Raw genomic sequence first — 72089 nt, 5'->3', positions numbered from 1 at the left:
ATGTATATTAGGACCCTTATATATTAGTACTAATGTATATTAGGACCCTTATATTGGTACTAATATAAGTTATCTTAATATTAGAACTCTTTTTCCTTGGTACTAAACTACTATATTTTTATAATACGACCCTTTTTTGGATACTTACATAATTTATAATTATTTTAGGATGCTTTTATTAGTACTAATATAGTTTCTCATTATATTAGTACACTTTTTTGGGGTCCTAATATGATATAACATACAAATTTAGGCATCATAGGAACCTTTTGTGCGTCTCAAAGTATTATAAAGTGTCCTAATATGTTACCTGATAGGACCCTTTTGATTTTATTTATAGGACTTAAACAAAGGTCCTATAAGCGTTAGGACCCTTTTCGGTTAATAGGACGGCCGTAGATAGGTCGTGCGATTTGGGTGTCTTATCAGCCAATGGGTCATAAGAATGAGCCTTTTAGGACACTTATGGGTGTCCTATAAAGTCAATTTTCTTGTAGTGTATGAAAATTCTAATTCTGGTTATGATAGTCAAGATAACACATATGATGGGGGTGAATTAAGAAGGTATGTTAGATTTAAAACTCTTCCTTCTAAGTTCAAAGATTATTCTATGTACAATGTGAAATATCCTTTAAGTAATTATTGTAGCTATTCTCAGATTAGTAGTGAAATATCTTATTTTGTATCTAATCTGAATAAGTCCAAAGAGCCTACTAGTGTTAGTGAGGCTTGTCTTAACCCAAATATGAATGATGCTATGAATAATGAGAGGAATGCTTCAAATAAAAACAATACATGGGTTATCACTGATCTTCCTGATGGAAGAAAACCCATTGGTTATAAATGGATTTACAAGATTAAGTATAAATCTAATGAAGAAATGAAAAGATATAAAGCTAGACTTTTGGCTAAGGGTTTTAGTCAAACAGAAGGCATTGATTTTGATGAGACTATTAGTCCTGTAGTGAAAATGGTTACCATTAGATGTTTACTTGCTTTATCTGTTCATAATGGTTGGAGTTGTTTTCAACTTGACATTAATAATGCTATTTTGTATGGTGATTTAAATGAAGATGTGTATATGAGTATTCCACAAGGTTATAATAATGATAGTAATTGCAATAAGGTTTGTAAACTTACATGGTCTCTTTATGGGCTTAAGCAAGCTCTCAGAATGTGGAATGCTAAATTAACGTTTGATCTTGTTGAATTTGGTTTTAAACAAAGTTTAAATGACTATTCTCTTTACACCTACACTTCCAAACACGTTTTCATTGCCTTATTAGTGTATGTAGATGATATCATTGTTACTGGAAATTGTATTAATGAAATTGACAAGGTTAAAAAAATTAAGTTCTAAATTCATGATAAAAGATCTTGGAGAGTTGAAATATTTTTTGGGAAGTGAAGTGATTAAAACTGATAATGGTTTGTGCTTATCACAAAGAAAGTATAGTCTTGAATTACTTGCTGAGTTTGGTATGCTTGCTTCCAAACCTATGAATACTCCTCTGGAAGCCAACTCTGTTCTTGCTTGTGAAGCCTCTGATAATGATTGTTATCTTCCTAATATTACTGAATATTAGAAATTAATTAGTAAACTCATTTATCTTACTCACACTAGACCTGATATCTCTTATTCTGTTCAAAGTCTTAGTCAACATATGCATGCTCATTTACAATCTCATGTGAAGGCTGCTTTTAGGGTGTTAAGATATTTAAAAAATGATCCTAGAAAAGGTGTGCATATAACCAAGAACTCTAGTATGTTATCCTTAACTGCTTATTCTGATGCTGACTTGGGTAAAAAATTTGCTTAATAGAATATAGAGTTCTAGCATCAACAACTTGTGAATCTTATGGATTTTAAAACTTATGTCCGATCTTAATATTTCAAATCTTCTGCCCGTGAAACTTTTATGTGATAATAAGTCTGCTTTACTTCTTGCTTTGAATCATGTTTTCCATGAAAGGTCAAAATACTTTGAGATTGACCTTCACATTGTTAGAGAAAAATGTATATCTGGTCTTATTAAAACTGAATTTGTTGATTCAAAGTTTCAAGTTGCAGATATTTTTACAAAAGGATTACCAAAAGATCAACACAAGTTGTTGTGTGATAAGTTAAGACTGTTTAACTATTTTAAGGATATGATTGAAGGATGGTGTTGAAATATTCATTTATCATTCAATCTAATCCTTGTTATCTTGTTATGTTAAATCTAACTTGAAATATTTTTATTTTTAGTTTTGTGGCTGATATTGAATAAATGGAACTTAAAGCTAGTGATTAAGAATGCTGGCGTTCTAATGAAAAGAGCTGAAGAGTTCAAGGGTGCAGAGTGTAACTTCTTTTATTAACCTAAGTATATAAGGTGGCTTTATCAGTTCATTTACGGCTACCACATCTGATTCATCATCTTCATCTGCTCTATAATTTGTTCATTTGATTTCTGCTGTTCTATAGTATCATCTTGATACTTGTTCATTTGAGTGTTCTGTTCATTTGTTACATAATAAGGATTGTGTATTCTTTAAGTATTGAGAGATTTTTGTACTGTAATTGTGTTCTTGATCTATTAAAGAAGTAAACTCTTGTAATTGGAGTGTTTTTCTGTGTTGTTCATTATTTTCCACACCCCGTAAATTAATAATATTCATACATGATTTACAGAGAAATACTCGGTCATTTAAATCAAGTACCCTATTCATCACAAAGCGGCCATTAACCTAACAATATCGAGTGAACCACTCTAACTAAGAGGTTGTTAGTTCAAGTCCGGGAGTGGACATATTTGTTTATATTCATGTAAAAATCATGTTGGATGTGTGAGTCCACCTTTAAAAAACTACCATCTTCATCACAACCTCAATTTTTTAACATGTTACGTGTATTTTAGAATCTTTATCTACCATAAACTGTAGGATCTTGTAAACATGATTAAACGACCTAATCTACTATATCGAGTGCGGAATAACTCGATATATGGTTTCACTATCAAAAACACAATTTAACCTTTGATCTTAGTATGTAATACAACTTTAGGATGATTAAGATCAACCCAAATGAATGCTAGACGACCAGGGATTCGGTATTGACTCTTAGAAATGATTAGGATACGTACCCTAACAATGAACCCGAATTGGCTTCTATATACTTACAGCGTGTGCAACCGTGCGATTGCATCCTGCAACCATTCGTTTGCCCAGTGTACCCGTACAAATGCATAACTGCATCCGTGCGGTTGCATTCCAACAGTGAAAGTTAAACGTTAAAGCACATTAACTTGGTCGTAATGAACTTGGGAACTATAATGCACCAACAAACTCCCCCTAGGACCCAGTTCATTATAATAAACAATAAAATTGACTTTCACCTGCTTTAGACAAACAAACAATTCACATATCAAAACATTAATACATTCACATTACGTTATTACAACCAAATCGAAATCAAAAGAAAATAAACGTTCAAGTCTACAGTTCAAAAGTTTATGATCTCAAGATAGACTTTAAGCATGAATATCAAATGCATAACATGTACGAACAGCCCTGTTGAACTGAATGGCTTGTTTCATGTTTTGTAACTCATGGAAGATCGGATGTCTTCTCAACACTTTGATATCTTCCTTGCACAGATTCCTGATCCACCTAGGATCAATAATCCTAATATGGTCCAAAGTATCACTAGATTCCAGCAAAATAACGGCTTCCTCATTTCGCCCATCATAATACCACCATCTAAACCGCTTACCAAAGTTCTGTGGTATTTTGCGAACCGGTGCATACCTCATAGTCTTCGCACGTTTGTACTTAACAACTCTAACCCTATTTCCCGTTTCTTGATCAATACGATACGAAATTTTCGGAAACTGAGGCTCTAACACAGACCAACCATACTTGAACTCCTTCTTAATCTTAAACTGCATCCACTGGCCCCATCCATCAGTCTCATGATAGAGCAGCGGCAGTCGAGCTAGTTCTATCATCTCAATGTAAGGGAGCGATTTCATGTCAACAGCATGTTTGAAATAATTAACTCCGTTCTCCCTTGTAACAGCAAAACAATTCAGATCTTTCATGTAACTAAGAATCTTTCCACCCGTAACCTTGCCCGTTCTGTCATAAAATAACTTGTACTTTGATTCCAACAGTATCTTCTTAAACCACGACTTTGTACTGGATTTCTGATTCTCCCTCCATTCACGATTCTTCTCTTTATTTACCGTCTCAAGATTCTCACCGTCTTTATTCACACCGGATGTGACGACCCGGAAATTTTCGACTAAATTTAAACTTGATCTTTATATGTTTCCGACACGATAAGCAAAGTCTGTAATGTTGAGTCTCCAAATTTTTGAACTATTTTCTTGCATTCATTTAATCTCGACCAGTTTCGACGATTCACGAACTATTAATTGTAAATAAATGTGTATATATAAATATAAATATAAATATATGTATATATAATAACTATTGATATACATTTAATCGTTAGAACTAAGAATGTAAAATGAAATACAATATAATTAAATTGTTATGAAAATGAATCTATATGTATATTTAATGTATATTAAATATAAATATTAAATGATTTTAATACTAGTTTGATGTTCCGATTGATATTAAGCAAGATAAATGCGAACTTATGTGATTTTAAAATAAACGGTGATCCGAAAATAAGTTATATAACTTATAGACTTATTAAATATGTATTTAGGAGCTATTTGTTAAATTTTAATTTTTTTTTTATATTTTTACATGAGATCGAGCGCTGATAGTGATTTGATTTTTATTTAATTTATAATTGAATTTTATACCATAACGACTGAAATAAATAAATATAATTACCATAAAAATTTGGAATTTATCTGAGTACTTTTTATTCGCCCCTGATTTAACAACGGACTACGAAATAATATCATAATAAAACTGTCGGTAGATATTTACAGACTACTATTGATTAATCACGTTTTAAAATTTTATATAGATATATTATATTACTTGTCTATTTTGCTTTTATATTACAGAGACAAGTTGAACACTTATTGAATTGGGAATGTAAATTTTACTGTTTTAAGTTTGTCTTCCTCTCAAATAAGAATATTACGTTGTAATGTATATACTTATGTATATATGAAATGCAATCATGAACCAATAACCTTCTTCTTCCTCTCCTCTCTCTCACATCACTCTCTAAATTATATATACATACATAAATATGCATCGGATCACCAACATCGACCAAGAACACATAATAAACTGTTTGCTCATCTTTTGTTTCTGTCCGAACCAACTCAAATACCAGAACCGAACCTCTTAATTCTCTTGTTGATCGAAGACCACCAAGACAACCTTCACCCTAGCCACTTTGATCTCCGGCAATTAACCACCACCTCTGACAAACTATTACCGCCACCCCCTAACAAACCACCTTGAAACCTGACTTCACTCAATTAAACCATCACTTTATTAGATCACTCGGCTAAAATGTTTCTTACATTAATCAATTGGAATAACCCATGAAATGTCCCGTTCATATTGATTATAAACGTTCCATATTAATTGATTTCGTTGCGAGGTTTTGACCTCTATATGAGACGTTTTTCAAAGACTGCATTCATTTTTAAAACAACCATAACCTTTATTTTATCAATAAAGGTTTCAAAAGCATTACGTAGATTATCAAATAATGATAATCTAAAATATACTGTTTACACACGACCATTACATAATGGTTTACAATAGAAATATATTACATCGACATATGTTTCTTGAATGCAGTTTTTACATAATATCATACAAACATGGACTCCAAATCTTGTCCTTATTTTAGTATGCAACAGTGGAAGCTCTTAATATTCACATGAGAATAAACATGCTTTAAACGTCAACAAAAATGTTGGTGAGTTATAGTTTTAACCTATATATATCAAATCGTAACAATAGACCACAAGATTTCATATTTCAATATACATCCCATACATAGAGATAAAAATCATTCATATGGTGAACACCTGGTAACCGACATTAACAAGATGCATATATAAGAATATCCCCATCATTCCGGGACACCCTTCGGATATGATATAAATTTCGAAGTACTAAAGCATCCGGTACTTTGGATGGGGTTTGTTAGGCCCATAGATCTATCTTTAGGATTCGCGTTAATTAGGGTGTCTGTTCCCTAATTCTTAGATTACCAGACTTAATAAAAAGGGGCATATTCGATTTCGATAATTCAACCATAGAATGTAGTTTCACGTACTTGTGTCTATTTTGTAAATCATTTATAAAACCTTCATGTATTCTCATCCCAAAAATATTAGATTTTAAAAGTGGGACTATAACTCACTTTCACAGATTTTTACTTCGTCGGGAAGTAAGACTTGGCCACTGGTCGATTCACGAACCTATAACAAATATGTACATATATATCAAAGTATATTAAAAATATATTTACAACACTTTTAATACATTTTGATGTTTTAAGTTTATTAAGTCAGCTGTCCTCGTTAGTAACCTACAACTAGTTGTCCAACGTTAGATGTACAGAAAAAAATTGATATATATTATCTTGAATCAATCCACGACCTAGTGTATACACGTCTCAGGCTAGATCACAACTCAAAGTATATATATTTTTGGAATCAACCTCAACCCTATATAGCTAACTCCCACATTACTGCATATAGAGTGTCTATGGTTGTTCCAAATAATATATACACATGGGTCGATATGATATGTCAAAACATTTGCATACGTGTCTATGGTATCCCAAGATTACATAATATATTAGAATACATGTATAATACAATATAAGTTAGCTAGGATATGATTAATATAGATTTGTTACCAATTTTCACGTTGCTACAACAAGAAAAATTATCCAATCTTGTTTTACCCATAACTTCTTCATTTTAAATCCGTTTTGAGTGAATCAAATTGCTATGGTTTCATATTGAACTCTATTTTATGAATTTAAATAGAAAAAGTATAGGTTTATAGTCAGAAATATAAGTTACAAGTCATTTTTGTAAAGGTAGTCATTTCAGTCGAAAGAACGACGTCTAGATGACCATTTTAGAAAACATACTTCCACTTTGAGTTTAACCATGATTTTTGGATATAGTTTCATGTTCATAAGAAAAATCATTTTCCTAGAAGAACAACTTTTAAATCAAAGTTTATCATAGTTTTTAATTAACTAACCCAAAACAGCCCGCGGTGTTACTACGACGGCGTATGTCCGGTTTTATAGTGTTCTTCGTGTTTTCAGGTTTTAAATCATTAAGTTAGCATATAATATAAATATAGAACATGTTTTTAGTTGATTTTAAAAGTCAATTTAGAAGGATTAACTTTTGTTTGCGAACAAGTTTAGAATTAACTAAACTATGTTCTAGTGATTACAAGTTTAAACCTTCGAATAAGATAGCTTTATATGTATGAATCGAATGATGTTATGAACATCATTACTACCTCAAGTTTTCTGGATAAAGCTACTGGAAATGAGAAAAATGGATCTAGCTTCAAAGGATCCTTGGATGGCTTGAAAGTTCTTGAAGCAGAATCATGACACGAAAACAAGTTCAATTAAGATTTCCACTCGAAATAAGATTGTTATAGTTATAGAAATTGAATCAAAGTTTGTATATGAGTATTACCTTGTATTAAAAAGATATCTTACTGTAAATAATAAATATTTCTTGAGGTTGGATGATCACTCTACAAGATTGGAAGTAAGCTAGCAAACTTGGAAGTATTCTTGATTTTATGAAACTAGAACTTATAGAATTTATGAAGAACACTTAGAACTTGAAGATAGAACTTGAGAGAGATTAATTAGATAAATAAAATTGAAGAATGAAAGTGTTTGTAGGTGTTTTTGGTCGTTGGTATATGGATTAGATATAAAGGATGTGTAATTTTGTTTACATGTAAATAAGTCATGAATGATTACTCATATTTTTGTAATTTTATGAGATATTTCATGCTAGTTGCCAAATGATGGTTCCCACATGTGTTAGGTGACTCACATAGGCTGCTAAGTGCTGATCATTGGAGTGTATATATCAATAGTACATACATCTAAAAGCTGTGTATTGTACGAGTACGAATACGGGTGCATACGAGTAGAATTGTTGATGAAACTGAACGAGGATGTAATTGTAAGCATTTTTGTTAAGTAGAAGTATTTTGATAAGTGTCTTGAAGTCTTTCAAAAGTGCATGAATACATATTAAAACACTACATGTATATACATTTTAACTGAGTCGTTAAGTCATCGTTAGTCGTTACATGTAAGTGTTGTTTTGAAACCTTTAGGTTAACGATCTTGTTAAATATTGTTAACCCATTGTTTATTAAATCAAATGAGATGTTAAATTATTACATTATCATGATATCATGATGTATTAATATATCTTAATATGATATATATACATTAAATGTCGTTACAACGATAATCGTTACATATATGTCTCGTTTCAAAATCATTAAGTTAGTAGTCTTGTTTTTACACATGTAGTTCATTGTTAATATACTTAATGATATGTTTACTTATCATAATATCATGTTAACTATATATATATATCCATATATATGTCATCATATAGTTTTTACAAGTTTTAACGTTCGTGAATCGCCGGTCAACTTGGGTGGTCAATTGTCTATATGAAACATATTTCAATTAATCAAGTCTTATCAAATTTGATTGCATAACATGTTGGAAACATTTAATCATGTAAATATCAATTTCATTTAATATATAAAAACATGGAAAAGTTCGGGTCACTACAGTACCTACCCGTTAAATAAATTTCGTCCCGAAAATTTTAAGCTGTTGAAAGTGTTGACGAATCTTCTAGAAATAGATGCGGGTATTTCTTCTTCATCTGATCTTCACGCTCCCAGGTGAACTCGGGTCCTCTACGAGCATTCCATCGAACCTTAACAATCAGTATCTTGTTTTGTTTAAGTCTCTTAACCTCACGATCCATTATTTCGACGGGTTCTTCAATGAATTGAAATTTTTCATTGATTTGGATTTCGTCCAACAGAATAGTGAGATCTTCTTTAGCAAAACATTTCTTCAAATTCGAGACGTGTAAAGTGTTATGTACATTCGCAAGTTGTTGAGGTAACTCAAGTCGGTAAGCTACTGGTCCGACACGATCAATAATCTTGAATGGTCCAATATACCTTGGATTTAATTTCCCTCGTTTACCAAATCGAACAACACCTTTCCAAGGTGCAACCTTAAGCATGACCATTTCTCCAATTTCAAATTCTATGTCTTTTCTTTTAATGTCGGCGTAGCTCTTTTGTCGACTTTGGGCGGTTTTCAACCGTTGTTGAATTTGGATAATCTTTTCGGTAGTTTTTTGTATTATCTCCGGACCCGTAATCTGTCTATCCCCCACTTCACTCCAACAAATCGGAGACCTGCACTTTCTACCATAAAGTACTTCAAACGGCGCCATCTCAATGCTTGAATGATAGCTGTTGTTGTAGAAAAATTCTGCTAACGGTAGATGTCGATCCCAACTATTTCCGAAATCAATAACACATGCTCGTAGTATGTCTTCAAGCGTTTGTATCGTCCTTTCGCTCTGCCCATCAATTTGTGGATGATAGGCAGTACTCATGTCTAGAGGAGTTCCTAATGCTTGCTGTAATGTCTGCCAGAATCTTGAAATAAATCTGCCATCCCTATCAGAGATAATAGAGATTGGTATTCCATGTCTGGAGACGACTTCTTTCTAATACAGTCATGCTAACTTCTCCATCTTGTCATCTTCTCTTATTGGCAGAAAGTGTGCTGACTTGGTGAGACGATCAACTATTACCCAAATAGTATCATAACTACTTGCAGTCCTTGGCAATTTAGTAATGAAATCCATGGTAATGTTTTCCCATTTCCATTCCGGGATTTCAGGTTGTTGTAGTAGACCTGATGGTTTCTGATGTTCAGCTTTGACCTTAGAACACGTCAAACATTCTCCTACATATTTAGCAATATCGGCTTTCATACCTGGCCACCAAAAATGTTTCTTAAGATCCTTGTACATTTTTCCCGTTCCAGGATGTATTGAGTATCTGGTTTTATGAGCTTCTCTAAGTACCATTTCTCTCATATCTCCAAATTTTGGTACCCAAATTCTTTCAGCCCTATACCGGGTTCCGTCTTCTCGAATATTAAGATGCTTCTCCGATCCTTTGGGTATTTCATCCTTTAAATTTCCCTCTTTTAAAACTCCTTGTTGCACCTCCTTTATTTGAGTAGTAAGGTTAGTGTGAATCATTATATTCATAGATTTTACTCGAATGGGTTCTCTGTCCTTTCTACTCAAGGCGTCGGCTACCACATTTGCCTTCCCCGGGTGGTAACGAATCTCAAAGTCGTAATCATTTAACAATTCAATCCACTTACGCTGCCTCATATTCAGTTGATTCTCATTAAATATGTGTTGAAGACTTTTGTGGTCGGTATATATAATACTTTTGACCCCATATAAGTAGTGCCTTCAAGTCTTTAATGCAAAAACAACCGCGCCTAATTCCAAATCATGCGTCGTATAATTTTGCTCGCGAATCTTCAATTGTCTAGACGCATAAGCAATCACCTTCGTCCGTTGCATTAATACACAACCGAGACCTTGCTTTAATGCGTCACAATAAATCACAAAATCATCATTCCCTTCAGGCAATGACAATATAGGTGCCGTAGTTAGCTTTTTCTTCAATAATTGAAACGCCTTCTCTTGTTCATTCTTTCTTTCAAATTTCTTCCCTTTATGCGTTAATGCAGTCAAGGGTTTTGCTATTTTGGAGAAATCTTGGATGAATCTTCTGTAGTAACCAGCCAATACTAAAAATTGACGTATATGCTTCGGAGTTTTTGGGGTTTCCCACTTTTCAACGGTTTCGATCTTTGCCGGGTCCACCTGGATACCTTCTTTGTTCACTATGTGACCGAGGAATTGAACTTCTTCCAACCAAAATGCATACTTTGAAAACTTAGCGTACAGTTTTTCTTTCCTCAATACTTCTAGCACTTTTCTCTAATGTTCTTCATGCTCTTGATCATTCATTGAGTAAATAAGTATGTCATCGATGAAAACAATGACAAACTTGTCAAGATATGGCCCACACACTCGGTTCATAAGGTCCATGAACACAGCTGGTGTGTTAGTCAATCCAAACGGCATAACCATAAGCTCGTAATGACCATAACGCGTCCTAAAAGCAGTTTTTGGAATATCATCATCCTTTACTCGCATTTGATGATATCCAGAACGTAAATCGATCTTCGAATAAACCGACGAGCCTTGTAGTTGATCAAATAAGTCGTCAATTCTCGGCAGTGGATAACGGTTTTTGATGGTAAATTTGTTCAACTCTCTGTAGTCAATACACAACCTAAATGTACCATCCTTCTTCTTGACAAACAAAACAGGAGCTCCCCATGGTGATGTGCTTGGTCGAATGAAACCACGTTCTAATAGTTATTGCAGTTGGCTTTGCAGTTCTTTCATCTCGCTGGGTGCGAGTCTATAAGGAGCACGAGCTATTGGTGCAGCTCCTGGTACAAGATCTATTTGAAATTCAACAGATCGATGTGGAGGTAGTCCTAGTAATTCTTTCGGAAATACATCGGGAAATTCTTTTGCGACAGGAACATCATTGATGCTCTTTTCTTCAGTTTGTACTTTCTCGACGTGTGCTAGAACAGCATAGCAACTTTTTCTTATTAGTTTTTGTGCCTTCAAATTACTAATAAGATGTAGCTTCGTGTTGCCCTTTTCTCCGTACACCATTAAGGGCTCTCCTTCTTCTCGTACAATGCGAATTGCATTTTTATAACATACGATCTCTGCTTTCACCTTCTTCAGCCAGTCCATGCCAACTATTACATCAAAACTCCCTAACTCTACGGGTATCAAATTAATCTTAAATATTTCGCTACCCAGTTTAATTTCTCGATTCCGGCATATATAATCTGCAGAAATTAATTTACCGTTTGCTAATTCGAGTAAAAATTTACTATCCAACAATGTCAATGGATAACTTAATTTAGCACAAAAATCTCTACTCATATAGCTTCTATCCGCACCCGAATCAAATAAAATGTAAGCAGATTTATTGTCAATAAGAAACGTACCCGTAACAAGCTCCGGGTCTTCCTGTGCCTCTGCCGCATTAATATTGAAAACTCTTCCACGGCCTTGTCCATTCGTGTTCTCCTGGTTCGGGCAATTTCTAATAATGTGGGCTGGTTTTCCACATATATAACAAACTACATTGGCATAACTTGCTCCGACACTACTTGCTCCGCCATTACTCATTCTGACACCATTTGTTCCTTTCGTTCTGTTAACCCCTGGTCCGTAGACCTCACACTTTGCCGCGCTATGACCATTTATTTTACACTTGTTGCAAAATTTGGTGCAGAACCTCGAGTGATAATTTTCACACCTTTGGCATAGCTGCTTCTGATTGTTGTTGTTGTTGTTGTTGCGGTTGTTATTGTTGTTGGGATGATTGTTGTAGTTACTGTTGTTGTTGCTGTTGTTGTTGTTATTGTTGTTGGGTCGTTTGTTATAGTTGTGATTGATGTTGCGATTATTGTTGTAATTGCTTTTGTTGTTGTATTGGTGATTCTTATCACCGTTTTCCTCCCACTTTCTTTTGACTTGCTTCACATTGGCCTCTTCAGCCGCCTGTTCTTTAATTCTTTTCTCAATCTAGTTCACTAGTTTGTCAGCCATTCTACATGCCTGTTGTATGGAGGCGGGCTCGTGTGAACTTATATCTTCTTGGATTCTTTCCGGTAATCCTTTCACAAACGCGTCGATCTTCTCTTCCTCATCTTCGAATGCTCTCGGACATAATAGGCATAATTCTGTGAATAGTCTTTCGTACGTGGTAATATCAAATCCTTGGGTTCGTAACCCTCTAAGTTCTGTCTTGAGCTTATTGACCTCGGTTCTGGGACGGTACTTCTCGTTCATCAAGTGCTTGAATGCTGACCACGGTAGTGCGTAAGCATCATCTTATCCCACTTGCTCTAGATAGGTATTCCACCATGTTAACGAAGTACCTGTGAAGGTATGCGTAGCGTACTTCACTTTGTCCTCTTCAGTACACTTACTTATGGCAAACATCGATTCGACCTTCTCGGTCCACCGTTTCAATCCGATCGGTCCTTCAGTTCCATCAAATTCCAAAGGTTTGCAGGCAGTGAATTCTTTGTAGGTGCATCCTACACGATTTCTTGCGCCGTTAGCTGCATTGCTAGATTTGGAGTTATTGTTGGTATGTAGTGCAGCCTGTACTGCGGCTATGTTTGAAGCAAGAAAGGCACGAAATTCATCTTTGCTCATATTCAAGGTGTGTCGAGTAGTCGGTGCCATTTCCTTCAAAATAGTCAAATGAAACGATTTAATCATATAGAATATCAAGAGTAGTCAATAGTATTTCGTAGCGTAATATGAACTTATTTATAAAAGCTCTTTCTTCATATTAGCATTTTATACTCTTTAATTCGGGTAGTACCTACCCGTTAAGTTCATACTTAGTAGCTAACATACCATTTCAACTACTACAATTCTATATGAAAAACTAATCAAAAAAAAAAAAAAATATCATATTCAAACCTTTATACAATAACTTGCAAACTTACAATACCGCTTTTTTTTATATATAGCATGAAATATAGCACATAAAACTTTGATACAAAGTAGTTGCGAAGATAATTCTAGTTAATAAATAAGGCGTTCAGCAAAGGCAATAAAGACACGTAATTCATACGTCCAGAAACAAGTCATGCATTCTGGTTTTACTAATACCACTTCCCATCCTTGGTTTTGTGGAACATAACCATTGTGACCGATAGTAAGACAATGTGTTGTAACGTCGTCAAAAGGATGAAGGTTACGTAATGACCAACAGTCTCGTAATAACCTAAAAACCTCATTTCTTACCCCAATTATTGACTCCGTCACTTGTGGGAACGTTTTGTTTAATAGTTGTAGCCCGATGTTCTTGTTCTCACTTTGGTGAGAAGCGAACATTACTAACCCGTAAGCATAACATGCTTCTTTATGTTGCATGTTAGCCGCTTTTTCTAAATCACGAAGTCCTATATTCGGATATATTGAGTCAAAATAATTTCTTAACCCGTTGCGTAAAATAGCATTTGGGTTCCCCGCAATATATGCGTCAAAGTAAACACATCGTAACTTATGGATTTCTCAATGTGATATCCCCCATCTTTTGAATGAAAGCCTTTTATAAATCAAGGTATTCTTGGAACGTTCTTCGAATGTCTTACAAACTGATCTCGCCTTAAATAGTTGTGCCGAGGAATTCTGTCTGACTCTAGACAAGATTTCATCAATCATGTCTCCGGGTGGGTCTCTTAAAATATTGGGTTGTCTATCCATTTTGGGTTTTTATACTGTAAAATAGACAATAGTTAGATTCATAAAAAAATACTTATTAATACAAGCAATTTTTACATATATCATAAAGCATAAGCACACTATATTACATATATTACACCACACGAATACAACTATCTTATTCCGACTCGCTCGTTTCTTCTTCTTCGATTTTGGTTCGTTTTGCCAAGTTTCTAGGGATATATGATGTTCCCCTAATACGAGCCGTCGTTTTCCACATTGGTTTAGAAAAACCTGGTGGTTTAGAGGTTCCCGGGTTATTGTCACAACTTAAGAAATACGGGTGTTGACGATACATATAAAGTTCATCGTGTTTGGAATCAAATTTCCCTATTTTTATGCCCTTTCCTTTATTATTCTCTTTTGCCTTATTAAATTGTGTTGGGGTAATTTCTATAACATCATCGGAATCCTTGTCAGGATCCGATTCATCGGAGAATTGGTAATCCTCCCAATACTTTGCTTCCTTGGCGGAAACACCATTGACCATAATTAACTTTGGTCGGTTGGTTGAGGATTTTCTTCTACTTAACTGTTTTATTATTTTCCCCACTGATTCTATTTCTTCTTCCGGTTCCGATTCTTCTTCCGGTTTCGATTCTTCTTCCGGTTCCGACTCTTCTTCCGGTTCCTCTTCAGGAACTTGTGAATCAGTCCACGAATCATTCCAATTTACATTTGACTCTTCATTATTATTAGGTGAGTCAATGGGACTTGTTCTAGAGGTAGACATCTATCACATAATATCAAACACGTTAAGAGATTAATATATCACATAATATTCACATGTTAAAAATATATAGTTTCTAACAAAAATGTTAAGCAATCATTTTTAAAGAAAACACGGTCGAAGTCCAGACTCACTAATGCATCCTAACAAACTCGATAAGACACACTAATGCAAATTTTCTGATTCTCTAAGACCAATGCTCGGATACCAACTGAAATGTCCCGTTCATATTGATTATAAACGTTCCATATTAATTGATTTCGTTGCGAGATTTTGACCTCTATATGAGACGTTTTTCAAAGACTGCATTCATTTTTAAAACAAGCATAACCTTTATTTTATCAATAAAGGTTTCAAAAGCGTTGCGTAGATTATCAAATAATGATAATCTAAAATATACTGTTTACACACGACCATTACATAATGGTTTACAATAGAAATATATTACATCGACATATATTTCTTGAATGCAGTTTTTACATAATATCATACAAACATGGACTCCAAATCTTGTCCTTATTTTAGTATGCCACAGCGGAAGCTCTTAATATTCACCTGAGAATTAACATGCTTTAAACGTCAATAAAAATGTTGGTGAGTTATAGGTTTAACCTATATATATTAAATCGTAACAATAGACCACAAGATTTCATATTTCAATATACATCCCATACATAGAGATAAAAATCATTCATATGGTGAACACCTGGTAACCGACATTAACAAGATGCATATATAAGAATATCCCCATCATTCCGGGACACCCTTAGGATATGATATAAATTTCGAAGTACTAAAGCATCCGGTACTTTGGATGGGGTTTGTTAGGCCAAATAGATCTATCTTTAGGATTCGCGTCAATTAGGGTGTCTGTTCCCTAATTCTTAGATTACCAGACTTAATAGAAAGGGGCATATTCGATTTCGATAATTCAACCATAGAATGTAGTTTCACGTACTTGTGTCTATTTTGTAAATTATTTATAAAACCTGCATGTATTCTCATCCCAAAAATATTAGATTTTAAAAGTGGGACTATAACTCACTTTCACAGATTTTTACTTCGTCGGGAAGTAAGACTTGGCCACTGGTCGATTCACGAACCTATAACAAATATGTACATATATATCAAAGTATATTCAAAATATATTTACAACACTATTAATACATTTTGATGTTTTCAGTTTATTAAGTCAGCTGTCCTCGTTAGTAACCTACAACTAGTTGTCCAACGTTAGATGTACAAAAAAAAAATTGATATATATTATCTTGAATCAATCCACGACCTAGTGTATACACGTCTCAGGCTAGATCACAACTCAAATTATATATATTTTTGGAATCAACCTCAACCCTGTATAGCTAACTCCCACATTACTGCATATAGAGTGTCTATGGTTGTTCCAAATAATATATACACATGGGTCGATATGATATGTCAAAACATTTGCATACGTGTCTATGGTATCCCAAGATTACATAATATATTAGAATACATGTATAATACAATATAAGTTAGCTAGGATATGATTAATATAGATTTGTTACCAATTTTCACGTTGCTACAACAAGAAAAATTATCCAATCTTGTTTTACCCATAACTTCTTCATTTTAAATCCGTTTTGAGTGAATCAAATTGCTATGGTTTCATATTGAACTCTATTTTATGAATTTAAATAGAAAAAGTATAGGTTTATAGTCAAAAATATAAGTTACAAGTCGTTTTTGTAAAGGTAGTCATTTCAGTCGAAAGAACGACGTCTAGATGACCATTTCAGAAAACATACTTTCACTTTGAATTTAACCATGATTTTTGGATATAGTTTCATGTTCATAAGAAAAATCATTTTCCCAGAAGAACAACTTTTAAATCAAAGTTTATCATAGTTTTTAATTAACTAACCCAAAACAGCCCGCTGTGTTACTACGACGGCGTATGTCCGGTTTTACAGTGTTCTTCGTGTTTTCAGGTTTTAAATCATTAAGTTAGCATATCATATAAATATAGAACATGTGTTTGGTTGATTTTAAAATTCAAGTTAGAAGGATTAACTTTTGTTTGCGAACAAGTTTAGAATTAACTAAACTATGTTCTAGTGATTACAAGTTTAAACCTTCGAATAAGATAGCTTTATATGTATGAATCGAATTATGTTATGAACATCATTACTACCTCAAGTTTTCTGGATAAAGCTACTGGAAATGAGAAAAATGGATCTAGCTTCAAAGGATCCTTGGATGGCTTGAAAGTTCTTGAAGCAGAATCATGACACGAAAACAAGTTCAAGTAAGATTTCCACTCGAAAGAAGATTGTTATAGTTATAGAAATTGAATCAAAGTTTGAATATGAGTATTACCTTGTATTAGAAAGATATCTTACTGTAAATAATAAAGACTTCTTGAGGTTGGATGATCACTCTACAAGATTGGAAGTAAGCTAGCAAACTTGGAAGTATTCTTGATTTTATGAAACTAGAACTTGTAGAATTTATGAAGAACACTTAGAACTTGAAGATAGAACTTGAGAGAGATTAATTAGATGAAGAAAATTGAAGAATGAAAGTGTTTTTAGGTGTTTTTGGTCGTTGGTATATGGATTAGATATAAAGGATGTGTAATTTTGTTTACATGTAAATAAGTCATGAATGATTACTCAAATTTTTGTAATTTTATTAGATATTTCATGCTAGTTGCCAAATGATGGTTCCCACATGTGTTAGGTGACTCACATGTTCTACTAAGAGCTGATCATTGGAGTGTATATACCAATAGTACATACATCTAAAAGCTGTGTATTGTACGAGTACGAATACGGGTGCATACGAGTAGAATTGTTGATGAAACTGAACGAGGATGTAATTGTAAGCATTTTTGTTAAGTAGAAGTATTTTAATAAGTGTCTTGAAGTCTTTAAAAAGTGTATGAATACATATTAAAACACCACATGTATATACATTTTTACTGAGTCGTTAAGTCATCGTTAGTCGTTACATGTAAGTGTTGTTTTGAAACCTTTAGGTTAACGATCTTGTTAAATGTTGTTAACCCATTGTTTATTAAATCAAATGAGATGTTAAATTATTACATTATCATGAAATCATGATGTATTAATATATCTTAATATGATATATATACAATAAATGTCGTTACAACGATAATCGTTACATATATGTCTCGTTTCAAAATCATTAAGTTAGTAGTCTTGTTTTTACATATGTAGTTCATTGTTAATATACTTAATGATATGTTTACTTATCATAATATCATGTTAACTATATATATATATCCATATATATGTCATCATATAATTTTTACAAGTTTTAACGTTCGTGAATCGCCGGTCAACTTGGGTGGTCAATTGTCTATATGAAACCTATTTCAATTAATCAAGTCTTAATAAGTTTGATTGCTTAACATGTTGGAAACATTTAATCATGTAAATATCAATTTCATTTAATTTATAAAAACATGGAAAAGTTCGGGTCACTACAACCCAAAACCATTACTACCGTCCCACTACAAACCATCACCTTATGCTAGCTGATCCTGTTTCCTTTTGTTTTGGTCCGAGTAGCAACAACAACCGAAACCTATGGTTCGTGGATACTCTTTATTACCTCTTGTTCCATCATCAATCAAAATCACCTTAACCGGATCACCACCACAACTAAGACCATCAATACCATCATCCAGCTTCTCTAAACCTTCGATCACCTTCAACAAATCATGACTACCACACCTCTTCACCATCTTCGTTTAACACCATCGATCACAAACCCAAACACTACCATTAAAATACTATCCTATCCTATTCAACTGTTACTGCTGCTGTAATACTCCTGTTTCTACCTCAAACATTCGCGTTTTATTTTCTTTCTTCCTTCTTTCGACAACCCTTAGATTATTCACTGTTTTTTTTCGTTTGTGCTCAGCTCCAACAAACACCACCATTTCTTTATTATGTTTCACTGTCCAATGAACCTTATATTTTTCTTTTTCCTCATGTTGTCGGCCAATATACATTAAAATATATCTGTACCAAAGCTTTATTTGATTGATGAAACTTGTGCAGGACGTTTAATACTTGGGCTGATATTTGTTTCTGATTTTAAATCCCAATCTATCATGGTTTATTAAAGGGGTTATATATTTGGGCTACCATCTTCCTTTGCCTCATTGGGCCATAAATTTTTCTTAGTTGGGCCGTGTATTGATTGGGCCTTATGCTTTCTTTGTGTCATTAAACCGAGATTCAACCACATATTGTTTCGGTGGGGCTGCTGCCATATATACGTTTTCCTATTTAATTCAAACTGAACTGATGACGTTTGAAGGACAAAGATTGATACTCAATATAATAGAATGAAAGGTGGTAATAGAAGTAGTAATGATAAAGAATAGGTGACGATAGGAAGATGATATACATGATTGTATTACACGATCATGAAACTAGATGATAAGCATGGTAATGATATAGTGATTGTGATGATTTTGTTGATGTTAATTGAGAGTAAGAATAGATTAATAAAGATGATGATGGTAGTAATAGATTAAGGATGATAACGATCGGGATGAAATGAATCAAAAAATGATTATGGTATTATGATGGTTAATGACAAGATGAGATGTTAGACGGGTTAAATATATTAAGGGTAATAAAAACATTAGACAGATCGATGGTTGGGCATGTGGTCATTGAACGAGAGGTCGCGGGTTCGAGCCCGGGCATGGACATTTATTTTTTAGGCTTGATACATTGAGGTAGCCTTTTTTATCACTTTTATTATTATTATTATTATTATTATTATTATTATTATTATTATTATTATTATTATTATTATTATTATTATTATTATTATTATTATTATTATTATTATTATCATAAGTATTAAAATTATTATTAGTAGTATTATTATCATTATAACCAAAAATAACTTTTATTACTATTATTGATATTAGGTTATCAAATAAATTTTTTTTTATATAAAAATATACTTTTAGTAATATTACATATAAGTATATATTAATCATATAAACATTTTTTTTATATATATAACAAATTAAGTATTTTTAATATAATACTAACCAAATATATAATAATATAACTATATAAATATTAGTCATTATAAATGTATATACACAAATTAAATATATATAATAGATAAAATAAGTTATAATATGTGAAATTGTCCAATTACGATTATGTGTGTTAATATATATATATATATATATATATATATATATATATATATATATATATATATATATATATATATATATAACTGATATAGGTTCGTGAATCTGAGGCCAACCCTGCATTGTTCAGTTTCGTCGTTTGCAAATTTTTACTACAAAATATCGTATCGTGAGTTTCATTACTCCCTTTTTATATATATTTTTGGGACTGAGAATACATGCGCTGATTTTACTAATGTTTTATAAAATAGACACAAGTGATCAAAAACTACATTCTATGGCAGGATTATGAATATTGAATATCACCCCTTTTTAGCTTGGTAACCTAATAATAAGGAAACGGGTATGGCCCCTAATTGACGCGAATCCTAAAGATAGATCTATGGACCTCGACAGGTCCTATCCGGTGTACGGATGCTTTAGTATTTCGAGATTATTAATATTATACAGACGAGAGGTTCTGTTTGGGGATATTCTATGCATTAAAGTTAAGTCGGTTATCAAGCGTTCACCATATGAATGATTTTTAATTCGCGGGTTACGCGTATTATTTTGTACTCGGTTTACGTGTACAATTAAATATATAAAATCTTGTGGTCTATTAAAATGATGGAAATGAATGTTTATGATAAACTAATGAACTCACCAACCTTTTGGTTGACACTTTAAAGCATGTTTATTCTCAGGTATGAAAGAAATCTTCCACTGTGCATTTGCTCATTTTAGAGATATTACTTGGAGTCATTCATGACATATTTCAAAAGACGTTGCATTCGAGTCATTGAGTTCATCAAGATTATTATTAAGTCAATTATAGTTGGATGTATTATGAAATGGTATGCATATCGTCAACTTTCGATGTAAGGAAAGTTTGTCTTTTCAAAACGAATGCAATGTTTGTAAAATGTATCATATAGAGGTCAAGTACCTCGCGATGTAACCAAATGTAATGTATTCGTCTAGATGGATTAGGACGGGTCATTAAAGTTGGAATCAGAGCGGTGGTCTTAGCAAACCAGGTCTTGCATTAGTGTGTCTAACTATTAGTTTTTTAGATGCATTAGTGAGTCTGGACTTCGAACGTGTCTGCATGTCAAAAGTTTTTCTTATCATTTCGTGTCAAAAATTACCTGCTTATCATCCTTAAAGTCTAGATATATCTTACTGCATTGATTGCATGAATAGTGAATAGACGAAATTCATATCTTATCGTATTTGCTAATTTATATCTTAGCGTATATGTTACTGTAAAATTTTCCTGATATATTCCGTAACTTCCTCCACAATCTACGAAATCTTTTGTTCTATATATATAGATATTCTATGTAATTAGAATACCATTCGATAGCCGGAAATCATCTTACATCGAAAAATCCTTTATTCAATCGTACGAAATGGAACAAGCTACTAGTTCAAGTTCTTCGGAACCCGACAGCTAATCCGACATGGATATTCACCTAAGCTCCGGAAGCAGCGTCACCAGAATGAATTAACCAATCAGCCATCCCCAATTTATCTGATGGGTTGGTATTCAACTTAACCAATGGAGACAAGAAGAAGGTGATCCCTTCCATCAACCGAATTCACCTCTTGGTGAAGAACCTGAAGCACTTATCAGCGAACCTGACCGTAATACCATTTTCTCTCTCATTTCCAGAGTATCTCGTCATGCTTATATATTATCTCAAATTCTAGATCTTATTCATCCACTCGTCAGAACCGACAATCATCCTGGTGTAATAGAAGAAGTCAACGAGCTTCGCGCTCGAGTATTGGCTTTGGAGAATATGGTGCAAAGTTTACAAGCACCAGCAGCATCACCGACACCAACATTACCACCAACAACATAGGCCTCAACACCACACGTCTCAACATCACAACCCGTATCTCGAGCATGATCTTCGTTCTACCCATCTTTCTATATCAAATATCTTCGTTCTACATGGCGATTATGTAATCTCTAATGTTTTAGAGATTATATATTCTTGTTCTAACGGTAAATCAAATGAGTTTAATATCATATTGACTCATTAAATCCATGATTACATCTAAAGAAAATATATGTGTATATATGTTTTCATAAAGATTGTAATTAAAATTTCTTTTGTACAAACTATTAATGGTGAAAATATTTTTAATGGGTAGGTAATACCTGATGAATATTTAGATTTCACGTTAATAAGTTACACTGTACATTCTTCGAATCTGATTCAACAGTCATTTACTATCCTACTTACATCCACAGATATATGAATCCGTTCACCATAGAATACCCAATTTCATACAATTTCATATTTGGATTTTGACCTATCAGAATCCAACAAGTGGCATACTGAAGAAAACATTGGACAAAATAAAATTTATTAGAAACAAGCAAATTAACTATGAGAAATTTTGTTAAGAATCCACGCTAACAAAATCCTAGCTAATTGTTCCTAGCTAACTGTTAATTCCTTATTACATTTATTTATCGCAATTTAATTATCGCAATTTTAATTCTCGCAATTTTATTTATCATCATTTAATTTCTGTTATTTATTTTATGCACTTTAAATATCGGGACACGTATACAAGGTTTTGACATATCATATTGACGCATCTATATATATTATTTGGAATAACCATAGACACTCTATATGCAATAATGCTTGAGTTAGCTATACATGGTTGAGGTTGATTCTACAATAATATATATACTTTGAGTTGTGATCGAGTCTGAGACATGTATACAATGAGTCACGATACGTATTAATTAATTCGAATATTATATATTAAACTGTATATGAATTATTGAATTACAAACTGTGGACTGCCAACACTGGACAATTAAAAGGAATTAAAATATTGATTATAACATATGAAACTAAACAATTCTTCAAGTTTGCCACTTGATTTCATCTTAAACCTTATTTGTATCTTGATGATTACAATCTGCGTTCAAACCTCTCATGATTCTTGAAAACACCTTAATCGAGAGGATGAATCAACCGCACTTCATCCACAAAAGAAAAGATTGATGCATATAGTTAGGCACCTGAAAACACTCGGAACCTGAGTAAACATTTAACACGTATCTGTACTAGCTCCTTTGGCGTTGTTATTACCGAAAATAACTTTACAATCTCTCTCCAAATTAGCCAATTTTTTCACAACTCCAGCAAGTCAACTTCGACTTTTTATTCAGATTAGCCTTATTATAACCTTGATATATAAGTTTGCCTTTCATCATCGTTACTGGAGAACCGTTTATATTCCACCACATTAGCAGTAAACTTATCAGCAACTTCATTGATCTTTGACTTTTCGAAGAATCATTATATTCATTGAAACCTTATCATATAGTCATCCACGTCTTGTAACGAGAATGACCATACCAATTACCGGGAATAGCAAATCAGTATTTTGAATCTCTCAATGTTTCTACATCAACAGTTATATGAATACATATAACATTTATCTCTTAGAATTATGATCTTCCATCCTGAAATTCTGAAAAGCACCAGTCTGCAAATCAATACTCAGAATGTTGAAAAAGCTGAATTAAGCAGCAAAAATTGTAAATGACCTTAACCGTCGGAAGTTGATGATAAAGAATAGTATGTTGGCAAAGCTCAGAAAAAGAGAAGGTTTGAAACTGGAAAACGAATTGAGCAAACCATGAAGGAGGCTGTGGACAAATCACAAAGACTAAATCTACCTTCAAAGAATCTAAATGATTCAGTATATACTGAAGTCATTAACGAATACCTTGCTCCTGACTCTACACTTTTACGTACAAATCTTCTTCATCATCCTTCGATATTAGAAATTCTAAGATATTATCGTATCTTTCATTATGAATATCCTCAATATTTCTGAAGATATCTTCATAAATATCTCGTCCGATATTAATTATCTCTCCGCGCTATCTGTGATATATCATAAAAGGAAACTATTTTAGTTTCTAAATTCTAAAAAAAAATTCGAATTTAAATTATGAATGATTTTGAAGTAGTGTTGGAAATTGATGCATGAGTTAATATAGTATAATGACACTTGATCAACGTGATTATATTACAGTAAGTCATGCTGAGTTTCTAAATGGAACGTGATGATTCACAAACCATACCGTCATCATGTGCCATGTTACACGACTCATACATTTTACCTAATCTCTAAACATATCAAGAACTTAATTTCTTGATAATTCTATCTTTTCTCTTGAATTCTGGTAATTTAACCAATCAAGATCGTGCTATTACAATCTCTCTCTTAGAACATTAGTTATGTTCATTCAAAACTTCATACCTACGAATTCTGGACCATTATTCGCTTGACTTAAAGTTGGGAAGAGAAAACAAAAGGATGGAACTCCAAAGTATAAAGGAAACGAAGGGAGTAGATATATACTGAAATATCAGACAAAGCAATCGAGACAGATCATTGTATTTAACCAAAGAGGATCTTAATTTCCTTAACTACCAAAGAACCAAATCTTATTACGAAGATTTCCTTTAAATCCCTTGAATTTCAGAAATCAACTGTGACTACGTCAAAAGTTAAGAAGAACCTTATTTCTTCATTTCACTCTTTTGTGATATCTTCACTCGTACGCTTCGAGTAATCGAATTACCTTATCAATATTACTCTATGGTAATAAAAATCTATTTATCAACTCATATTCCGTCATGAAAACATTTTTATTGTTAGCCATGACGATCTCAATCAAATATCGGGACGAAATTTCTTTAACGGGAAGGTACTGTGACGACCCGGAAATTTTTGACTAAATTTAAACTTGATCTTTATATGTTTCCGACACGATAAGCAAAGTCTGTAATGTTGAGTCTCCAAATTTTTGAACTATTTTCTTGCATTCATTTAACCTCGACCAGTTTCGACGATTCACGAACTATTAATTGTAAATAAATGTGTATATATAAATATAAGTATAAATATATGTATATATAATAACTATTTATATACATTTAACCGTTAGAACTAAGAATGTAAAATGAAATACAATATAATTAAATTGTTATGAAAATGAATCTATATGTATATTTAATGTATATTAAATATAAATATTAAATGATTTTAATACTAGTTTGATGTTCCGATTGATATTAAGCAAGATAAATGCGAACTTATGTGATTTTAAAATAAACGGTGATCCGAAAATAAGTTATATAACTTATAGACTTATTAAATATGTATTTAGGAGCTATTTGTTAAATTTTAATTTTTTTTTTATATTTTTACCTGAGATCGAGCGCTGATAGTGATTTAATTTTTATTTAATTTATAGTTGATTTTTATACCATAACGACTGAAATAAATAAATATAATTACCATAAAAATTTGGAATTTATCTGAGTACTTTTTATTCGCCCCTGATTTAACAACGGACTATGAAATAATATCCTAATAAAACTGTCGGTAGATATTTACAGACTACTATTGATTAATCACGTTTTAAAATTTTATATAGATATATTATATTACTTGTCTATTTTGCTTTTAGATTACAGAGACAAGTTGAGCACTTATTGAATTGGGAATGTAAATTTTACTGTTTTAAGTTTGTCTTCCTCTCAAATAAGAATATTACGTTGCAATGTATATACTTATGTATATATGAAATGCAATCATGAACCAATAACCTTCTTCTTCCTCTCCACTCTCTCACATCACTCTCTAAATTATATATACATACATAAATATGCATCGGATCACCAACATCGACCAAGAACACATAATAAACTGTTTGCTCATCTTTTGTTTCTGTCCGAACCAACTCAAATACCAGAACCGAACCTCTTAATTCTCTTATTGATCGAAGACCACCAAGACAACCTTCACCCTAGCCACTTTGATCTCCGACAATTAACCACCACCTCTGACAAACTATTACCGCCACCCCCTAACAAACCACCTTGAAACCCGACTTCACTCAATTAAACCATCACTTTATTAGATCACTCGGCTAAACTGTTTCTTGCATTAATCAATTGGAACAACCCAAAACATTACTACCGTCCCACTACAAACCATCACCATATGTTAGCTGATCCTGTTTGCTTTTGTTTTGGTTCGAGTAGCAACAACAACCGAAACCCATGGTTCGTGGATACTCTTTATTACCTCTTGTTCCATCATCAATCACAATCACCTTAACCGGATCACCACCACAACCAAGACCATCAATACCATCATCCAGCTTCTCTAAACCTTCTGTCACCTTCAACAAACCATGACTACCACACCTCTTTACCATCTCCGTTTAACACCATCGATCACAAACCCAAACACTACCATTAAAATACTATCATATTCAACTGTCACTGCTACTGTAATACTCCTGTTTCTACCTCAAACATTCGCGTTTTATTTTCTTTCTTCCTTCTTTCGACAACCCTTAGATTATTCACCGTTTTTTTTCGTGTGTGCTCAGCTCCAACAAACATCACCATTTCTTTATTATGTTTCACTGTTCAACGAACCTTATATTTTTCTTTTTCATCATGTTGTCGGCCACTATACATTAAAATATATCTGTACCGAAGCTTTATTTGATTGATGGAACTTGGGCCGGACGTTTAATACTTGGACTGATATTCGTTTCTGATTTTAAATCCCAATCTATCATGGTTTATTAAAGGGGTTATATATTTAGGCTACCATCTTCCTTTGCCTCATTGGGCCGTAAATTTTTCTTAGTTGGGCCGTGTATTGATTGGGCCTTATGCTTTCCTTGTGTCATTAAACCGAGATTCAACCACATATTATTTCGGTGGGGCTGCTGCCATATATACGTTTTCCTATTTAATTCAAACCGAACTGATGACGTTTGAAGGACGAAAAGATTGATACTCAATATAATAAAATGATAGGTGGTAATAGAAGTAGTAATGGTAAAGAATAGGTGACGATAGGAAGATGATATACATGATGGTATTACACGATCATGAAACTAGATGATAAGCATGGTAATGATATAGTGATCGTGATGATTTTGGTGATGTTAATTGAGAGTAAGAATAGATTAATAAAGATGATGATGGTAGTAATAGATTAAGGACGATAACGATCGGGATGAAATGAATCGAAAAATGATTATGGTATTATGATGGTTAATGACAAGATGAGATGTTAGACGGGTTAAATATATTAAGGGTAATAAAAACATTAGACAGATCGATGGTTGGGCATGTGGTCATTGAACGAGAGGTCGCGGGTTCGAGCCCGGGCATGGACATTTATTTTTTAGGCTTGATACATTGAGGTAGCCTTTTTATCACTTTTATTATTATTATTATTATTATTATTATTATTATTATTATTATTATTATTATTATTATTATTATTATTATTATTATTATTATTATTATTATTATTATTATTATTATTATTATTATCATAAGTATTAGTATTATTATTAGTAGTATTATTATCATTATAACCAAAAATAACTTTTATTACTATTATTGATATTAGGTTATCAAATAAATTTTTTTTATATAAAAATATGCTTTTATTAATATTACATATAAGTATGTATTAATCATATTAGCATATTTTTTTATATATAACAAATTAAGTATTTTTAATATAATACTAACCAAATATATAATAATATAACTATATAAATATTAGTCATTATAAATGTATATACACAAATTAAATATATATAATAGATAAAATAAGTTATAATATGTGAAATTGTTCAATTACGATTATGTGTGTTAATATATATATATATATATAACTGATATAGGTTCGTGAATCCGAGGCCAACCCTGCATTGTTCAGTTTCGTCGTTTGCATATTTTTACTACAAAATATCGTATCGTGAGTTTCATTACTCCCTTTTTATATATATTTTTGGGACTGAGAATACATGCGCTGATTTTACTAAGGTTTTACGAAATAGACACAAGTGATCAAAAACTACATTCTATGGCTGGATTATGAATATTGAATATCACCCCTTTTTAACATGGTAACCTAATAATTAGGAAACGGGTATGGCCCCTAATTGACGCGAATCCTAAAGATAGATCTATGGACCTCGACAAGTCCCATCCGGGGTACGGATGCTTTAGTACTTCGAGATTATTAATATTATACAGACGAGAGGTTCTGGTTGGGGATATTCTATTCATTAAAGTTAAGTCGGTTATCAAGCGTTCACCATATGAATGATTTTTAATTCGCGGGTCACACGTATTATTTTGTACTCGGGTTACATGTACAATTAAATATATGAAATCTTGTGGTCTATTAAAATGATGGAAATGAATGTTTATGATAAACTAATGAACTCACCAACCTTTTGGTTGACACTTTAAAGCATGTTTATTCTCAGGTATGAAAGAAATCTTCCGCTGTGCATTTGCTTATTTTAGAGATATTACTAGGAGTCATTCATGACATATTTCAAAAGACGTTGCATTCAAGTCGTTGAGTTCATCAAGATTATTATTAAGACAATTATAGTTGAATGTATTATGAAATGGTATGCATATCATCAACTTTCGATGTAAGGAAAGTTTGTCTTTTCAAAACGAATGCAATGTTTGTAAAATGTATCATATAGAGGTCAAGTACCTCGCAATGTAACCAAATGTAATGTATTCGTTCAGAAGGATTAGGACGGGTCATTAAACCAGAAGACTCATCCTCCTCAGCAGTTCGCTTCTCATTAAACCTGCTTTCTGGATGATCTAAGCGTCGGATCCTCTTAGCTTGTTTCTCAGCAAGTTTCCTAAGATCAGCAGCCTCCTTATTCGATTTCTCAAGTTCACTGATCAAGGAGTTCACTTTAGCTTCTAAGTCAACAACCACCTTTTCTTCTCCTTGTTCTTAGCAATTACTTCATCATACTTATTCACCAGGCCAAGCACAGTAGCCTGAAGGCTCACAAAAGCAGGATCAGCAGTAGCAAGAGCCATTAAGCTACCAGCCTGTGTAGAAACAACTGGTGGTGGTTGAACTTGTTGAGTTGATTGAGTTGGTGGCACAGGGGAGGTGCCTGAGAAGGTTAAGTAGGTGGGAACTCAGGTCGAGGTGATGTGGTTTGAGTATTACCAGTAGCAACAACACCCGATGAAGACACATCAGTCCTTCTCATATTTATTCTCTTCCTCCTCGGCCTCCTTAAAGGTTCATTCTCCGGAACCTCCTTCCGTTTTAAAGATAAAAAAATATCACCACCTTCCGAAGTATCTACCTCATCCTCCAAACTGTAGTTATCCAAATTCACATCGGTCCTGGCTGACTGAGAACTAACCTCCTGAACTTCTTCTTCATCATCCGACTCAGTAAGAACCAGAGAAATATCCTCCTGACCCGAATCACTATCCTCGTTTCTCCACATTCTTGGATTACGAGCCACATAATCAGCTTTCTTTAAATGTCCAAACAACCGATGGTTCGGCGTTAGCAGGCTTACTCCTGTAAAACATCATCTGTCTCACAACCTCATCGGTCATGACGTTCAGCTTGATTCGATCCGAATCCTCCTTGACAAGCTCATTATGTTGAGAATCAATAACGAGCTAAAGAAATTGTGGGTATAATAAATAAGGATCAGACTTGAACTTGTTGTTCTCCACCATGTAGTCAAACACCATGCCGGAGAAGTTGAACGGAAAATTCAAAATCAAAGCAACCATAGCAGATTGCATAACCGAGTTCAGCTCATCATGACTGATATCGGCCAAAAAGTCACGGTTTTACCCCCGATATTAGGCCCTAAATCCATAAAGTTCCAAACTTTATCGCAAAAATAATCGCTTTGTCAGTTGATTTTGTAGATTAAGTAAATACGAAGGCGATGCAAAAAGAATCAAGTAACACTACAACAAAAGTGTACATATAGGACACCCAAATTGGTCCTATAATGTCACTTTATAGGACCTTTTGGCCTGAAAGGACCAATAGGACATGTGTACCAACTAAGGCAGTCGTATAAAGTATAGACGCAAAAAAGTGTCCTAAAAGGTAATAAGATTATGAAACCAATTATCGGGTCCTATAATATATATAACGACCACACCAAAAAGTCCTTACAAGTATATATCGAGTGACTTCTATTTAAATTGGGACATACAAAAGGGGTCCCAAAAGTAAAAAAAATTATATATTAGTACCAACAAAGTGGTCCTATTTAAGTTTTATATTTTTTAAGGACAAAAAAAAAATGGTCCCATTATTATGTTAATACCCAAATAAGAGTCCTATTATAAAAAAACACTACATTAGTACCAATAAAAAAGGTCCTAATGTATCGATATATTCTTGTTTACTACCAAGAAAAAGGTCTCAATATACACAAATGTTACTTTAGTACCACATAATAGGGTCCTAATATAATAATTTTTAAGGTTAGTACCACTAAAAAAAGTCCTAATATATATTTCTTGAACCTTAAAACCACAAAATGTGTTCTAATATATAATAAGATGTTAATAAGATGTTAATTTAGTACCAAATACAGAGTCCTAATATAATATTTTCAAGGTTGGTACCATTTAAAAAAGTCCTAAAACAATTGTATTGTTAGACAATATGGGGTCCTTTCAAGTGATAGTATTAAAACTACAAAATGAGTCCTTTCAAGTCATAGTAATTCCGAATAGGTTTCTACATTCGGATTCGGTTCAGATATTCGGGTCCGATTCGAGTTCTTTTACGAATCAGGTATTCGGATCGGGTTAATTATTTGGGCCCGGATCGGATTATTGGATCCATATATTCGGGCCTGATTCAATTTAATTCAAATTTTCGACATCCAATTAATAATTTCTATTAAAAATAATTATAAAATAAAACATAATCATATTATAATAAATTGTACTCATAAATTGAAAAACACCAAACATTAAAAATTCATAGATAATCCAACATATCAATACTAAAATAACATTCGACAAAGAAAATAAAAACAACGAAAAGTAACGAAGAACGTCTTCGATCAACACATCTTTATTAATTCAAGGGTACCACCTACAAAAAAAAAAAAATTTCATATATTTATAAGCATAAAAGTGCATGTTATATATAAAAATTAATGTTATCAAAAATTTATGATAGACATACCGATATGAACGTAGAAGGCCACGCGATAGTTACGCCTGTAGCCTCTTCAACTTTCTTAATCAGATCAAATGGCCTAACCACATCAGCACCTTTTTTAAGGACATGTTGAAGATGTACCCCACACCAATCATCTCCAATCTCTACACCGCCAATTACCTCAGTTGGATCCAAGGTCCTCAACCATCCTCTTCCTACCTTCTCGCTAGGGTTAAGTATATTGTGTAAAAAAACTTCATCTCCAACCTAGAAATAAGTATGCAATAAGCAGTTATGAATGTTAAAGGTAAATATCAAACACATTAAGGTGTTAAATAGAACAATACCTTAAGAAGTGGAGCAACATTGACTACAGTGAGGCCCTGTGGTGTTGTGCTAACCACTGAACCATCCTTAATTACCAACTGTTCTTTCAGATGTACATTTTCTTCAGTAAGTTCTTTGTTCTCTGACTTGAATTGAATGTTCTCCATACAAACAACATTATGACTTGGTAATTTACCCCAAAGATCAGAAGCTCGAACACCTAATCTATTCATATCTGCTACACCATATTTATTGTTACCCATAACTTGGGAAAAAACATCATCTAGACCAGGCTTATCAGTTGAACCTTCAAGTAGTGTTTTAGCTAGCTCATCCATGTTTATCTGTATTAATTTAGATAATACAAGAGTTATATACACAAAAAGATCAATCCCTACTAACATGTGTGATCAGTGTGACAATGGCCATGACGTGCTGATTAACTATAATTTACGGAATAAGATATATCCCTAGAAACAAGTCTCATCATGCCCATGACATGATAATTACAGCTTCACTACACATATATATCTATCAACTATATTGCAATCTGAATTTATATTAATACTTACAATTGCGATTTTAGCTGCATCACTTTTAGTATTGCCTCCTCTGGAAAAACATCTTCGAAACATATCCATTCGAGTTGGAGATTTTCCCTCTTTAGCCTGTTAGAATAAAATAATAAAAAAATAAGTACCAACAATTGATATCCTAATACTATTGATAAGGCTAAAAAGGAACATATATTTCATAGCAATATCCCTCCTAAATAATAGGTTTTCATATGTAATTGTAATATATTTTCATTGTAATTGTTTAAATAAATAAGTGCGAAGACAAAAGGCGAAAATGAAGATTTGAAGACACAAACGTCCAAAAAAGCTCAAATGTACAAGATACAATTCAAAAGGTTCAATTTATTGATGAAAAACGTCTAAAAATGATAAGAGTACAAGTTACAAAATGCAAAGTACATGATATAAAATAGTACGCAAGGACGTTCGAAAATCCGAAACTGGGACATGAGTCAACTCTCAACGCGCGACGCAACGGAGCGAAAATTACAAGTCAACTATGCACATAAATAAAATATCATATATAAATAATTCTTAAAAATTATATATATATATATTATATTATTATTTAATAACGTCGACAAGCAAAGATCCAAAATGATGTGAGCTGGAAAATCAAACTTCGCGACTAGCGGAGTTTGAAGGCTTAAAATGCCGCGACTCGCGGAGCTGCAAAATTCAGAAATGGCCTATAAAATCTCGAGCATTCTGTCGATATTTTTACACAATAATAATAATACTCTGTAATAAATAATATATATATATATATATATATATATATATATATATATATATATATATATATATATATATAGTATAGGGTAGTTTTATATTAGTTAGTTTGGGTTATGCAAAGGTTATTTTACGGGTTTTAAAGTCGAAGCTCTGTCCGTGTAACACTACGCGATAAATAATCAATGTAAGCTATGTTCTCCTTTTTAAATTAATGTCTCGTACTTAAGTTATTATTATGCTTATTTGAGCCGAAGTAATCATGATGTTGGGCTAAAAATATTAAAATTGGGTAATTGGGCTTTGTACCATAATTTGGGTTTGGACATAAGAACGACACTTATGGAAATTAGACTATGGGCTATTAATGGGCTTTATATTTGTTTAACTAAATGATAGTTTGCTAATTTTAATATAAAGATTTACAATTGGACGTACCTATAAATAACCATTTACACTCGATCGGACACGATGGGCGGGGTATTTATATGTACGAATAATCGTTCATTTTACCGGACACGGGAATGGATTAATAGTCTATGGAATTATTAAAACAGGGGTGAAATTATGTACAAGAACACTTGGCGTAATTGTTAACAAAGTATTAAAACATTGGGTTACACGCAGTCGATATCCTGGTGTAATTATTAAACAAAGTATTAAAACCTCGTTACAGTTTAAGTCCCCAATTAGTTGGAATATTTAACTTCGGGTATAAGGATAATTAGACGAGGACACTCGCACTTTATATTTATGACTGATGGACTGTTATGGACAAAAACCAGACGGACATATTGAATAATTCAGGACAAAGAACAATTAACCCATGGGAATAAACTAAAAATCAACACGTCAAACATCATGATTTTGGAAGTTTAAATAAGCATAATTCCTTTATTTTTATATTTAATTGCACTTTTAATTATCGCACTTTTATTTATTGTCATCGTATATTATCGTACTTTTTAATTATCGCAATTTTATTTTATCGCAATTTTATTTATCGCAATTTCATTATCGTTATTTACTTTACGTTTAAAATTAAGTTGTATTTATTTTTAATATTTTACGTTAGGTTTTAAATGCGACTAAAGTTTTAAAATCGACAAACCGGTCATTAAACGGTAAAACCCCCTTTTATATATTATTATATATAACTATATATATTTTGTACAAATATAATTGTTTAAAAATATAGTGTAAAATAAGTCGTCTCCCTGTGGAACGAACCAGACTTACTAAAAATTATACTACTCTACGATTAGGTACACTGCCTATAGTGTTGTAGCAAGGTTTAGGTATATCTCATCTGTAAATAAATAAATAAAACTTGTGTAAATTGTATCGTATTTCATATTAAAAATTAATGCTATTTCATATACCCCTCGCATAACATCAAGTTTTTGGCGCCGCTGCCGGGGAATCAGGGAAACGCTATATTTTTAATTTATTTTTGTATAAATATATTTATATATATTTTTAGAAAAACAATATAAAAAAAAAACGTTTTGCAAACTCCGCGACTCGCGGAGAATTGCTGGTACGTGGAATCGCGACTCGCGGAGCCGCCCTGACCAGCCTGACTAGAAACCCTATTTCGCATTAATTACGGAATATTATTAATTATTATTATTTATAAACCCTATTTAATTTATTATTATTAATATTTAGTTTTAGTTTTTAAATTAATTTGTATTTTGTATTTTAATTAGTTTTATTATAAATAAAAATTAATACTTTTATAAAATAATAAAGATAAAAATAATATTTTTATAAAAATTGTACTTTTTACAACTTTAAGTTTATTTTTATTTTTTTGTTTATTTTTATTTGTTTTTAGCATAATATTTGTATTTTTATTGTTCGTAGCTAGTTTTAAATTTAGTATTTTGCCGTAGCTTATTTTTATTTCTAGATTTTTAGGCTTTGCCGTAAAATCCCTTAAGTACTTTTTCTTTAGATTAAGATTTAGGCGCTTTAGAATTTTACGACGCCGTTTTAAATTTTAGTGCCTTTTAAGTTATTGTCGTTTTGGATATAGAATTCCTTTAAGCTTTAATACCTTTAGGCGTAACTTTTTAGATTTAATTTTTAGACTTTTAAGTTTCGACGTTTTTCTTTCTTATTTTTATTTTTCGACATTTTTCGAAGCGCACTCTTTTTCTTTCTTATTTCTCGACACGCTAGTTTTTAGGACTTAGAAATTTTCTCTATTTCTTCTCTAAAATTTCAAAACGAAAAATTATTTTAAGCGGTTAAATTGATAGACATCCAAATTTTCTGGTTCGTAGTAATAGTTGGATTTGTTAGTGGCGAGTTGTGGGCTTCGGAATTAAAGGGTCCTGGCTACCTGCTGCATCTTTTGGCTATTCGAAACGTGGGCAAAATCAGAAAAGTCTATTAATTTGATAACTTATATAATTTTTATATTTATAACTAATAGGATAATTAAAATTTGGTAATAAGCGCATTATGAAAAGTCTCGAAGATATTTTGGAAACTCTTTACGACATACGAAATCAATACTCTCAACCGAGTGTTGATGACAATTCGTTCGGTCAATCTTGGATCACGAATGACGAAACAATAACTGGTTGTGAAATCTGTGGAGATTATCACTCAACATGGGAATGTTATTATTACGTTCCTATGGAAAATTACGCACCCATGGAACCTGAATGGAATGATTATGAGGAATACAATTCTAATTGGGATTATTCCCAAGAATATATCCAAACTCAACAACCAGTAGACGAGGAAAATTACGTGTCTGAAAATTTATTAGACAATATGAAAATCAAACTCGAAGAACTTGATGCTCAAAATGAACAAATGAGAGAGTTTGTAAATAGGCAAGCTGAAACTCTATCAGATTACACACCTGTTGATCTGAGGAGTCGTGTGCAAGAAAATCTCATATCATCGAATTTTGATGAATTCGAGAGCTCCGAAATCACCAACTATCCCGATGATACTTTTTATTCAGCTTTACCAATTTCACAACATATCGACACATTAACCTCTACCGACGAAATCATCGACCAATCAATGAATGAAGAAGAAGTAAGGGTGACAAATTGGTACTCTTGGAAAAACGGTAACGTTGAAAATTTTACCCCCGAGACCAAAATAGTGGGACCGATAAGTACCGTTAATGAAGAAGAATCTACTTCGATCCCGAAATTCACTATTCCACAACTTTCCAACCCAATATTCTCAATAGACGAGTCATCTACCAAAGATGAACTACGAGCTGTAATAGATAATGACACCTCGGATTTCACCCAATTGGGTAATAGAGGTGAAAACTTTGATCCCGAGAATAAAAGGAAGGAAATGTTAGGAATTGTCCACCCTATAATATATATGTCGGTGTATATCGATCCATTTGACCAAGAACCAGAAAAGAGACATATCCATTTACTAAAAGCTACACTTAAAAAAGAATTAAGTAGTGACGATCGGGTGGTTCTAAACTTTAAACCCATTTATATATTTTATACCACCCGAGATGTAAATAACTGGCTCACTATTCTAATTCGTGGAACTTATTCTACCGACTTCACATGTCTTCAGCTAAGTGTGGGGAAGTCTAACCCCACTTAACGTTAAATTAGGGGTTCGGGTTAGTGCATAACTCGTTAATAAAAATGCATGATAAGTTAGGGTAAAAGACGCATTTTCAAATATTAACAAACAGTTCAGAAAAGCAACCGTTTTTGAAGGAAAAACATTTGTGATAAAACAAGAAGGAATGAACGATGAGGCGCGCCATCTATCATTCAACGAGCTTTGAAATTACAAACTGGGTATTTTCAATCACTTTTCTACACTAATCACCCTCATGAATTTATAATTATAGTCTGATTTCATGCAAATGAGGGCATTGCATGATCTCAAGTGTGGGGAAGGGTTATAAATTCTCTCGGGTCTATTCTTGGCTTATTTTCTAAATTTTGTGAAAATTTTAAAAAAATTTCAACTAAATGAATTCAAAATCATGTTTATACATATTTATGAACGATGAAAACTAGGTGTTAATACCGAAATTATCGTTACTGAAATGTCCCGTTCTTATTGATTAAAAACGTTCCATATTAATTGATTGCGTTGCGAGGTTTTGACCTCTATATGAGACGTTTTTCAAAGACTGCATTCATTTTAAAACAAACCATAACCTTTATTTCATAAATAAAGGTTCAAAAAGCTTTACGTAGATTATCAAATAATGATAATCTAAAATATCCTGTTTACAGACGACCATTACATAATGGTTTACAATACAAATATGTTACATCGAAATCAGTTTCTTGAATGTAGTTTTTACACAATATCATACAAACATGGACTCCAAATCTTGTCCTTATTTTAGTATGCAACAGCGGAAGCTCTTAGTATTCACCTAAGAATAAACATGCTTTAAACGTCAACAAAAATGTTGGTGAGTTATAGGTTTAACCTATATATATCAAATCGTAACAATTGACCACAAGATTTCATATTTCAATACACTTCCCATACATAGAGATAAAAATCATTCATATGGTGAACACCTGGTAACCGACATTAACAAGATGCATATATAAGAATATCCCCATCATTCCGGGACACCCTTCGAATATGATATAAATTTCGAAGTATTAAAGCATCCGGTACTTTGGATGGGGTTTGTTAGGCCCAATAGATCTATCTTTAGGATTCGCGTCAATTAGGGTGTCTGTTCCCTAATTCTTAGATTACCAGACTTAATAAAAAGGGGCATATTCGATTTCGATAATTCAACCATAGAATGTAGTTTCACGTACTTGTGTCTATTTTGTAAATCATTTATAAAACCTGCATGTATTCTCATCCCAAAAATATTAGATTTTAAAAGTGGGACTATAACTCACTTTCACAGATTTTTACTTTGTCGGGAAGTAAGACTTGGCCACTGGTTGATTCACGAACCTATAACAATATATACATATATATCAAAGTATGTTCAAAATATATTTACAACACTTTTAATATATTTTGATGTTTTAAGTTTATTAAGTCAGTTGTCCTCGTTAGTAACCTACAACTAGTTGTCCACAGTTAGATGTACAGAAATAAATCGATAAATATTATCTTGAATCAATCCACGACCCAGTGTATACGTATCTCAGTATTGATCACAACTCAAACTATATATATTTTGGAATCAACCTCAACCCTGTATAGCTAACTCCAACATTCACATATAGAGTGTCTATGGTTGTTCCGAAATATATATAGATGTGTCGACATGATAGGTTGAAACATTGTATACGTGTCTATGGTATCTCAAGATTACATAATATACAATACAAGTTGATTAAGTTATGGTTGGAATAGATTTGTTACCAATTTTCACGTAGCTAAAATGAGAAAAATTATCCAATCTTGTTTTACCCATAACTTCTTCATTTTAAATCCGTTTTGAGTGAATCAAATTGCTATGGTTTCATATTGAACTCTATTTTATGAATATAAACAGAAAAAGTATAGGTTTATAGTCGGAAAAATAAGTTACAAGTCGTTTTTGTAAAGGTAGTCATTTCAGTCGAAAGAACGACGTCTAGATGACCATTTTAGAAAACATACTTCCACTTTGAGTTTAACCATAATTTTTGGAAATAGTTTCATGTTCATAATAAAAATCATTTTCCAAGAATAACAACTTTTAAATCAAATTTTATCATAGTTATTAATTAACTAACCCAAAACAGCCCGCGGTGTTACTACGACGGCGTAAATCCGGTTTTACGGTGTTTTTCGTGTTTCCAGGTTTTAAATCATTAAGTTAGCATATCATATAGATATAGAACATGTGTTTAGTTGATTTTAAAAAGTCAAGTTAGAAGGATTAACTTCTATTTGCGAACAAGTTTAGAATTAACTAAACTATGTTCTAGTGATTACAAGTTTAAACCTTCGAATAAGATAGCTTTATATGTATGAATAGAATGATGTTATGAACATAATTAATACCTCAAGTTCCTTGGATAAACCTACTAGAAATGAGAAAAATAGATCTAGCTTCAAAGGGTCCTTGGATGGCTTGAAAGTTCTTGAAGCAGAATCATGACACGAAAACAATTTCAAGTAAGATTTTCACTCGAAATAAGATTGTTATAGTTATAGAAATTGAATTAAAGTTTGAATATGATTATTACCTTGTATTAGAAAGATAACCTACTATAAGTAACAAAGGTTTCTTGATCTTGGATGATTACTTGGAATGGATTTAGAAAACTTGGAAGTAAACTTGCAATCTTGGAAGTATTCTTGATTTTATGAAACTAGAACTTTTGGAATTTATGAAGAACACTTAGAACTTGAAGATAGAACTTGAGTGAGATCAATTAGATGAATAAAATTGAAGAATTAAAGTTTTTGTAGGTGTTTTTGGTCATTGGTGTATGGATTAGATATAAAGGATATGTAATTTTGTTTTCATGTAAATAAGTCATGAATGATTACTCATTTTTTTGTAATTTTATGAGATATTTTATGCTAGTTGCCAAATGATGGTTCCCACATGTGTTAGGTGACTCACATGGGCTGCTAAGAGCTGATCATTGGAGTGTATATACCAATAGTACATACATCTAAAAGCTGTGTATTGTACGAGTACGAATACGGGTGCATACGAGTAGAATTGTTGATGAAACTGAACGAGGATGTAATTGTAAGCATTTTTGTTAAGTAGAAGTATTTTGATAAGTGTCTTGAAGTCTTTCAAAAGTGTATGAATACATATTAAAACACTACATGTATATACATTTTAACTGAGTCGTTAAGTCATCGTTAGTTGTTACATGTAAATGTTGTTTTGAAACCTTTAGGTTAACGATCTTGTTGAATGTTGTTAACCCATTATTTATTATAACAAATGAGATGTTAAATTGTTATATTATCATGATATTATGATATATAATATATCTTAGTATGATATATATACAGTTAAATGTCGTTACAACGATAATCGTTAAATATATGTCTCGTTTCGAAATCATTAAGTTAGTAGTCTTATTTTTACATATGTATTTCATTGTTAATACACTTAATAATATATTTACTTATCATTTAACATAATTAACCAAGTGTATCAATATCTTAATATGATTCATATGTACCTAGTAAGACGTTGTTATAAAGATAATCGTTATATATATCGTTTTCGAGTTTCTTAAATTAATAGTCTCATTTTTATGTATATAACTCATTGTTAAAATACCTAATAAGATACATACTTATTATAAAATCATGTTAACTATATATATAACCATATATATGTCATCGTATAGTTTTTACAAGTTTTAACGTTCGTGGATCACCGGTCAACTTGGGTGGTCAATTGTCTATATGAAACCTATTTCAATTAATCAAGTCTTAACAAGTTTGATTGCTTAACATGTTGGAAACACTTAATCATGTAAATAACAATTTCATTTAATATATATATAAATATAAACATGGAAAAGTTCGGGTCACTACAGTTACCTCGAAAAGGACATAAATTGAGAAACAACTAAAACGCTTGAATTTATTTATTTAAGATATAAAAAGACGCATGAAAAAAGCCAAGTGTGGGGAGAATGTACCAAGTTATTCAATTAGATGAATATCTATCACATGTTTCTGTAAAGTTATTGCAGGTGCTTTTTGGACTAAATTAACTGTCTTACCCGATTTACTGTAAAGAGAGATGAATCTACACGATGAATCAATTCCATCATTAAAAAGAAGTAAAGTCTTCCGAAAAAGACACGCGCTTCTTGATTTAGGTCAAGAAATTGTCGTCCAGACCAGCTGTAGGTTGATGAAAAATCTAGAAAAGTCATCTCTAAAATCAGCAGGAAATCTACGGACCTCAGCATCAAACAGGGTCGCCAGGTGGTCAGATTTATCCTAACCATGAGAAGGATTTATCTCGCACAATGGGGGGGGCACCGTGCAAATTAGCTTGATAAGACTAATGAATCAGATCCCCAGAAAGGATAATCTCCTTAAAGATCAAAAATCAGCTTTTAAGACTGATATTACTCAATCCTTGAGATTGACCTTAAAGATTGAGAATTACAAACTTATGGAATTCAATGATATCTAAACTCGAGCTTGAACGAGAAAATATTTTGATCAAAAATACAAACCGATTTGTTTTCTGAAAACCCATTTTCAATGCGTTCATTACCATTGAACGTAAAATCCTAGGAATTCACCTGGAATTCATTAGGTCACCTGAACCAAATCGGGTGTTAACCGTAAGAACGGTGGTTACATAGCATGGTCGGAGACAGGACCTTGTGCCAGACCGAAAAAATTATAGGATGATCTTACTATTGCTCCTACAAAGGATAGTACTAGCATCCGACATGATATAGACCATAATCAAATGCATGTCATTAGACATTGCCTTAACAGTTTCTTGTTCATCGCTTTCCTTTACAACCGGACGGTAGTTTGCCGAAAGGTAATATACGGGACAAGTAAACTGGACGTGTTGCTTTCCTAATACAAGGTTAGCAAGTGGGTGACACAAAACCATAAGTTTTGAGCTAAAATTTTCAAATCTAAAACCCACAAAACCCACAAAAATATTTTGCAACACCGGTGAAGGGTTATTCCGGAAAACTTATCTAGGGTAAAAGCTAGATTAAATTTTTAAAAGATCAAATATTTTCATAAAGATCCTATTTCCTTAAGGATCTACATTTTCATAGTCATGTGGGACTGTAAACCGCCTTTCAAATGTGCACTTTGCTTTGGAAACCAAAAGTAAATCGGCTATTTGATTGCAAGTGTCGTTGACCTAAACCCGAGGCAACTGTGGATGGCACACTGCTGTTATGCGAGGTGTATATAAAATAGCTTATATTTTTACAGGAAAAACTATTAAATACGATACAATTTTACACAAGATATTTATTTATTTAGAGAATGGATATACTTAAACCTTGCTACAACAATTATAGGCAGTGTACCTAATCGTACAGTAGTGTAGTTTTTAGTAAGTCCGGTTCGTTCCACAGGGAATCTTTTAATCAAAGCTTAACGCTATATTAGTTTTATTTTATAAAAATACAAATATATATATATAAGTAATATTATTATTATAAAGGGGGGTTTTTACCGTTTAATGACCGGTTTGTCGATTTTAAAACTTTAAGTCGCAGTTAAAACCAAATAAATACAAGACTTAATTTAAAGCGTAAAGTAAATAACGATAATGAAATTGCGATAAATAAAAGTGCGATAAAATAAAATTGCGATAATTAAAAAGTACGATAATTAAAAGTGCAATAATTAAAAGTGCAATTAAATACAATAACAATAAATAAAAGTGCGATAATTAGAAGTGCAATTAAATATAAAATAAAGGAAATTAAATATGAAATAAAAGAATTATGCTTATTTAAACTTCCGCAATCATGATGTTTGACGTGTTGATTTTAGTTTTATGCCCATGGGTTAATTGTCCTTTGTCCTGGATTATTTAATATGTCCGTCTGGTTTTTGTCCATAACAGTCCATCAGTCATAAATATAAAGTGCGAGTGTCCTCATCAAATTATCCTTATACCCGAAGTTAAATATTCCAACTAATTGGGGACTTAAACTGTAACAAGATTTTAATACTTTGTTTAATAATTACACCAGGTTATCGACTGCGTGTAACCCAAGGTTTTAATACTTTGTTAACAATTATGCCAAGTGTCCTTGTGCATAATTTCACCCCTGTTTTAATAATTCTAGTGACTATTAATCCATTCCCGTGTCCGGTTAAATGAACGATTATTCGTACATATAAATATCCCGCCCATCGTGTCCGATTGAGTGTATATGGTTATTTATAGGGACGTCCAATTGTAAATCTTTATATTAAAATTAACAAACTATCATTTAGTTAAACAAATATAAAGCCCATTAATAGCCCATAGTCTAATTTCCACAAGTGTCGTTCTTTTGTCCAAACCCTAATTATGGTACAAAGCCCAATTACCCAATTTTAGTAATTAGCCCAACATCATGATTACTTAGTTTTAAATAAGCATAATAATAACTTAGCTACGAGACATTAAATTAAAAAGGTTGAACATAACTTAAAATGATTAAAAATAGCGTAGCGTTACACGGACAGAATTTCGACTTATACCCTTACAACATTCGCTAACATACCCTTATTATTAGAAATTAAAATTAAAATTAAAATATAAATATATATATATAAATATATATATATATATATATATATATATATATATATATATATATATATATATTACGTATATATTGAGAGAGAGATTGATTTATGATCATTTTTTACGATCAAACTGCGTTTGCTTTTATAGAGATTTGAGTCCAGGGAAGCTCCGCGACTCGCGGCATTTTTTTGCCTTCAAACTCCGCGAGTCGCGGAGTTTGTTTTTACAGCTCACCCAGCTTTGGTTCTTTGTTTGCCGACGATTTTTAAATATATTATAATATATATATTAATTTTAAGAATTAATTATATATTATATTATATTCATGTGCATAGTTGACTTGTAATTTTTAGTCCGTTGCGTCGAGCGTTGAGAGTTGACTCTGGTCCCGGTCCCGGATTTTCGAACGTCCTTGCGTACAATTTAATATCTTATACTTTGCGTTTTGAATCTTGTACTCTTGTAATTTCGAGACGTTTCTTATCAATAATTGGAACCTCTCTGATTGTCTTTTGTACTTTTGAGCTTTTTGGTCGTTTGCGTCTTCAATTCGTCGAATCTATCTTTTGTCTTCACCTTTTATTATTTAAACGAATATCACTTGTAAATAGGACAATTGCAAATAAAAGCTTGTCTTTCTTGAGGAATAATGCTATGAAATATATGTTCGTTTTTAGCATTATCAAATATTCCCACACTTGAGCGTTGCTTGTCCTCAAGCAATATAGTCTTGAAATACTAGAATCACTTCTTTATTCTTCACACTTTGTACATCAGTGATTTCTTTACGGCGGTATAAACAATGGTAGTAACGATGTGGTTTACAGTCCCACATGACTATAAAATTTAGATCCTTTAAGGAAATTGGATCTTTATGAAAACATTTGATCTTTTTGAAAATCCAATCTAGTTTTTTCCCTAGATAAGTTTTCCGGAATAACCCTTCATCGGTGTTTGCAAATTCTTTTTGTGGGTTTGGTGGTTTTCATATTTGAAAATTTTAGCTCAAAACTTGCGGTTTTGTGTCACCCACTTGCTAACCTTGTATTGGGAAAGCAACACGTCCAGTTTACTTGTTCCGTATATTACCTTTCAGTAAACTACCGTCCAGTTGTAAAGGGAAGCGTTGAACAAGCACTGTTTAAGGCAATATCCCCTGACATGCTTTTAATTATGGTCTATAACGTGTCGGACGCAATTACTATCCTTTGTAGGAGCAATAGTAAAGCTCACCCTTATAATTTTTCAGTCTGGCACAAGGTCCTGTCTTTGACCATGCTATGCAACCACCGTTCTTACAGTTGACACCCGATTTGGTTCAGGTGACCTAATGAATTCCAGGTGAATTCCTAGGATTTTACGTTCAATGGTAATGAATGCATTGAAAAATGGGTTTTCAGAAAACAAATCGGTTTGTAATTTTGATCAAAATATTTTCTCGTTCAAGCTCGAGTTTAGATATCATTGAATTCCATGAGTTTGAATTCTCAATCTTTAAGGTCAATCTCAAGGATTGAGTAATATCAGGCTTATAAGCTGATTTTTTTATCTTTAAGGAGATTATCCTTTCTGGGGATCTGATTCATTAGTCTTATCAAGCTAATTTGCACGGTGCCCCCCATTATACGAGATAAATTCTTCTCATAGTTAGGATAAATCTGACCACTTGGCGACCCTGTTTTATGCTGAGGTCCGTGGATTTCCTGCTGATTTTAGAGATGACTTTTCTAGATTTTTCGTCAACCTACAGCTGGTCTGGACGACAACTTCCTGACCTAAATCAAGAAGCGCGTTTCTTTTTCGGAAGACTTTACTTCCTTTTAATGATGGAATTGATTCATCGTGTAGATCCATCTCTTCTTTTCTTTGATCGGGTAAAACAGTTTAGTTTAGTCCAAAGCAAAAGTATCTTCAATTATTTGTCACAGAAATATGTGACATATGTTTAAGATAACTTGGTAATTTTTCCCACACTTGGCTTTTATTTTTCTTTTTATTGTCCTCTATTCCATTTTAAATGAATTCTAACATTTTGGTTTGTTTCTCAATTTATGTCCTTTCCGAGTTAACAATAATTTCGGTGTTAAAACCTAGTTTTATTATTCATAAATATGTATAAACATGATTTTGAGTTCATTTAATTGAAAATTTTGAAAATTTTTACTAGAATTGGGTAGTCAGTATATAAGACTAGGGCTGTTCTTTATTATCAGAGAGCACTAGATTCTAATACAACTACTGCTTTACTAGTATTTTTAATGGTAACCAAGTGTTTAAGATAAAAATTTTAAAAATCCGAAAGAATTTAACCCCTTCCCACACTTAAGATCTTGCAATGCCCTCATTTGCAAGAAATCAGTAACAATTTAAATTATTGAGGGTGATTAGCGTAGAAATTATTAAATTTTACCAAAGTTTCCAAACATATTGTTGTTTGTGTTGAATGTTAAATGGTGCACATCATTTGTTCATTCCGTCTTGTTGTTATTTCACATATATTTTGCATCTTGTCGTCAAAATTAGTTGCTTTTGCTGAACTTAATGCCAGTCTTTGAAAATGCGTTGTTTTACCCTGTTGTGTACATAAGATAAACTGCAAACATATATACATATTTTTGAAGTTTGGTATATTACCCCACATTCAAAGATTATTAAAATCTAATAATAAAAGTTAGAAAATTATAAAAACTATTACAATATTAACATAAGTATTAAATGTATCAACATTACAAATAATAAAATAAATAAAACTAAGTAGACTAGGTATGATACTGATACTAGTAGGGGTTCCATGCATAACCGTATGTGTTATAGAATGCTTTGGCTGGGTTATACGTAGGATACGGTGGTTGGATCTCTATAGACCAGGGAGGAAATACGGGCGATGGAGTAGGAATATAGTTTCTACCTACATGTTGGCAATGAGCTATGATTTGGTTTTGATGAACTTGCCAATCTTCAAATGCTCGATGTTTAGCATTTTCATACTCTTGTGAAGCTATAAACCTTTGCATTTCTGTCATTTCATTTCCCCCTCCCACATTACCTGGCTGTTGGTTTCTCTCAACCTGTGGATGTCTACCATGGTATTGTACTGCGGCGTTATTTCGCCTCTTCAAAACCTTCGCACCATGGTATACATTTAAACCAATTGTATCGTGGGGTTCTGGTTCTTCGACTAATAATCCCCCCCGACTTATATCCACATTGAGATACTCAGCAATTAATGTAATAAATATACCACCTCCTATTATGCTATGCGGTCTCATCCCCCTAACCATAGATGATAAATAATAAACCACACAATAAGGTATACTTACAGCGCTTTGTGGGTCTCGAATACACATGTGGTAAAACAAATTCTGTTCATTTACCTTTCCTTATTCTTACCTCGTTGTGTAATCGAATTGGCTAAAAACCTATGAATTACTCTTAACTCTGCTCTATCTATATCCAAATAAGAGTAATTTCCCCCTTTAAATCGGTGATGGCTAGTCATTTGACTCCATACACCATGCGTATCAAAATTTTCATCAATTTTCCTACCGTTCAATATCAACCCTTTACAATCGGCAGATGCTAACTCCTCAGGCGTATATATACGTAAGACCTGAGCCATGTCTAGTAGAGACATGTGGCGCATCGAACCTCCTAACAAAAATCTAATAAAAGACTGATCGGTTAAACTAGCTACCCAATCATTTATTTCTATACTACACAATAATTCTTCACACCATACTTTATATACAGGTCTACGAATGGTGAAAAGACGTTCCCAGTCGTTAAAAGTAGAATTACCATACCTCTGTGTAAGTAATTCTCTAATTAGCCCGACTAATTTTACAGCTTCTAACGGTGCCCATTCTATTACCCTAGGTACTTCAACAGCTTTAGAATGAAGAGTATGCAAGCCCCTTTGGTATTTTGGATAATCTATCCAACGTCTGTCAAATCTCAGGTTCGGGTGCAAATCTTCCAAGTGCATATCTGAAAATGTCATAACTGGATGAGGTATATCTTGTTTATAATAGCTATCAACATTCTGTTGTTCTGCATTCTCAGGAGGAGCATTGCGAGCTTGGGATGAAGATTCACCCCTTTCAGTCTGCAAAACACATCAAACACAATTTTTGTGCATCCAAATATGCATTAGTGTCAGCAAAATCATCAATCAAAATAATTACAATGACATGTCGAATTTATATCAAACTTATGCTCATTTTCATATTTTTATCAAATCTACACTTTTTCAAATAAGCATAAACGAAAATGTTTGCCAAGTTCATAAGCATTCAACTCAAATAACATGTCAAAATAATCATTACTAACAATTAAACAAGTTTCAAATGGCATTATCTCTCAAAAATCAAGTTCATGAATTTTAGATTTGAAAAAGTCCACTTTAATTCTCAAAATCATGTTTAGGCTCAAAGTTTGGATCATTTAACTACCTAAACATGTTACACTACTTAATTTAGCAACAATTCATGACAAAAATCGGCCATAACCTGTTTATATCAAAAAGCCCCAAATTTGCTCAAGAACACAAACCCTAGATTACTCAAAATTTGAAGTTTAAAGCTTCTAATCATGTTAAATAGCATCAATCTAGGTTATACAAGCATAATACATAAACAATTCAAGTATAATTACACTAAAAAGCATCAAAATCGAATTGGGTATAAAATTGCTCAAGAACACTAATTTTCGGATTAAATGTTGTTTAGGTATAGAAATTTACCGTTTTTCTTGAGTAATTCCTTGATAGCATCCTTCTCAACATGATTTTAGTTAAAAATGTGATGAAAAATTGTGAATTTTGGAGTGTTTGTGTGTGTATTTTCGGGTGTTTTTTCGCAGTTTTTGTGGTGTGGGGATGGGGACTGATCAGTTCAGCTCGTTATATTTTTTCTGAAATTTAGTCCCTCCGCGACTTGCGGTGTTTAATGCTTACAAACTCCGCGAGTCGCGGTGTTTGTTTTTTTTTTTTATAAGCCTTAACTTATAAAACAAATATAAAATAAATTTAAAATTTTGTTTTCCTTTATTTTAGGACTACGTCGTTTCGGATCGATGTCCTAGTCCGTCCCTCGACAAAATTTTAAAATTTGTCTTTTTCAAGCGATTGTTTTAAAAGCTTAGATTTTTGGGGTTTTTTTTAATGTTTTTGGCATACTTTAATTCAATAAGATTAAAAATAATGATAATAAAAGTTCTCGTCCCTCCCTCGGGTAAAGCAATTTCGGTTCAAAGACCTAGTCTTCAACTTACGACGAATTTTAAAAATCATATTTTTAACTTAGCGACATAAAGTAAATTTTTGTTTTTAAATTCACACAACTTAAATTTAAAAATGCATAAAATTAAAAATTTACACCAAACTTAATTAAAAATGCATAATATTAAAAATTCACACCAAACTTATATTATATTTTTGTTTTTATACATACAAACTTATATTAAAAATATTAATTTTTCAAATATTGACAAACTTAAATATATTGATTTTACAGAGTTCACAATATTAATTTAAGATTTATATATTAATTTTAAAAACATGGTAAAAATAAAATTAAAAATCTTTTTGGCTTTTATCCCACTTTAATCAATCAAATATTATCAAAAATATGCGCCCCTCTTTTCGGTAAAGTAATTTCGGTTCCATGACCTAATTTAACTCATGACGAATTTTTGAAATATTTTGGGTTGATTGATTAAAGATATTTATACCTTAAGAATAAACGTTAAATTTCGCAGTGATGTAATAAATTTTTGTATGATATCAATAATTTCGGTCGCCAAACCTAATTTTATCGAATACCAATTTAATACTTTATAGCGAACAAATTAGCGTTTATTATCAAAAGGTTAAAAATGAAAATAAAAAATAAAAACTGTACAGACTTACCTGTGAGATAGTATTCTTAGTGATATGATCTATCCCATTCATAAGATAGTCGGTTTAATTGATTTTCCATGGCTACATAGGCGTAACCTCGAGCATTCAGTGTTTTTTCTTCTAAACATATGAACGGTCCGTCTCTGCATAAAGTAACAAATTCGGTGTTTGAATAGGTTTGATTATTTGAACATTTATCTCCATGTGACCATTTTCCGTATTTGTGACATCTTTCTAGGTGGCGTGCTCTTCTTTTCGCTGCGGATTTTGATTTTCCTTTACCAAATTGTAACTTATTATCTTTGCATCTGGATTCTTTTCTTACTCCGTCCAATCTTTCTCTGATTACTGATACTATTTCACTCGGAAGTGTGTCATTATTACGTTTAGTGATCAAAGCGTGTAGCATTAGACCATGGTTTAGTTCACAGGAAGTCTTCATTTCGTAAAAACCTAAAAAAATAAAAATTCAGAATGGGGGGAGAAGACTAGTTCTTTAGGGTTTGCTAGGGAAAGACCATTCGGGTTCCATTTTCGAGAACTACACGAAAACGGAAAATCTAACTCTAACAGAAATACATAAAATCCTTAAAAGACTTGATTCTCCCCACACTTAGTTAGCTGTGGTATCGAAATTGTGATTAACTTCATTGTCAACTTCCATTGGACTATCTATGTAATGTTTAACTCTGTGACCATTAACTTTAAATTCAATTCCATTTGAATTTATTAATTCTATCGTTCCGTATGGAAAAACTCTTTTGACTATGAATGGTCCAGACCATCTTGATTTCAATTTTCCAGAAAATAGCTTGAGTCGTGAATTGAAAAGAGGAACTCTGTCTCCTTCTTTAAATTCTTTTAAACTTCTGATTCTTTTATCATGTCATTTCTTCGTTCTTTCTTTATAGATTAACGAATTTTCGTATGCTTCATGTCTTAATTCTTCTAATTCGTTTAGTTGACTTAACCGTAGATGTCCAGCTTCATGTAAATCAAGATTACATGTCTTCAAAGCCCAAAATGCTTTGTGTTCAATTTCTACTGGAAGATGACATGCTTTTCCATAAACGAGTCTAAAAGGTGTGGTTCCAATTGGAGTTTTGTAGGCTTTTCTAAAAGCCCAGAGTGCATCCTCCAATTTAATGGACCATTCCTTCGGATTTGATCCTACGGTTTTTTCTAGAATAAGTTTTAAAGCTCGGTTGGTATTTTCACCTTGTCCACTTGTTTGTGGATGATATGCGGTGGAGATTTTATAAGTTACTCCATATCTTTTAAGAACTTTCTTAAGTTGATTATTACAGAAATGAGTTCCCCGAACACTTATTAAAGCTTTCGGTGTTCCAAACCTTGCAAAAAGATGTTTTAAAAAGTTGACTACAACTCGTGCATCGTTAGTTGGGAGAGCTTGTGCTTCCGCCCATTTAGATACATAATCATTGGCTACGAGAATATAGAGATTATTATGAGATTTTGGAAATGGACCCATAAAGTCAATACCCCAAATGTCAAATACTTCACATACTTGAATGACATTTTGTGGCATTTCATCACGTTGACTTATTTTTCCGGCCCTTTGACAAGCATCACAGGATTTGCAAAGAAGGTGTGCGTCTTTGTAAATTTTAGGCCAATAGAATCCAGCATCATAAACTTTTCTTGCTGCTAGTTGAGGCCCATAGTGCCCTCCTGTTGGTCCTGTATGACAATGGTTTAAAATTTTACTAGCTTCATCTCCGAATACACATCGGCGTATTATTCCATCTGGACAACTTTTAAACAGATGTGGATCTTCCAAGAAATAGTGTTTTATATCACTAAAGAATTTCTTTCGTTTTTGGTACGACAATCCTTTTTCAAGGAATCCACATACTAAGTAGTTAGCATAGTTTGCAAACCATGTAATTTCATTATAATCTATCTTCAATAGATATTCATCAGGAAAGTTGTCTTGTATGGCCGATTCATTTAGAACTTCTAATCCGGGATTTTCAAGACGAGAAAGATGATCAGCGGCGAGATTTTATGCTCCTCTTTTATCTCGGATTTCAATATCAAACTCTTGTAAGAGTAAGATCCAACGGATTAATCTTGGTTTAGCATCTTGTTTCGAAAATAAATATCTAAGAGCAGAATGGTCGGTATAGGCCACTGTTTTAGCTAGAACGAGATATGAACGAAATTTGTCAAAAGCAAAGACAATAGTAAGGAGTTCTTTTTCAGTAGTTGTGTAATTCGTTTGTGCTCCTTGTAACGTCTTACTAGCATAATATATAGGTTGAAATCGTTTTTCAATCCTTTGTCCTAAAACGGCTCCCACTGCAAAATCACTTGCATCGCACATAAGTTCAAACGCTAGATTCCAATTTGGTGTTATCATGATCGGCGCATTAGTAAGTTTCTCTTTAAGAATATTAAAAGATTTGATGCATTCATCTGAAAAGATGAATGGATCATCTTTTTCTAGGAGTTTATTCATAGGAGTGGCAATTTTAGAAAAATCTTTTATGAAACGTCGGTAAAAACCAGCATGCCCTAGAAAACTCCTAACTCCTCTAACATTGGTGGGATGTGGAAGTTTAGCAATTACATCTACTTTAGCTCTATCCACTTCAATTCCTTCCTTTGAAATTTTATGACCAAGAACGATGCCTTCTTTAACCATGAAATGGTATTTCTCCCAATTAAGTACTAGATTTGATTGTTCGCATCTAATAAGCATTCGTTCCAGATTAACTAGACATGATTCAAATGTATCACCGAAGACTGAAAAGTCATCCATGAAAACTTCCATGCATTCTTCTATCATGTCGTGAAAAATCGCCATCATGCACCTTTGAAAGGTTGCAGGGGCGTTGCAAAGTCCAAATGGCATGCGTTTGTAAGCAAAAGTACCATAAGGGCACGTGAATGTGGTTTTCTCTTGATCTTCGGGTGCTATTGGAATTTGAAAATATCCGGAAAATCCATCAAGAAAACAATAATAACTATTTCCGGCTAATCTTTCCAACATTTGATCAATGAAAGGTAAGGGAAAGTGATCTTTTCTGGTGGCGTCATTTAATTTTCTATAATCAATACATACACGCCATCCTGTTACAGTCCTAGTAGGAATAAGCTCATTTTTTTCATTTGTGATGACAGTCATGCCACCCTTCTTAGGCACGCATTGAACTGGGCTTACCCATGGACTATCAGAGATCGGATAAATTAAACCTGCATCTAGCAGTTTAATAATTTCTTTTTTAACAACATCTTGCATATTAGGATTTAGTCTTCGTTGGTGTTGCACATACGTTTTATGACCTTCTTCCATAAGGATTTTATGTGTGCAATACGAAGGACTTATTCCTTTAATATCATGAATCTTCCATGCAATGGCTGGTTTATGAGCTTTCAACACAGAAATGAGTTGTGATTTCTCATTTTCAGTAAGAGAAGACGATATTATTACAGGTAATTCAGATTCACCATGTAAATAAGCGTATTCCAAATGGTTTGGAAGTGGCTTTAACTCTAATGTTAGAGGTTCTTCTATCGATGATTTATATCGATATCTGTCTTCTTCTTTTAGCATTTGAATTTCTTCTGTTGTTGGTTCATATCCATTAGCCATTAGTGTAGCTAACATTTCAGCTTCATCAATTGGTTCAGTTCCTTCTCCTAAAGAACATTCTCCCGTTCCTTGTAATTCTGGAAATTCTTCTAACAATTCTGCATGTGAATCTATAGTTTGAATATAATAACATGTATCATCTGCAGAATTTTGTTGCATTGCTCTATCAACTGAAAAGGTAACACTCTCGTCCTCTATACTTAGGGTCAATTTTTTACCAAACACGTCTATCATTTCTTTAGCCGTGTTTAAGAATGGTTTTCCTAATATGAGAGGAACTTGAGAATCTTCTTCCATGTCCAGAACAACAAAATCTACTGGAAATACTAAAGTACCAACTTTAACTAGCATGTTCTCCATTATCCCTCTAGGATATTTTATTAATCGATCGGCTAGTTGTATACTTATTCTGGTTGGTTTCAATTCTCCAAGGTCTAGTTTAGCGTATAGTGAATACGGCATTAAATTTATACTAGCACCTAAGTCTGCCAATGCTTCTATTGAACTAAGACTACCCAGAAAACATGGAATTGTGAAACTTCCTGGATCAGATAGTTTTTCTGGTATCTTATTCAACAGCACTACTGAACAATTAGCATTCATAGTAACAGCCGAGAGTTCTTCCATTTTCTTTCTATTTGAGATTAGATCTTTCAGAAATTTAGCATATCTAGGCATTCCTGAAATCACATCAATGAAAGGAAGATTGACATTTATTTGTTTAAACATATCCAAGAATTTGGATTGCTCGGCTTCAAGTCTCTCTTTCTTTAATTTACTTGGGTAAGGAAGTGGTGGTTGGTATGGTTTAACATAAGGTTTAACCTTAACTATGTTATCTTCATTAACCTTTTCAACTACCGGTTCTTTTTCCTTATCTTGATCAGGTTGTGGTTCTTGTGGAGTAGGAATAGCTTCATCAGAAGTTCCAGGTATTTCAGGTGGTTTAAGTGTTGTACCACTTCTTATGGTAATGGATTTAGCTGTTTCATTCCGGGGGTTTGCATTTGTATCACTAGGTAAACTTCCCAGTTTTCTTTCACCTATTAACCTTGCTAGGTTACTTACTTCTTGTTCCAAATTTTGAATAGAAGCTTGTTGATTTCTAAATGCTTGAGCATTTTGTTCATTAGTTTATTTCTGAGATGTGAAAAATTGCGTTTGAGTTTCAACTAGCTTCGTCATCATATCTTCTAAATTCGGCTTTTTATCATCGGTTTGTGGTGGTTTGTTTTGAAAATTAGGTCTTTGCTGGTTGTAAGTATTATTGGATACTTGTTGATTACTAGGACCTTGTTAGTTGTTGTATGGAATATTTCGGTTATAGTTCTGGTTTTGATTATAAATTGGTCTTGGTGGTTGATAATTATTCTGATAATTATTTCCAGGCCTTTGGTTTATGTATGAAATATTCTCTCTTTGTTCCATTGTTAATTCAATACTGAGACAATCTTTTGTCAAATGTGGTCCTCCACACTACTCACAACTAATTCGTATTGAGTGGATATCTTTAGTCATCTTTTCCATTCGTCTCTCGACAGCATCTATCTTTGCAGAAATGGAATCTAAGTCATGGCTAGAATCGGCTCTAGCTGCTTTAGATGATCTAACGATATCTTTTTCTTGGTGCCACTCATGTGAGTGGGAAGCAGTGTTATCAATAATTTTGTAAGCATCAGTTTCGGTTTTCTTCATAATAGAACCACCAGCTGCTATATCGATGTCTTTCCTTGTAGTGATATCGCATCCTTGGTAGAATATTTGTACTATTTGACATGTGTCTAAACCATGTTGTGGACATCCTCTTAATAACTTTCCAAATCTAGTCCACGCCTCATATAGAGTTTCATTCGGTTTCTGTGTGAACGTAATAATTTCTCCTTGAAGTCTTACGGCTTTAGATGCGGGAAAGAATTGTTTAAGAAAATTTTCAACTAAAACGTCCCATGTATCAATCGCCCCTTCAGGTAACGATTCCAACCAATCTTTGGCTTCGCCCTTTAAAGTCCAGGGAAATAACATGAGATATATCTGTTCATCCTCAACTTCTCTTATTTTAAATAATGTGCAGATCCTATTAAAGGTACGAAGATGTTCGTTTGGATCTTCCTTCAGCGCACCACTAAATTGGCATTGATTAGTCACCATGTGTAGAATTTGTCCTTTGATTTCATAATCTAGCGCATTGATGTCTGGATGAGTAATTGCGTGACCTTGGCCAGTGCGTTTAGCTCTCATTCGGTCTTCCATATTTAAAGGTTCCAGATTCTCCATAATTGAATTTGTTGAATCGGAATCACTAGAGGATTCTGATTTAATGGTTCGTTCCTCAACAATCTCTGTTTGAATGACTGGTGGTTCCGGAGGAAAAATTAATGGTTCAAGATCTATGAATTGTCCCTGAATATTCTCCGGATTCTCAATTGTGAGGTCGGGTTCAAAAAATAGATTATCGGAAATTTGAACTGGAGTACTTGGTCGACTGGAGGACGATTCTAAAGAAAAATCAACGGCGGTAATATTTGCTAGATATCTTGATCTAGTTACAGGTGGTGAACGTACAAAAGGTGGTGAAAGTCTTGCTCGGTGCATTCACTGAATATCCTATTAGTTTTTAAAAGAAAAGAAAAATTATATAAGTTATCCAATTAATAGACTTTTCTGATTTTGCCCACGTTTCGAATAGCCAAAAGATGCAATAGAGGGGCAGGATTCGTTTGGTCTCAATATAATTGAGGACTGTTTGGCTCCAATAACCCGGTCCACGTACAAATCCAACTATTACTACGAACCAGAAAATTTTGATGTCTATCAATTTAACCACTTAAAATAAATTTTCTTAATTTTAAGAAATTTAGATAAGAAGTAGAGAAAATTCTAAGTCCTAAAAACTAGAATAGCGAGAAATAAGAAAGAAAAAGAGCGCGTCGAAAAAGAAAAGGGTTGAAAAATAAAAGGCGTCGAAAAATAAGAAATAATAAAAAAAAATGACTTATAGAACTTAAAAACACTCGACTAACCCAACCTTATTACTATCACTAACTTAAAATTATAATCGCAAATTGAGATTACTAATTGGAGTGATAATTGATACATAGGTAAAAGGCGTCAAAAAATAAAAATAAGAAATTAGCGCGTTGAAACTTAAAAAGGAACTAAAAACTAAAAACTAAAAATTGCGTCTAAAAATATAAATCTTACAAGTAAAACTATATCCCAAATGGCAATATCTTAAAAAGGTATTAAAACTTAAAAAGGCGTCGCAAAATTCTAAAGCACTTTAATCTTAGTCTAAAGAAAAAGCACTTAAGGAATTTTACGGCAAAGCCTAACAATCTAGAAATAAAAATAACTATGGCAAAAACTATATTTAAAACTAATTAAGAGCGAAAAATACAAAAGTTACGCTAAAAACAAATAAAAAGGGACAAAATATAAAAATATACTAATAGTTGTAAAAAATTACAATTTTTATAAAAATATTATTTTTATATTATTTATTTTATAAAACTATTAATTTTATAAACTAATTAAACTAATTAAAACTAAATAAAACAAATTAAATAAATAAACTAAACTAATTAATAAATAAATAAAACCTATTTAGGGTTTTTAATTAAATAATAATAATAATAATAATTACACCATAATTAATGCGATATTAGGGTTCTGTGTACTCGTGTCAGAGTGTCTCCGCGAGTCGCGGTACCACCTGGCAAAAATCTCCGCGAGTCGCGGTGAATGAAAATTCAGATCAGGTGCAGTATTAAATTCGACGTTTTACTTTTTTTTTTATTTCTGTTTTATATTTTCTGTTTTAATAAAAATATTTATATAATAAAAACTTATAAAAAAAACTAAAATAAAAATAGAAATACTTTATAATTTTATAAAATCTTAAAAAATAGATTTATATATATATATTTTTTTTCGGTTTTTGATTTTATGTTTTAATAAAAACAAAATATTTAAATAAAACTTATATTATTTATAAAATAAAAATAAAGAAACTTTATAAAACTTAAATATTTAACAAACTCTTAAAAATATTTATATTTTTGTTTTTCTTTTTATATTTTTGAATATTTAAAATGTATTTTTATAAAAGCGTATTTTTATAAAAGTAAACTAAAAATAAAAATCTTTTTTTTATTTAGCGTTGCGCATCTGGCTTTTAAGCAAGAAATTGGGTTCCCCGGCAGCGGCGCCAAAAATACTTGATGTTATGCGAGGTGTATATAAAATAGCTTATATTTTTACAGGAAAAACTATTAAATACGATACAATTTTACACAAGATATTTATTTATTTAGAGAATGGATATACTTAAACCTTGCTACAACAATTATAGGCAGTGTACCTAATCGTACAGTAGTGTAGTTTTTAGTAAGTCCGGTTCGTTCCACAGGGAATCTTTTAATCAAAGCTTAACGCTATATTAGTTTTATTTTATAAAAATACAAATATATATATAAGTAATATTATTATTATAAAGGGGGGTTTTTACCGTTTAATGACCAGTTTGTCGATTTTAAAACTTTAAGTCGCAGTTAAAACCAAATAAATACAAGACTTAATTTAAAGCGTAAAGTAAATAACGATAATGAAATTGCGATAAATAAAAGTGCGATAAAATAAAATTGCGATAATTAAAAAGTACGATAATTAAAAGTGCAATTAAATACAATAAAAATAAATAAAAGTGCGATAATTAGAAGTGCAATTAAATATAAAATAAAGGAAATTAAATATGAAATAAAAGAATTATGCTTATTTAAACTTCCGCAATCATGATGTTTGACGTGTTGATTTTAGTTTTATGCCCATGGGTTAGTTGTCCTTTGTCCTGGATTATTTAATATGTCCGTCTGGTTATTGTCCATAACAGTCCATCAGTCATAAATATAAAGTGCGAGTGTCCTCGTCAAATTATCCTTATACCCGAAGTTAAATATTCCAACTAATTGGGGACTTAAACTGTAACAAGATTTTAATACTTTGTTTAATAATTACACCAGGTTATCGACTGCGTGTAACCCAAGGTTTTAATACTTTGTTAACAATTATGCCAAGTGTCCTTGTACATAATTTCACCCCTGTTTTAATAATTCTAGTGACTATTAATCCATTCCCGTGTCCGGTTAAATGAACGATTATTCGTACATATAAATATCCCGCCCATCGTGTCCGATTGAGTGTATATGGTTATTTATAGGGACGTCCAATTGTAAATCTTTATATTAAAATTAACAAATTATCATTTAGTTAAACAAATATAAAGCCCATTAATAGCCCATAGTCTAATTTCCACAAGTGTCGTTCTTTTGTCCAAACCCCAATTATGGTACAAAGCCCAATTACCCAATTTTAGTAATTAGCCCAACGTCATGATTACTTTGTTTTAAATAAGCATAATAATAACTTAGCTACGAGACATTAAATTAAAAAGGTTAAACATAACTTACAATGATTAAAAATAGCGTAGCGTTACACGGACAGAATTTCGACTTACACCCTTACAACATTCGCTAACATACCCTTATTATTAGAAATTAAAATTAAAATTAAAATTAAAATATAATATATATATATATATATATATATATATATATATATATATATATATATATATATATATATATATATATTACGTATATATTGAGAGAGAGATTGATTTATGATCATTTTTTATGATCAAACTGCGTTTGCTTTTATAGGGATTTGAGTCCAGGGAAGCTCCGCGACTCGCGGCATTTTTTTGCCTTCAAACTCCGCGAGTCGCGGAGTTTGTTTTTACAGCTCACCCAGCTTTGGCGCTTTGTTTGCCGACGATTTTAAATATATTATAATATATATATTAATTTTAAGAATTAATTATATATTATATTATATTCATGTGCATAGTTGACTTGTAATTTTTAGTCCATTGCGTCGAGCGTTGAGAGTTGACTCTGGTCCCGGTCCCGGATTTTCGAACGTCCTTGCGTACAATTTAATATCTTATACTTTGCGTTTTGAATCTTGTACTCTTGTAATTTCGAGATGTTTCTTATCAATAATTGGAACCTCTTTGATTGTCTTTTGTACTTTTGAGCTTTTTGGTCGTTTGCGTCTTCAATTCGTTGAATCTATCTTTTGTCTTCACCTTTTTATTATTTAAACGAATATCACTTGTAAATAGGACAATTGCCACTAAAAGCTTGTCTTTCTTGAGGAATAATGCTATGAAATATATGTTCCTTTTTATCATTATCACACACCTACCTTTAACCATGGTTCTATCGTCACTATCATTGTTTATACAGCCGTATCAAAATCACTGATGTATAAAGTGTGAGAATAAAAAAGTGATTCGAGTGAAGTGTGATTTTATTTCAAGTTATGTATTGCTTGAGGACAAGCAACGTTTAAGTGTGGGGATATTTGATAAGGCTAAAAAGGAACATATATTTCATAGCAATATCCCTCCTAAATAATAGGTTTTCATATGTAATTGTATTATATTTTCATTGTAATTGTTTAAATAAATAAGTGCGAAGACAAAAGGTGAAAACGAAGATTTAAAGACACAAACGTCCAAAAAGCTCAAATGTACAAGATACAATTCAAAAGGTTCAATTTATTGATGAGAAACGTCTAAAAATGACAAGAGTACAAGTTACAAAATGCAAAGTACAAGATATAAAATAGTACGCAAGGGTGTTCAAAAATTCGAAACTGGGACATGAGTCAACTCTCAACGCGCGACGCAACGGAGCGAAAATTACAAGTCAACTATGCACATAAATAAAATATAATATATAAATAATTCTTAAAAATTATATATATATTATATTATTATTTAATAACGTCGACAAGCAAAGATCCAAAATGATGTGAGCTGGAAAATCAAACTCCGCGACTCGCGGAGTTTGAAGGCTTAAAATACCGCGACTCGCGGAGCTGCAAAATTCAGAAATGGCCTATAAAAGCTCGAGCATTCTGTCGATATTTTTACACAATAATAATAATACTCTGTAATAAATAATAAATAAATATATATATATATATATATATATATATATATATATATATATATATATATATATATATATATATATATAGTATAGGGTAGTTTTATATTAGTTAGTTTAGGTTATGCAAAGGTTATTTTACGGGTTTTAAAGTCGAAGCTCTGTCCGTGTAACACTACGCGATAAATAATCAATGTAAGCTATGTTCTCCTTTTTAAATTAATGTCTCATACTTAAGTTATTATTATGCTTATTTGAGCCGAAGTAATCATGATGTTGGGCTAAAAATATTAAAATTGGGTAATTGAGCTTTGTACCATAATTGGGGTTTGGACAAAAGAACGACACTTTTGGAAATTAGACTATGGGCTATTAATGGGCTTTATATTTGTTTAACTAAATGATAGTTTGTTAATTTTAATATAAAGATTTACAATTGGACGTACCTATAAATAACCATTTACACTCGATCGGACACGATGGGCGGGGTATTTATATGTACGAATAATCGTTCATTTTACCGGACACGGGAATGGATTAATAGTCGATGGAATTATTAAAACAGGGGTGAAATTATGTACAAGGACACTTGGCATAATTGTTAACAAAGTATTAAAACATTGGGTTACACGCAGTCGATATCCTGATGTAATTATTAAACAAAGTATTAAAACCTCGTTACAGTTTAAGTCCCCAATTAGTTGGAATATTTGACTTCGGGTATAAGGATAATTTAACGAGGACACTCGCACTTTATATTTATGACTGATGGACTGTTATGGACAAAAACCAGACGGACATATTGAATAATCCAGGACAAAGAACAATTAACCCATGGGAATAAACTAAAAATCAACACGTCAAACATCATGATTACGGAAGTTTAAATAAGCATAATTTCTTTATTTTCATATTTAATTGCACTTTTAATTATCACACTTTTATTTATTATCATCGTATATTATCGTACTTTTTAATTATCGCAATTTTATTTTATCGTACTTTTATTTATCGCAATTTCATTATCGTTATTTACTTTACGTTTAAAATTAAGTTGTATTTATTTTTAATATTTTACATTAGGTTTTAACTGCGACTAAAGTTTTAAAATCGACAAACCGGTCATTAAACGGTAAAACCCCCTTTTATATATTATTATATATAATTATATATATTTTGTACAAATATAATTGTTTAAAAATATAGTGTAAAATAAGTCGTCTCCTTGTGGAACGAACCAGACTTACTAAAAACTATACTACTCTACGATTAGGTATACTACCTATAGTGTTGTAGCAAGGTTTAGGTATATCCCATCTGTAAATAAATAAATAAAACTTGTGTAAATTGTATCGTATTTCATATTAAAAATTAATGCTATTTCATATACCCCTCGCATAACATCAACTATAGTAACGATTGCCCCTCAAAATTACCTTTATCTCCGCACGTATACGTGGATAACTCTTTTTACCGGTCAGCTGCACCATTTTCTTTTTGTCCCGATTTGCTTTATTTTTCGAACTTAGCTCCTGAAATAGTAATTTTAAATATCATATTTTGTAAGAAAATAATATTATTAGCTTGTGAATTTTTTTTCATACCTTAACCCTTTCATTATTCCAATAAGTTACAAGTAGCTTCCAATGATCTCTCTGCATTTCTGGAGGCCTTGATTTTACTTGCTTCTTAAATGATTTTTCTGAATACCAGTATTTCTTCTTTAATCTTGCCCTCCAGTTTTTCATTTTCCTCCCAATTGATTTGAGCATCCAAGTATTAGCATGTTCGGGAATAACAAACTTTGTCTAGATACAAAATATATCAGTTGATATAATTAAAACAAATTATGTCATTAAGATGCGAATACGACTTTATATTATTTAATACCCTTAAATGTTGAAGCATCTCTTGCTTATTTTCGGCAGAAACTTTAGTCCATGGTAAATAAATTGGACAATGCTTGCAACTCCTTGCAATGGTTCCCAGGGCATGGGTGAGTTTACTATCATTTTCATTGATAGGTTGACCGTGGCTATTAACTTCAATATTAATTCGACAGCCAGGTTTTTGATTCCAAACTTTGGGCATACTTGTAGGTCCCCTCTTTCTTGCCACCTGACCTAAAAATAGAGATCATGATTTTTAATATAAGTTTATACGATAATCAATATACCATATAACCAACACGTTCCATTAAATAAAACAAACAAAACAAAAAATTACCCGACTCACTGTTTCTTTGTAGATTCTGAACGGCAGTTTCTATCTCATCTTCATTAAGCTCATTGTTGTTAATCACTTCTGTATTGGAATAATAGTAATTTGTGTAACAGTAAAAAGTGATAATGAAAATTAAAATACATGATACTAGACATAAAATAAAACTTCATTAAAGTATATCAACAAAACCTGTTTCTGTTTCCGGTTTGCGAAAGTTATAAACTACAAACTCATCATCGTCGTCGTCATAATTATAAGTTCCATCATTGTAATTCTGTTCATTTTCATCATCTCTAACATCTTCAAGAGTAACATCATCATCATCATAGTCATGATCTCTCAACCCCGTGTCCACTGAATAGTCACTTTTTTCAAAAACAGGTACTGCATTCTTATCTGTACATACATAGAATTTATGAGTTTCACCAATAACTGTGATATTAACCAATGTTCATCATATATAAAATGTGTGTACCATCTAAGTATCAACTCACCCTTTGTGACTCTTCCACTAGATGTATTCCGTTTTTTTGGAAACTTATCAACTTGTTGAGAATTTTTTTTGAGGCCTGGCTTAAAATCTTCAATGCTACTCTTTGTTGCCCTCATTGTAGCATTTGTTTGTCCCTTTGTCATTTCAGATTGAGATGATAATGCACGGGAGCTTTTAGGATCACCAACAACTCTTTTGTTTGAAAGATTTGATTGTCTTGTTGAGTAGGTGGGTGCAATGGATTTATATGTTGTTTCTGTATCAATATAAATGTCATTGAACATTATTAAAAAATGTAACATATTGTCTTAGTTTGTAAACAATACCTTCTTAGAAGCTCTAACTGTTTTAGTAGTTTCTTCACTATGTTGGTTATCATCATCTTCAGATATGGAATCAGGCATATAGTCTTCATCAATTCCTGTAGTATCCAATTGCTTTTGTTTCCTTTTTTTTGATTTATCACTACCTGACTTCTTTCCTAGATCAGTGGCAAGCGCTGACAAAGCTGTTAGTTTTGCTTGGTTTTCTGCCATCCACTTTCGTCTGAGTTGTTCATACTGCGGCATACTTGACACTGACGTAACATATTGTCTTTGCTTGTTATTCTTTTCCATTGTAAAAAACTAGAACGATGTATAGAACAATAATCAGCAATTATATAATGTAAAAACTATTATAGTAGATTGGAACATCAATGTAAACAACATTCTAAAACAAGCAGCTCTGTATGATTTACAGCAGTATATTATGAACATAAATATACAATATATACTGTATATTATGAACATAAATATACAATATATACTGCATATATCTAATAAGCAAAATTTTGAACAAAATTTTAATAATATATGAATTTCAACCAAAAAAAAAAAAAGAAATCTGTTTGCAAGACATAAAGTTATAAATGTCATCTTTTAACATGATTAAATTAATGAAATAATGTTTCATATAATCATATTAACGAGAAAATAGATTTCCAACAGAGTTATTATCAACAGATTATAAAAACAAAATAGATCAATGTTTAAACAATAAAATGGTTGAAATCAATATATATGATACTATTAGCAACATATAGATAAACAATCAAACATAATTAAGTTTAAACGAACAAAAACAGATTTACAATAAGCAACTAGATCGAGGATCCGTAATCACATACCTTTTTTTTACAACGAATCGACAATGAACTCACCGATAATATCTTTGGTAAAGTACGGTATGAATTGAAAGAGGTTAATATGCTTTATAATTGATCCTAATTTCGTTTGGCGCCTTAGAAGTAACTCAATAAAAATAATACCGCCAATCCCATTTTTTTTTAATAATCTTTAGGGTTTGAAGAGATCTAGATGAATTTTGCATTTGAGTAACTGGTGGCATTGACTTGGTATTGTGGAGAGCAGTTATTTTTGGAAGATATATCTCAATCTCAATAATTGTTAAATATATAAAAAGTATAAATATAATCGTGATTAATTATATATATATATATATATATATATATATATATATATATATATATATATATATATATATATATATATATATATATATATATATATATATATATATATATATATATATATATATATATATATAAGTAAACAATATCATTAATATTATATTTTTAAGTTTATATAAGAAATGGACACATACTAATCTAAATACTTAGTAAATATATTTGACAAGCCATTTAATTTTAATTTTTAAGTGATTAAGAAGTTAATTTGAATAATGAATCGTGAATTATGATAGTAAGTTACTTAGACACTGTGAGAATAGTAATGTGTATGAAATGTTTTACATTAGTTTAAGTAATAAATAATTGATAAATTTAATGAAACGACCCGTCCATATTACTATAAACGCAGTACGTTCTCATTGGTCCCATAGCGAGGTATTTGACCTCTATATGATACGTTTTAGAAAATATTGCATTCGTTTCATAAAAAGCACATCATTATTATACATAATTCATGTTTTAAACAAGTGGGCGATTATTTAGGAAATAATTCCCAAAATACATCGGTTTTCAAATACTATATAAGTGACGTAACAGTCGAATATAATACATGACAAAGGTTTTATTAAATGCAACACTTTATTTAAATAAAAGTATGAGACACCATTCACATCTTGCTCAGATAATGCAACAGCGAAAGACTTTCTTAAGGACCTGAGAATAAACATGCGTAAACAGTCAACACAAAGGTTGGTGAGATATATAGGTTTATCATCGATATAAATATAGACCACAAGATTTCATAGTTATAAATATATGTACACTCGCAAGTGTATAAAAGTATTCTATAAGTTGTTGAGCGCTTCGGTAACTATACTTAATCATTAATGTGGCATATTCCCTTTATTATGAAATCTTCCTACACTGTACCAAGTGTAGTAAAAACGAAGTACTATGCAACCGTTTATGATACTAGAGCGACTAGCCCGGTTGGGATTGTCAAACCCGATAGATCTATCAATAGGATTTGCGTATACATGTTCTTACAACATGTAAATATTAGTTACCAAGCTATTAGGGAAGATATGCAAAGTGGTACAACTCAACGTAGAATATATTTTAAGTACTTGTGTATATGGCGTAAAACATAAAATGTAGGTATTCTCATCCCAAAATATTTGTAGAGTTTAAAAATGGGACTATATACTCACAGTAGTAAAAGTATATAAATAATAAGTTTTCAACTTATTAAAAATATGACCGTCGTTCTTGGATTCACGAACTTATAACAATAATAACGATTCAGATAATAATACGACTTATGAATAAAATAAAGCAAGTTCATAGAATACTTATATAATAATTTTTAACATTTTATGTTAGTAGTCCATTGTTAGTAGTCCTTTGTTAGTAGTCCAAAATAGTCCGAAAAGTCCAAAAGTCCAATAATCGATATATATATATATATATATATATATATATATATATATATATATATATATATATATATATATATATATATATATAATCTTAGAATTACCCCCACAATGTATTGTTTTCAACTTATTAAAAATATGACCGTCGTTCTTGGATTCACGAACTTATAACAATAATAACGATTCAGATAATAATACGACTTATGAATAAAATAAAGCAAGTTCATAGAATACTTATATAATAATTTTTAACATTTTATGTTAGTAGTCCATTGTTAGTAGTCCAAAATAGTCCGAAAAGTCCAAAAGTCCAATAATCGGTATATATATATATATATATATATATATATATATATATATATATATATATATATATATATATATATATATATATATATATATATAATCTTAAATGATATATGTTAAGTTTCAAGGTGTTCTTCATACGTACAAGTTATAAGTTCTTATATTAACTTAATATAACATCATAATACATATAAATAAGTGTTATTAAAGTTAAGTTAGAAAGATTAGATTAGTTTATCAAACAAGCTTGGTGTTCACCAAAACAAGTTCTAATTTTTACAAGTTTTATAAGTATAATAAGATAGCAACTATACAAGGAATTGAACAAGGATTTTGAGAAGTATTTTACCTTGATTATGAAGAGGAAAGTTGCCGAGATTAAAGTATGATATGAGAACATTCAAGTGTGTGTTTTTAGTTTAAGAATGTGGAGTAAAAATGAGTTAAAATGGTCCTTATTTATAAGTTTATAATTTTGGCTTTTAGTAAAAATATCTAAGATAAGTTAAATTGTATTAAGTCATGCATGACATATTAAATTTATTAGGTCATGGATGACATATTACACAAATAATTTCAGAATTCTATTGGTATATACCAATAGTAAATACTTCTAGAAGCTGTGTATAATACGGGTAAAAATACCGTATGAATGCGAGTAGAATTCTTTGAGGAAATTGAACAGAAATACGAGTATAGCTATCCTTTATATGTATTGGTATATTATAAAGTATATTCAATACTTGTAAGGATGTATTTACACTCGTAATACATTATATGTAAATACATTTTAACATAAGTTAATTACGTCGTTTAAATAGTAATATATATATATTGTTTGAAAAATCTTTAAATTAGTAGTATGAAAATATATATATATATATATATATATATATAATACTTTGTTAATATACTTAATGAGATATTTAATTATCATATTTTCAAGTTAAATATATATAAATTCATATAAATACACAATAATTAAACAATAAAATAATTAAATTAAGTTATGACGTTCGTGAATCGTCGGAATAAAAGGGTGACCAAAAGCTTGTGTAAAACTCTTTTTGGAGGTTCAAGATTTATTAGAATTCATTGCTTATCAAGTCAGAATTATATAAAGATTAAGTTTAAATTTTGTCGGAAATTTTTGGGTCGTCACAGTACCTACCCGTTAAAGAAATTTCGTCCCGAAATTTGATCGTGGTCGTCATGGCTAACAATAAGAATGTTATTATGACGAATATAAGTTGATTCATATAGTTTTATTATGATTGAGAAATATGGATAAAATAATCCGATTACTCGAAATGTATGAGTGAAGCTATCGTAAAAGAGTGAAATGAGAAAATAGGGATTCGTCTTATCTTTTGACGTCATCAAGGTTGATCTCCAGATTAAAGAAAATCTTTGTAATCTATATAAGATTTGATTCTTTGGCGATTAAGGAAATTATGATCATCTTCGATTTAATGCAATAATCTGTCTCGATTTCTCTGTCGGATATTTTACTATAAATCAACCTCCTACGTTTCCTTATTTCCACATCTTCCATCTTTTATACTTTCTTCCTTTATTCGTACTTCCAAAACATTTGTCAATATGCTCTATCCAGTTTTAATTCTTGATATATTCTTGACTATCACATTTGTCATTCTTCTTTTTCATCTTCCACCGGAGGAATCCGTTAATTTCTACTATGCTCTTGGGTTTATAGTGTTCTTAGTTTTTCCGTGTCTTTATATTGCTATACGCATCGATATACACGGTTTGTAATTTCTGCGTTGTCTTCGTGCTTATATTTTTCCTTATATTTTGGAGTTTCATGCTTCCGTCTTCTTTTCCCGACTTCAAGTCAAGCGAATAATGGTCTAGAATTCATAGATATGAAATTCGGAATGAACATAGCTAATGCTCTAAGAGAGAAATTGTAATAGCACAATTTGACTTGTGAAATTACCAGAATCCAAAGGAAAAGATAGAACTATCAATAGAATATGTTCTTGATATGTTTAGAGATTAGATTGAATGTAAGAGTCATGTAACATGGTACATGATGACGTTATGGTCTGTGAATCATTACGTTCCATTTAGAAACTCAGCATGACTTACTGTAATATAATCACGTTGATCAAGTGTCATTATATTATACTAACTCATACTTCAGTTCCCAACATTACTTCAAAAACATTCATACTTTACACTCAGAGGTTTCAGATATTTAGAAACTAAAACAGTTTTCTTTATGATGTGATACAGATAACGCGAAGGAATAAATGATTTCAGATAAGAATGGTTATAAAAATATCTTCAGAAATATGAAAGATATTTATAATGGAAGATACGATGATATCTTTGAATATTTAAGATAAGAGGATGATGAAGAATATTGTCCGCAAGGGTTTTAGAGTAAGGAGCAAGGTATTTGCTAAGGATTTTAGCAGACACCGAATCATTTGGATTCTTTGAAGGTAGATTTCGTCCTTGTGATTTGTCCACAGCCTCCTTCAGGTTTTGCTCAATCCATTTTCCAGTTCCAAGCCTTCTCTTTTTCTGTGCTTTGCTAACACAATATTCTTTATCATCAACTTTTGACTGTTACGATTGTCTACTGTTTCTGCTGCTTCATTCAGCTTTTTCAAAACTTCATAGTACTGATTCGTAGGCTGAAGTGCTATTCCGTATTTCAGAATTATAATTCCAGGAAATAACGTTATATGTATATGCAGAAATGATGTGAGATTCAAGAATAATTATTAATGCTTCCTGGGGTTTGGTATGACAATTATTGTTACAAGATGTAGATGGGTACATGACAAGGTTTTATAGTGATCTTTCAGAGAGATTTAAGTCAAAGAGCAATAAAGTTGCTGGTAAGCTTACCACTAATGTGGTGGAATATAAAAGGTTCCCCAGTAACGATGGCGAAAATACAACGTATATATCAAGGTTATAATAAGGCTACTCCGGATGAAAAGTTGAAGTTGTCTTTTTGGAGCTGTGATAACATTCGCTATTTTGAAAAGGGATTGTAAAGTTATTTTCGGTAATAATAATGCTAAAGGATCTGACACGGATACGTGTTGAACCTTTGCTTAGGTTCAAGTGTCCTCCGAATGCATATCTATATGCATATATTCTTCGTATGTATGGTGTGATTGGTTCATTCTCTTGGTTGTTCCTTAGTTGAGATGTTTTCAAGAATTTTGAAGGATTTAGACGCAGGTTGCCATCGTCAATATCCGTATAATGAATTCGTCGTGAATCTTGAATGATACGAATATCTTTATGAGTTCTGTGAATGAAAGTGATGTTCTAGTATAGTTTGAATTTAAAGTATGATTTTGAAGGATGTAGGAATTTAAGATTGGTGGCACTTCTTAAATCTTGACTTGGATTTTGATCTGTCAAAATCAGAATATGTAATTGAATTGGTATGAAAAATGGTTGTCTTGAATTTTGTGAAATGATGTATATTGGTATGAAAGGAGAGAGTATAATTAATGATTGTCGAAACATCATTGAAAATGTAGAGTGTAACATATTAATGTGAACTTAAGTATTTCTCGGGTATTACCTACCCGTTAAAATAAAATTTCACAAGTAATATTTTGTACAAAAGAATTTTTATTACAGTCATTATGAAAATATATGTATATATATTTTCTTCAGATGTAATATGGATTTAATGAGTTAATATTATATTAATCTCATTTGGTTTACGGTTGGAACTAGAAATGAATAATCCCTAAAACTTTAGAGATTAATATTTCTACAGCGTAAATGAAATAATGAATTAATACTTCATCACTCATTATTGTTGGTATCCCTCAGTGCCCGCGGTGCGTATGATGTTGATGCTCGTAATGCGGCTTGCGATGTTGAGGATTGTGATGTTGTTGGTAATGTTGCTGCTGGTGCTGGTAGTGGTTTGATGTGAGTATAGATGATGAGAATTTGTTTTTTTTTGTATTGTGAAAGAAGATGTTTAAAGTTTCTTGAATAAAAAGAGAGGTCAAGAGCTTTATAAAGAGAATGAAATGATGTAGGATGCACTTGCTAATGAAGTTTTGCTTTTCATGACAGTAATTTTTTTTTTTTTTACTAAATAATTCACCATGCAAGATATGGAGTAAAGGTCGGATAGCCTCAATAATATTAGTAATATTATACTCGTTGCGGCATATCCTGGAAAGGAGAGAGAAAATGGTGTTACGAACGGGTTCGCCGGTAAGTGCCTCATGTTCTTCACCAAGAGGGCAATGTGGTGGATGGAAGGGATCACCTTCTTCTTGTCTCCAATGATTAAGTAGACTACGAACCCATCCCCAATTCATCCAAAATAGATGATGGCTAATTGGTTGATCTATTCCGGTCACACTGCTTTCGGAGCTCGAGTGAAATTCCATATCGGAATTCGAGGGACTTGAACTAGTGGAGAGTTCTATTTCTTACAATTGAATAAAGGATTTTTCGATATGAAATAATTTCTGGCTATCGGATGGTATTCTAATTATATAGAATATCTATATATATAGATCAAAAGATTTCATAGATTACGGAGGAATTTACGGAATATGTTAGGCAAAGTTTACAGTAACAGATACGCTAAGATATGAATTAGCGTATACGCTAAAATATGAACTTTGTCTATACACTATTTATGCAATCAATGCAGTAAGATGTGTCTAGACTAAGAATGATAAGCATGTAATTTTCTAAGGGTGATAAGCAGATGATTTCCGACTAGAAATGATAAGCAAAACTTTTGACATGCAGTTAAGGTCGAAGTCCAGACTCACTAATGCATCTTAATAACTATCCGTTAGACACACTAATGCAAGACATGGTTCGCTAAGATCACCGCTTTGATACCAACTGAAACGACCCGTCCATATTACTATAAACGCAGTACGTTCTCATTGATCCCATAGCGAGGTATTTGACCTCTATATGATACGTTTTCTAAAATTTTTTGCATTCGTTTCATAAAAAGCACATCATTATTATACATAATGCATGTTTTAAACAAGTGGATGATTATTTAAGAAATAATTCTCAAAATACATCGGTTTTCAAATACTACACACGTGACGTAACATTCGAATATAATACATGACAAAGGTTTTATTGAATGCAACACTTTATTTAAATAAAAGTATGAGACTCCATGCACATCTTGCTCAGATAATGCAACAGCGAAAGACTTTCTTAAGGACTTGAGAATAAACATGCATAAACAGTCAACACAAAGGTTGGTGAGATATATAGGTTTATCATCGATATAAATATAGACCACAAGATTTCATAGTTATAAATATATGTACACTCGCAAGTGTATAAAAGTATTCTATAAGTTGTTGAGCGCTTCGGTAACCATACTTAACCATTAATATGGCATATTCCCTTTATTATAAAATCGCCCTACACTGTACCAAGTGTAGTAAAAACGAAGTACTATACAACCGTTTACGATACTAGAGTGACTAGCTCGGTTGGGGTTGTCAAACCCGATAGATCTATCAATAGGATTCGCTTATACATGTTCTTACAACATGTAAATATTAGTTACCAAGCTATTAGGGAAGATATGCAAAGTGGTACAACTCAACGTAGAATATATTTTAAGTACTTGTGTCTATGGCGTAAAACATAAAATGCATGTATTCTCATCCCAAAATATTTGTAGAGTTTAAAAATGGGACTATATACTCACAGTAGTAAAAGTATATAAATAATAAGTTTTCAACTTATTAAAAATATGACCGTCTTCCTTGGATTCACGAACCTATAACAATAATAACGATTCAGATAATAATACGACATATGAATAAAATAAAGCAAGTTCATAAAATACTTATATAATAATTTTTAACATTTTATGTTAGTAGTCCATTATTAGTAGTCCTTTGTTAGTAGTCCAAAATAGTCCGAAAAGTCCAACAGTCCAATAATCGGTATATATATATATATATATATATATATATATATATATATATATATATATATATATATATATATATATATATATATATATATATATATATATATATATATATATATATATATATATATATATATATATATATATATATATATATATATATATAATCTTAGAATTACCTCACGACGTATTGTATACGTATTGTCTTTGCATCAACCCAGAGATGTATTGTATACGTATTGTCTTAGAATTAACTAAGACGTATTGTGTACGTATTGTCTTAGGATTTATCAAAACGTATTGTATACTTATTGTGTTAGGACGTACCAAGAATATTATTATACATATATACAATCACAAAATTAACCAAGATTATAATATTTTG

The 72089-nt window shown here is 31.9% G+C and overlaps 1 protein-coding gene across 1 annotated transcript; it reads right to left on the bottom strand.

Moving 5' to 3' along the window:
* Positions 1–29775: 29775 nt before the first annotated feature.
* LOC139854753 (uncharacterized) lies at positions 29776–62690 on the bottom strand. The gene is made up of 11 exons (XM_071844037.1): positions 62549–62690; positions 62244–62450; positions 62067–62135; positions 61722–61954; positions 61436–61639; positions 61268–61363; positions 32353–32448; positions 31801–32124; positions 31478–31720; positions 31382–31384; positions 29776–29934 (listed from the first exon to the last, which is right to left on the bottom strand). Exons 1-11 carry the CDS (start codon positions 62688–62690, stop codon positions 29776–29778), a joined length of 1776 nt encoding a protein of 591 aa, XP_071700138.1.
* Between the last annotated feature and the right edge of the window lie 9399 nt (positions 62691–72089).

The sequence above is a fragment of the Rutidosis leptorrhynchoides genome, chromosome 6, assembly GCF_046630445.1.
Source record: "Rutidosis leptorrhynchoides isolate AG116_Rl617_1_P2 chromosome 6, CSIRO_AGI_Rlap_v1, whole genome shotgun sequence".
Classification (NCBI taxonomy): Eukaryota; Viridiplantae; Streptophyta; class Magnoliopsida; order Asterales; family Asteraceae; genus Rutidosis; species Rutidosis leptorrhynchoides.
Note: the sequence above shows the minus strand (reverse complement) of the source record. Positions and strands in the feature narration are given on the sequence as shown.

Excerpts from the sequence above, each read along its gene's own strand:
- LOC139854753 (XM_071844037.1), bottom strand. The coding sequence starts at position 62,690 with ATGACAAAGGGACAAACAAATGCTACAATGAGGGCAACAAAGAGTAGC. Across the intron at positions 61,364-61,435 it reads GGAATAATGAAAGGGTTAAG|GAGCTAAGTTCGAAAAATAA; the intron begins GTATGAAAAAAA and ends TTACTATTTCAG. Across the intron at positions 31,721-31,800 it reads ATGTTGCTCCACTTCTTAAG|GTTGGAGATGAAGTTTTTTT; the intron begins GTATTGTTCTAT and ends ACTTATTTCTAG.